The sequence below is a fragment of the Panthera tigris genome, chromosome C1 (genome assembly GCF_018350195.1).
Source record: "Panthera tigris isolate Pti1 chromosome C1, P.tigris_Pti1_mat1.1, whole genome shotgun sequence".
Lineage (NCBI taxonomy): Eukaryota > Metazoa > Chordata > Mammalia > Carnivora > Felidae > Panthera > Panthera tigris.
In genome coordinates this window covers 101,337,641-101,409,037 of record NC_056667.1, presented here as the reverse complement: position 1 = coordinate 101,409,037, position 71,397 = coordinate 101,337,641, and the positions used below count along the sequence as shown (strand labels likewise).

The following is a 71,397-nucleotide window of genomic DNA, read 5'->3' as shown; positions in this document are numbered from 1 at the left end:
TCCAAGCTCAGTGCAGAGTCTGACTTGGGGCTCATTCTCACGAACTGTGAGATCATGACCTGAGCTGAAATCAAGAGTCGGACACTCAACTGACTAAGCCACCCCAGGCGTCCCCTTATTTTTGTAGTCTAAAAACTCCCTGGGCATCACGCTGTTTCAGATTGTACATCTAACTTCCAGTCCCCATAAAAATCTTCCCAGTTACGTTCTGCCTTCGTAGGTGACATTCCCTCTCAACGTTTCTTTCAACCACTCACTCCTCGTACCACACAAATGGATTCCTCTCTCTCCCCCACACTCCCAATGTTGCTTGCCCTCTTCCTGGTTCTCACGATGACCCAGCTTCTTCAGGTTTGTTGATTTCTTGAGGTTTGAAATCTTTCCCCTTCCCTGACTCCCTTCCCTCCCCATCTCAGCAATTCAGTTTGTTTGTGTTTTGTCTGTCTGTCTATCTACCCGTCCCTCTATCCATCTAACCACCCATCCATCCATCCGTCAGTCCACGGTCCATCTATGTGCCTGCTTTGTGTCAGGCACAGGTCTTGGCTCTAGGGACACAGAGATGAAATGGTGAGTGGCTGCCCTCAAGGACATGACAGTGTAGTGAGCGAGGCAGAACATAGAAATAATTACCATGTGATTACATATGCACAGGATGCAGAGATGATACAATGGAAGCTTTGGATAAGTGAACAAGGACTTGAGAAAGATGTGCTGGCAGGAGTGATGGGCAAGGTGTAAGCAGAAGGGACACAGCTTTAGCACAGGAGTATGTAAAAGCACAACATATGCGGGAAGTCTTGGCCTGTCGTTGGCACATAAAGCTGGACAATCTAGAGAGAGGGCAGGAACTGGTGACCGTTGCATCTGGAGAGGTGGGCAGGGGCTAAATCTTGAAGGGCCTTAGCTGTTACTCTAAGACACTCAGGGTTATCCTAAGGGGTTCCACTGAATGGTTTTCAGGAAAGGAGCCACATGGTCAGAGTCTATGTTGGATGGACAATGACTAAGAGAGTGGATTTCATTGGTGACTCTCCGAGGCAGGGTGGCCAAGCAAGAGACAACGAGGGCCCAAACTAGGCTGTGTTACTGGACAGGGAGAGGACACTGTCAGGAGGCACTCTGGAGGTGACATTGGTAGGACTGATTGATAGGCTGGAGGGAGAGTGGGGGAAGGACATCCAGGTTTCTGGCTGGAGAGAGTGGGTGCATAGGAGTGCTGTGACCCTACTCAGGTATTTCTTAAAGTAGTGTCTGCTCTGCCTCAGGCTGGCCTCAGTTGCCCCCTGCATTCCATTTTTGTTAATCCTGCAGAAATCAGACCTTTATTTCTTGCCTAGGTTCTTGAGGTATCCTCTTTTTTTAAAAAAAAATTTAATGTTTATTTTTGAGAGAGACAGAGACAGAGGGTGAGTGGGGGAGGAGCAGAGTTGAGAGGGAGACACAGAATCCGAAGCAGGCTCAAGGCTCCAAGCTGTCAGCACAGATCCCAATGCAGGGCTTGAACCCACAAACCGTGAGATCATGACCTGAACCGAAGTCGGACGCTTAACTGACTGAGCCACCCAGGCGCCCCTTGAGGTATCCTCTTAATTTCTTCCAGCTCATCCTGCACACTGGTGCCCAAGTCCTCTTCCAGGGACAGTTGAACAAGAAACCTCACTGGCTGCACATTGAAAAATCTCCAAGTTCTTTCGCCTGACTGTCAATATTCATTGCTAGTGGGGACATGAAGACATGGTCTTTGCCCTGAAAGAGTGTAATTTTCCACAGAAGGTGAGGCATATTACACGTAAAGTAGCTAAATGTCAAATGGTCTTTAGAAGGGGAACAGAATTCGTGCTCTGAGGGGAAAGAAGGAAGGAGGCAGAGTTTCCCCTAGAGGTAAATCAAGGTCACCCTGGTCTTTTCCCATTATGTCGTTCCAGGTGCATCTTCCATTCTCCCCGGCACCTGTCCTCTCTGGTCTGTCCACACTGGTCTCATCATTGCCTGAAAATGACTCCCCTTTCCCACCTCTGTGTCTCGGCAGACTCCCTCTGCCTGGCATACAGGCCCTCCATTTCTGCCCGTTAGAATCCTACCATCTTTCAGTATTCAGCCCAGTGCAAGTGCTTTATTGAGTCCCCTGCCCAGATGGGATCCTCCCGAGGCACATTACCCTTCTGATGGCCTTTGTACATTTCACCGCATACAGTACCTACCGTGTCTCATGCTTTATTGCCCCCACCAGCCTGGGAACAGAGATGGGACACTGGGAGCCTTAGTTGTGGGTCTAGCCCGCAGATGCATTTCACTAGTTCTCATTCTTTTTTAAAAATCACGGGCGCCTGGGTGGCTCAGTCGGTTAAGCGTCCGACTTCAGCTCAGGTCACGATCTCACGGTCCGTGAGTTCGAGCCCCGCGTCAGGCTCTGGGCTGATGGCTCAGAGCCTGGAGCCTGCTTCCGATTCTGTGTCTCCCTCTGTCTCTGCCCCTCCCGTTCATGCTCTGTCTCTCTCTGTCTCAAAAACAAAATAAACGTTAAAAAAATTTAAAAAAAAATCACAATTCATTTAGTTGAAGAATCACAACCAAATATCAAACATACAGAAAAGTACAGAATATGCTGTAATGCCTACCCAGGACCCATCACCAAGAAGGAACAGATCGCCTCTAACGCCTCGCTGCCCGCTTTTTGAGAACTAAAATATTACGTTTACGGTTTCGGCACTAGCCCACACATTCCCGGAGCTGGTCTGCACACTGTTTTCAAAATTTAGAATTAGGTGCCAATATTTAGAAATCAAGAGATTTCATATAAAGATTGGGAAGGTTTGCTTTCCTCGAAGAGTCAGAAGATCTGGGAACTTGGAGTACATCCCAGGCCTGAATCAGCGGCTGCCTCCCGGAAGCAGAGCGTGGCCTCCTGCACACCACACTCCCACCCCCCCCCCATGCCCTGGGGTCTCTGGGCTCCAACCTGCTTCACTTATAATTCGGGTGCTGGCTCCTGCAGACATGTGAATCTGATGCCTTCACGTGGACTCCTGGAAGTCACAATGCTTTTATTATTATTATTATTATTATTATTATTATTATTATTACTGGAGCTGAACCACTAGCGAGCTGGATGACCTCGAGCAAATTGCATACCTCTCTGCTTCCATTTCCTCCTGTGTCAAATTAGGGTAGCAAGAGCTCCTGCTTTTGAGTGTTGTTTGAGGGTTATTATATAAAATGTGTAAAGCAATTCCTGGCACCTGATTCTTCTGTCTAGCAGTCCACAATCTTTTGTCCAAAATCCTAGGGGCTGGATGTGTGTTGAAATTCAGATTTCTTTTAGATTTTAATAAGGTAATAAAGCAATATCATAATTACATAGACCCCCAAGAGGTTCTGGGCCAGCACCTTGTAACTGAACGCGCTGAAATATCTTTGGGGGAAAAAAAGCACAGATATTCACATGACATGTGATACAGACTTGCCTCACAATCCTCACAGGAGCTTCCCGGGTGTAATCTGGATCTGGTTCCTACCCTCAGAGGAACAGATAAAGAGGCCTTCGCTGGGTTCAGTCATGTATACTGTGCAGGTGTTCTCAACACCACATCATTATCTCAAGGCCGTGTCCTTGGAGCAGCCTCTGGAAGCAGGGAAGGCAAGAAGAGCCCACATTCCAAGGGCAGGGGAGGGGCAGAGAGAGAGGGAGAGACAAAATCTCGGGCAGGCTCTGTGCTATCAGAGCAGAGCCCGACGCGGGACCAGATCCCATGAACTGTGAGATCACGACCTGAACCGGAAACCAAGAGCTGGAGGCTCAACCGACTGAGCCATCCAGGGGACCTCAAAATTTATTTTGAGAGAGAGCAAGAGTGAGAGCGTAGAGGGAGGGGCAGAGACAGAGGGAGAGAGAGAATCTCAAGCTGGCTCCACGCTGTCAGCACGGAGCCCGACGTGGGGCTCTACCCCACGAACCGTGAGATCATGACCAGAGCTGAAATCAAGAGTCAGACACTTAACCGACTGAGCCCCCCAGGCGCCCCGGCAGGCATGTCTTTTCGAAGACCCCCTCTAATAGCTTTGTCCATTTCTGGGTGGGCCGGCCTGCCTGGAGCAGTTAGCATGTGAGGGATGTGGAGCCCTGTCCTAATCCAGAGCTGCCCTGCCCTCGCCCCAGTCTCCAGATCTTCCTTGGATATTTGACTTATACTAATGAGAGGAGAAACTGTGAGGTCAGTTTTTGTTACTGTTCTTAGTCTGCTTGTTAATAAAGTAATTGAGAACTTTGTACTTGGGGTGAAACACAGAATGTCTACGTTTCTAAAATTTTTTTTAATGCTTTTTTATTTTTGAGAGAGAGACAGGGAGAGCATGAGCAGGGGAGGGGCAGAGAGAGAGGGAGACACAGAATCCGAAGCAGGCTCCAGGCTCTGTGCCGACGTGGGGCTCGAACCCACGCAACACAAGATCGTCACCTGAGCCGAAGTTGGATGCTCAACTGACTGAGCCACCCAGGTGCCCCGAGAATGTCTACGTTTCTAAAGCAGCTGGTTGAGGTGGCCTTCCTGTCCAGCTCACCCCCTCTCACCTCTTCAGGCCCCCTGCCACATGTCTGCTGGCCTTCCACCAGGCCATTCACCCACCTGCTCACTCCACCTCTACCCTGAGGCCAGCCTTATCAAGTTCACTGTCACATCTGACGCCCTAAGCCATCTAATCTCCCTGGGAAAAACCCTTCTCCACCTGGCAGGCCAGCCTCCTCACTCCCCTTCACCCTCCTCCCCACCCCACCTCCACACTTCACTGTCCTTCCTTAGCACCACTGCTCAGGCTCCTGCCCTGCCTGGACCACCTCACTCTCCTACCCAAGTCCCATCTAGCCTTCGAGGCCTAGCTGAGGCCCCCCCCCTGCTGTGGGGAGGGGGGCTTTCCCAATAACTTGAGATGAGCTCTGGTCCCTGGACTCACATACATTCAGCGCTTAACCTGGTGGTTGTGCATGCACCTGCACCTTCCTTCACTGTTCACCCTACTCTGTGCTGCACCCAGGTGGGGGGCAGGGGTGGCAGGAAAGGGAAGAGGGGAAGAGGGAGTGGAGAGGGAAGGGAGAGGAGGGGTGGGGAAGGGGAGAGACCTAAAGTTTGTGCATTAGGTTTAAAGGCCGGGAGCCCTCAGTTCTGTGCCCAGTATAAGAATGGCCAACTTCACGGGTCCAAACATTTGAGGCGTTTATGTGTACTCAGCTGGGACCACCAATGGGTCAGAGCCCCTCTCCTCTGCCTCTGCTTACCTTGTGCCCCCCCCCCCTTGCCCTTTAGCCACAGTGCCCCTTCCCTTCCCTGTGAGAATTGCCCTGGTGGGTTCATAGATGTGGGATTTCACTAGGCTAAAAACTCACCTGGGGAACCCTTGTCCCAGATCCCACCAACCTTCTTTCTTTCCTTCGCTTGGGGACACTCATATAAAGGTGTGTGCACCTTATAAGAGCTTGGACAGGTGCTGTCCCTTGTGTTCTGGGCAGTGCAGGAAGGCAGGATGGATTCCATTTCTCACCTAAACCCACTGCATCTCCGCGTGCCTCAGCCCTGTGTTGATCTTCTGGCCCTTGGGACTTTGAAGGTGATAGAAACCTGTACCCCAGCCAGAATGTTTTTTTCCCCTTTCTCCTTAGAATGAAAGCATAAGCTATCTCCCTTGTGGTAATCAAATTCAACTGAAATCATAATCTGTACATTCTCTAGGTAAGAAAAGAGCCACTGGATGTTGGGTGCGACTCTTGCCGTGGCTCTGGTTCATAAAGACAGGCAACAGCCTGGTCTGGAGAGAGGCAGCTGTCACCACCCACACTCCAAGCCCCACGGCCACCTCCTCAGCTGCCCCAGGTCATGTGGTCCTCGCCAGTCCTGACGGTGTTTCTTTTGACTATTGGTCCTCTGTTTAGTTCATGACTGTGTTGTCATTCAAGTCCCCAAACCTGCCTTGATTGGCCTCCTCTCCTGAGGATAAGGGATGCACAGGCTGGGGCAGGTGGAGGGAAAGGAGAGAGACTTATGGACGTAGAGGGATAAGCTTCCGTCACAGCAGGCAGCGTAAGGAAGAGCCAGGGAGAGGGAGAAAGGAGTTCATTCTGGAGGTGTGGGGCGGTCGACCTCTACCTCTTGGGCTAGGTAGGAGATGAAGTTTTAGGGGTGTTCATATCTATTCCCTTTACTTTCCCGAGAACCCATGGTATGGTTTCATTGCATGATCTGAAAGGTTAGATAGCGGCTTTGAATTGCCAGGGTGGCCCACGTACGTCCTGGGGGCTGAGGAAACTGGCATTGGCAGTAGAGACTGGCCACATCTCAGCTCCTCCTTTCCCAGCCCAGGCCACCTGGCAAGGGTATTCGAACTCTCCCAGATGCCCCTCAAGGGTTCTTCTGGGTCCTAAGGAGTCTCCTGCACAGAGCTGGGTGAGAAGGAGGTGGCCCAGAGGAGCCGGGCTCTCCCAAGAAGCACACTCCAGGGCTCTGTTGCACCCGCTGACAAACCCCTCTGCGCCATCCCCGTTCGGCTGCAAATTTTAGGCAGTTCAGGCTTCATGAGTCGGTGGACAGGGGCTGTCAAGTCAGTCTGTCTGGGTTAAATGGCCTGGTCACTTAGCAGTTGGTGGTCATGATGATCGGGTTTCCTTGTCAATAAAAAGAAGTACTAATCCCTACCTCCTAGTTTTCTGGAGAGGGATTAATGCAGTGATATATACTGGTACTCAGTCGATCTTGATTCCCCCCCGCTTCCAAACACTTCTGCCCACCTCCGTTCCATGCTACCTTCCTAAAAAGGACGTAGTGATACCTGGACATGGAAGGGAAAGGAGGAAGGTGTGTGTCCATGTCAACCACAGCGTCTTCCAGATTAGGCATTAAAGCATTTATTACTCTTTTCATTGAGCTGTGTGTAGGAATCGGAATTTTTAAAAGTTAAGAAATGTTTCACACGTAACAAAAGGAAACGGAACCGATAGGCAAAACTATTTAGTGAAATAGGCCCGAATAGCTCAGAATCGGCATCAGAGGCTTTCGTCTGTCCTCTGTAGTGTGGGTAGGACAGAGAGCTGCTGGTTCAGCCAGGGATGGGGAAGGGTTACCATCTTGTAGAGGAAGGTGGCCATCTTGGAAATGGGAGGCAGTAGGACCTAGGCTTGTGCCCTTGTTTCTTTCTGTGGGAAGCCAGAGTGGGAGAGCCTGAAAGACCTCCCTCTATGTCCTTGGCACCCCCAGATCAGTGAGTCTTTGTTTTTAGGGACTTCTTGTGCTCTTTCACTATGGAACCAATCCACTCCATGGTCTTTTGCTTTGCTTCCTCCCAGCTGAAGAGTGGCTCATACCCCAGGTCCCGCTGAGCTTTCTTATAGGAGAAGGTAAACACGCTATTTAACAATGTCACCGTGTGGCGGGTAAAGGGGGGGTGGTATTTGTAAATTGGACTGAGTAGGAAGCTCACTATTTCCAGCAGGAAGGCAAGCCAGTACTCCAGAAATAGAGGAAGGCTCATTCTGGAGTCAAGGGAGAAGCCCCATTCTTTGCTCAAACTGTAATTGAGGTTATCATAGCTTTGGTGAGGTGTGTCATCTGAGATATAATAGAACTGTCCTCCAACTCTGGGGGCCTTCTTGGGGTCCTGTAGGGTCCTCGAGGCCAGAATGTGAGCCCAGGCCACGTTGCCTACATAGACAGGGTTGACTATGGAGAATTTGCTGCTCTGTTTGATGATCCCATTGTTCCTCAGGGCCTGGTATATATGGTTATAAAGGAATATGCTTCCTTCCCCATAGATATACATGGGCCTTAAGGCACAAGTGTGCAAGGTGCCACCATTTTTAAGAGCCCACCCATTAGCAGCCAGCACAGCTTTCTCCGCAAGTTTTTTGCTGTATGGATACGAAGCGGACCATGTGGATTCGAGATGTTCGTCTTCGTGGCCGTTCTGGATGATCTCCCTGTAGGAGTTGGGCCCAGCCACCTCTATGGTGCTGGTATAGATGAAGATTGGCACACTAGCCTGGACACAGGCTTCCAAAAGGAGCTGGGTACCTGCCCATGGGGAACATGCAGTCAGTGTCAACAAATAACCCACAGGGCCAGCCATGCCCACGGACCATGTCCACCCCCTAACCCACAAGTGAGGTAGTTATTGTAGATCAGGAGTGTACTCCTCTGTGTCTCTGGCTAAGATCTGACTATGCTATAGCCATAGATACAATGCAAAACTGCAAAAATGAAAACAAACCGACATTTGGGTTCTGGAGAGCAAGAATTTCTAGGCTTTTGGATTTCCTGGACCTGTGTGTGTACTTTTAATTTTGGAAAAGGACAGAGGGTTGCCATTTTATGTTTTGTTGAGTAAAGACATTACAAAAATGATCACTTATCCCTCCCACTTCATTAAAAACAGGTTATTTTAAGCATAACGTTATTAGGAGGCCATACTCTCCGAATATGGACTAGAATTTTACCTAATCCTGACTGAGTGATCCTTACAAAGACCACTCCTAATTCTGGCTGTGACTTCTTTGACCCAGGTCTGAAAAGCGGACGTGATAAACCTTCCTTTTCCTTAGCATTCCTGAGCCGCACCGGCTCTCTCTGGGCAGCCTGGTGGAGAACGGGAAAGAGGAGTGTGCCCTCTGCTGGTTAATACCTATACCAGGAGGATCTTGCAGAATCCCTCTGGCTGGGGGAGGTGACGCAGGCATCATTCCCATAAGGAAGGAATTTCCCCGGCAAAGCATTGTTTTTCTTTTTCTTTCTTTCTTTCTTTCTTTCTTTCTTTCTTTCTTTCTTTCTTTCTTTCTATTAAAAAATACCCTTTAAGGTCTTTGTGCAATTTAATTTTCTAGAGAGACAGCCTTATTTAAAAAAAAAAATCAAATCTAGAGGCTGAGAGAATTACAGGCTAATTTATCTGCAAAGGGGGAAATGACCATTCCTATGAAGTATTTTCTAAACCAGGGAGTGACATTGGTTTTAATTCACTGATACTGCTAACACTTGTCAGTGATTCCAAATCCCCTCTTGTTGTGAGCCCTGGAGAGCAGGAGTTAGGAGAGAGGGGCTAAAAAAGGAAAAGTCGGGTAATATAGCACCCTCCTTGCAGCGTGGGAGTTGGTGAGGGTGTGGCTAAGTAGAAATGAGAAAGGGTCTTTTTTGAGATTGTGCTTCTTTAGGCTGGAGATCCTAAAGCCATGAGTTGCTTTAGAAAAGGAGCCTCTGAGTAGACTAATGACTAACTTTGTAGAGCAGGGCATAGAAGCCAGATAGGATTGGGGATTGGAGTGCTCTGGTCCTAGAGAAACTGCATCGAGGGATCGGAAGGATAATATCACGTGCCAGGCTAATAAGGGATTTACACTAATCCCTTAAACAAATGTGTCTGGATCTAAAGTAGATTGGAAAGCCATAAATCAGAAAGAGCCACCAGCCAGGCATTTAAGGGATGAGGATCTAAGAAGGGTGTACTTAGCGCACCTGGCTAGAAACTACCCTTTAATAGGAGACCCAGCAGTGAGCTGAAGAAGTACTATTATGGATAAGGGAAGGCTGGTACCATTAAGAAATATCACGGGAAGGCCAGTGCTGGGTAATTCTGTCCTGTCAGACTGCTGTGAACTTGCTTTGCTAGGTCTCTTGAGAGGAATCCTTCTCTGAGGTAAGCAGGAAGGTGCTAGGTATTCTCATTATGCTTGGCGATCCTGCACAGGAGTCCTGCCTAAAGGAAACTGGCCCAGAGCTACGGCCCATCACTCATGATGGACATGGGGGCCCTTTATATCACAGAGCTCTTTGGTCTTGGCCTCACTGGGTGACCGCCAACTTAGAGGCACACAGAAGGGCTGAAATGATGACCAGGGAGGCACTTGTAAGGTCTGATTCTAGCCCAGGGGAGGTAGGAGGTGGTTGGATAGCAAGAGTTTAAGGTCGGAATGGAGTCGATGTTTGAGTAGAGCTACAGTAAGAAGAGCTTGTGTGGCCTTTGGAGACACACAGGTGTGGGTGTAAATTCTAGCTCTCCTACTCAGGGGGACTTGACAAGTTACTTAGCCCTTCTCAGCCCTGGTTTCCTCATCTAAAAACTGGGGATAACAGCCTTGCATCTCTCAGTGGTGATAAGAAAAAGCAGTTGGCACGGGCTCAGCAGGTGCTCAGGGATGGGGGCTTCCCCTCCCCTCCTGTTCTGTTTTCTGAGCCTCACTTTCCCACATCATCCCATATCCTCCCTGGGGTACTGTACCCTTCAGATTGACATTCATGATGGTTTCTCGGTGAACAACTTCCATGACGTCAATGATAGAGGCGGTGTGGATGATGACTGAGGTGTCCTGGCAGGCCTTCTTCAAGCACTGTTCATCCAGAATGTCTCCTTCCAGAATGGTCAGCTTGATCTTGCTCTGGAGCTCTGGGTGAACATGAGTCAGGTCATTGGAAGTCTTTTGGGATCTGGAAGTTTCCTGATACAGGTGGCATTTACCCAAGTCCCAAGGACAAGTACATTGAGGGGAGGGTGGGGATAGGGGGAAAATCCACAGAAGGAACAAGTAAACAAAGGCACAGAAATCAGGATGTGTAACATTTATTGGGATAGAGCAAACATCTGTTTCCACCCCATTTTATTTCAAAAAAAAAAAAAAAAGGAATTTGAGCAGTGAGGGATCAACTGCACCTGGGACAAAAATTATTAAAGTGATTCATGGGAAATTCATAAAATTCATTAAGGAGAGTAGGGTGATTATGAAGAATGGATTTATATCCACTCCTCCTCTTATGAGGAAAGAATTGGAATTTAATTCTGTAGGGAATAAGGAATCATGTACGGGTTTGGAACAAGAAGAGAAAGAAGCCAACAGAGTGGTGGTGTAGGAAGGTAACCCCGGCTGCGGTATATAAAATGGATTGGTGTGGTACATCTAAAAGAGAGCAGGGCATTCGAGAGATGAATCAGAGTGTCTGCACCAAACTTCAGATGAGACGGACTGGAACCAGGGCTCCCACAGAGGGAGCAGGGTCAGGGAGAGATAGGCAGGGTTGACTTTCCAGACCTTACCCAGACAGGTCCTGGTTCTTATTGGAGGTAGGCTAAGAGGAAGAGGTTTTGTTAGAGTCAATGTTAGCCTGAGTATTTCCTGCTTGGGTGACCAGAAGGATAGTGGAGCCATTGACAGGGAACGCTTTGTCAGATATCATCTAAAGCAGGTATCGTTGCTGCAAATGACTCAGCTGCCGAGGAACTGGCATTCTGACCATCTAGCCAAGGGCAATGGATAAACCCATGGCATAAACATGGCACTGCATACAGTTTGGGTAAATTGCCCACATTTACTTTGTGCTTTCTCCTTTGTACACAACTTGTACAGTTGTCTGGTTTTTTCCTTCACAGCTATCTCATGACAAAGATACTCTGATTTCCACTATACAGGCAAGGAAACTGAGGCTGAGGCAGGTTAAGGGGCAGGTCTAAGTCACACTTCTAGTGAAGACTCAAGCCTGCCCGCTGCCTTCAAGCTTTGCTCTCTTCCCCCTGTCACCCAAATGCAGCATTAGCACTTTTTTTTTCCTGAGGCAGATTAAGGATAAGTCTACGTATATACATATGTGTGTATGTGTGTATTTAAAGGATAAGGCAACTTAACTGAAATTGGCAATGGAGACCAGAGAACAGTGAGAGAGAGAAATTCAGAGTGAAAAACTCAGGGCTGAGAAATTTCCTTCCTGGGTTACAACTTGGAGGAACCATCTGCTCTGCTTAAGCCTCTGCCAAATTTGCTCTGCGACACCCCCTCCCGCCCCTTCCCTTTTCAGGCAACTCCAAGACTCCCCGAAGAGGAAGAAAGCAGAGGAAAAGCTGCTGGCGATCAGTGGGAATTTTGTGTCTCCACTTCTGCCTTTCCCCCTCCTTTCCTCTGCCTCTTCTTTGCTGCTGACTTCCACAGGCTGGCTCCGAGGAATTGACAAGTTGAGGGGGGAGAAGCCCAAAGCCAGAAGAAAGGGCTCTTACCCTATTAGCTTGGAGGGGCGCAGAGACACCAGCAGAGGGCGCTGCGACTGTGTTGGTGGGAGCGGCACAGCTCGCGCCCTCTCCGAGGCTCTGTGAACTTGAGAAGTATTTTGCTAGACTGAATAGACAGTTGCTTATGCGGTGCGGGCTGCGCTGTAGGGAGACCTAAGAGAAGCTACTAGACAAACTAGTGGTTAAAAGCACAGCCGCTGAAGATAGACCTTCTGGGTTCAGTTTCAGCTTTGCCATTTTTCAGCTGTGGGACCCTGAACACCTTAGCCTTGGCTGTGTATGGGCTGAATGTTTGTGTCCCCCCACATTCAAGTGTTGAGATCCTAATGCCACCGCGATGGTGTTAGGAGATAGGGCCTTCGGAAGGCGATCAGGTCATGGGGGTTTAACCCTTATGAATGGGATCAGTATTCTGATAAAAGATCCCAGAGAGAGATCCCTCCCCCTTAGTACGATGTGATAACACCGCAAGATGGCACAGGCTATGAGCCAGGAAGAGAGCTCCCACCAGAACATGACCCTGCTTTGCTCTTGGACTTCTAGTCCCCGGAACTGTGAGAAATAAATTGGGTTTAAGCCACCCGGCCTATGGTGTATTGTTATAGCAGCCTTGACAGGACAAAGATGCCTTTCTGTGCCTGCTTTCCCATCTTTTTTTTTTTTTTTTTTTTTTAAGCTTATTTATTTCTTCTGAGAGAGACAGAGACAGCGCAAGTGGGGGAGAAGCAGAGAGAGAGGGAGAGAGAGACGGTCCCAAGCAGGCTCTGTGCTGGCAGCACAGAGTCCAAGGCGGAGGCTCAAACCCATGAAACTGTGGGATCATGACCTGAGTTAAAACCAGAGTCGGAAGCTCAACTGACAGAGCCACCCAGGCAGCCCTGCCTTCTCATCTCTAAAAAGAGGAGGACGATATTACCTATCCCACAGGGATGTCACGAGGAGCAAACTAGTTGGCGCATGTAGCACACCGAGCACAGGGCCTGGCACGGGAAAACCACTGTAAGGCTTCTCCCCTGTGATCTTGACAGAGGCCCCGGCCCGTCTCTGACACCACGTGACTTGTCACCCTGGGAGACTGCTTCTCTAGGTTAAACATTGCCTGTTTGGGGCATCAGCTGTCAGACCGTAAGTATTGCTGAGACATAAGGGTTACACCCAGTCGATGTTGATCATGTATGTTCCTGTGTGTTCACCAGAGACACCGTTGCGGCAGAGGGTAGAGGAAATAGGACATCTGAGACATTCAGAGCACAGGAAAGACAAGGAGAGTGACGGGCACTGTCTGGGAGGGCAGGGAGGGGGAACAGGGGCCTCTGCAATGAGGCTCTACTCTGAGCCCTGCCTTCCATTAATCAGAGGGCCTTGGTAAGTCGCTTTACCTTTACCTCGATTTCCTCATTGTCCTGTGGGGTGAGACCCCTTTCCTACTTTCCTCTCAGGGTTGTTTTGAGGATCTGGAGGGGTGAAATAGGTCTTATAAATCTAGCTTTTGCATTTGCTCCAGGGTCAGCAATCTGGGAAAAGAGCAGAGCAGTGAGGTTGTCCAGCAAATGCTGCAGCCACTTTTCTCGTGGTGATGAGTGGAGACAAAAGGTAAAAAGAGATGTTCAGGGAATCCACAAGAGGAATCCGCACTCTGTCTCTGGCTCCCTCATTGCACGCTGTGTGTCCTCCCTACCTCTCTCCCTCCCTGTCTCTCTGTGTCTCTGTCTGTCTGTCTGTCTGTCTCTCTCTCTCTCTCTCTCACACACACACACACACACACACACACACTCAGCTTCACCTTCACTTCCTTTTATTTCACCTTCACTGGCAATGCTAAATGAAGCCACAGAAGGACCAGGACAATCAAGAGGCACGGGGACCCACTGCTGGAGTCTCTGGGTTAATGGTGCTCGTTTGCCCTTTGCAGATGCTGCAAAGTCTGAAATCTTCAGAACATTAAAGAGTTGTTGACAAGGGAGAGAACTGATACATGATTTTATAAATGAGAAGAAAAGAGACCTCGAGGCCAAAGTGGCTGACCTATGGTCACTCCTCTCTAGTTCTGGATCAGAGTCAGACCCAGTCTCCTGATAGCCTTGTATCTCTTACACTACACCACTTCTGTTTTCCTTTCCGATGACTTTGGACCCGGGATTAGCCTTGATTTAGCTACCACTTTCCTTGATTTGCTAGACAACCACCCTCTCCCCACACGCACCCAGGGGTTAAGATGGAGCTACCCACCCATGAACCCAAGTTCACTTACTAGAAAATTCCTCCCGCAATTCTGGGCTGAAGACTTTGTCCAGTGCCCGGATCTCCTGTAGGTCCTTCTCCTCCACCAACAAACGCACGATTCTCTGACCCAGAAACCCTCCTGCCCCTGTCACAAGGCAGATCCACCCAGCCATGGTCAAACCGGGGTATCAAGAAGCACTCTCCAGGAATCAGAAACACTGGGGAGCAGATTGGATTACAGCGTGATCCTGGAGAAGGCCAGAAAGAGAGATCAAGTAGTTACAGGTTTACAAAAAAAAATTTGTTTCCTCCACTTTATTTCTGCAAAACGCCCATGCCCGGGAATAGTTGAAAGAAAATGAGAAAGCTCTAACCTGTTAGATGGTTGGAAGCCAGTTGAAAGAGCCTGGGTTCTGGTCCCCTTATGTCCCAAAGGCAGGATTGGAGTTTTATGCACTCTTGTTTCTGGCTCAGCCTGTTCACCTTGAACTCTTACCACATACCCATTGCTCATGCCTCCTGCAGGGTCCCTCCTCCTTAAAAAGTGCTGACCTTTAACATAGCTCTCATACTTCCAAGGCACAGGAAGCAGGCTTCAGGGCCACGGTGTGATAAAGGCTGGGTCCTCCCTGTAACAAGACATCCGGTGGTCCATGCCAGCTGTCTGGGATGCACAATCTGTGGATTTAAATGAAGAGAAGAAATCTGCCAGCACAATGGCAATTTTTGCCTTGTGCAGCAAATACATCTGGGGAGAAAATCTACTATAGTCCATTATCTCCTCTCTCAGAGTGCCATTTGAAATGTTACTGTCTTGTAAAGTGTAGACATTTGCATTTGGTGGCAGCTCCAGACACTGAGTTGTATGGGAATTTCCAACCCCACATATCCAGAACCTCAATTTCAATTTCCCCTTGGAGAGCTCTGGGTTTATGGGGGAAGATCACCATTGAAGGGAAGCTATCTAGTGGTAGCTGTCTAGTTCTATGATCCGGGTAATGAGAATAGGGATCCGTAGCTCTGGTCACTGTGGATCTTATGGTCGTTTGCGGTCAGCCTACATTTTGGTTGCAAAACCACTCTTAGCAGAGTCCTGAACTCAAGATACTATGGATACTTTTGAAGCCTGCGCCCCAGAGATGCCCCAGTACCACCACCAAAAGCTCCTCAAGACGTTGCCTCTTCTCTACTTTAAAAAATTGAGGTGTAATTTACATGAATGAAAATGTCCAGATCTTAAGGGTTAGTTCAATGAAGCTTGACAATTATGTACACACCACTGTCACCATTACCCAAGACAACCTCCAGAACATTTCCTTCACCCTCGAAAAGTTCTTTCTTGCCCCTTTCTAGTCAATTCCCACCTTCCACCCTGCCTGCAATCTACCCCAGAAGCAATGACTTTCTGATTTTTAGTTACGATAGATGCTCTCCTATTTTTTCTCCTAAAGTCTTTATGGTTCTGGATATACGCTTAAATATAGAATCCATGTGAAATTAAATTTTCTGTGTGGATTTCATAAAAATTTACTGTTGTGTTTCTCTATTGCTTGTCTCTTTTCTATTTCATCTGTTTCTTTTATTTATTTGCTCCCTTTTGTTTGCCTTGGGTTCAATTTACTCTTGATTTTCAAGGTTCTTAAGGTCAAAGCTAGATTATTGACTTTATCCCTTTTTTGTGTGTGACTGTTGTCACTTAAAGAATAAATTTCTCTGTAAGTACTTACTGTGCCAGCCACATACAACAATTTTGATGTATTAGATTTCTATCATCATTCAGGTAAAAATATTTTCTAATTTATCTATGATTTCCTCTTTAACACATGAGTTGTTCTGAAGTATGTTGTTTAATTTCTAAAATTGGGTATTTTCTAAATATCTTGTTTTTATCGACATCTAATTTAATACTATTGTGGTATGATTTTCACTCTTAGATATTTATGGAAACTTGTTTTGAAGTCCAGCATATGGTCCTGGTAAAAACAGCACATGCACTTGAAGAGAATGTTTTCTTAAGTTGTTGGGAGAAATGTGGGGTGCCTGGGTGGCTCAGTCGGTTAAGCGTCCAACCTCAGCAACAACTTCGGCTCAGGTCACGATCTCACAGTTCGTGGGTTCGAGCCCCAAACTGGGCTCTGTGCTGACAGCTCAGAGCCTGGAGCCCACTTCCGATTCTATGTCTCCCTCTCTCTCTGTCCCTCCACCGCATGTGCTCTGTGTCTCTCTGTCTCAAAAATAAATAAAAAAACATTAAAAAAAAAGATATTGGGAGAAATGCCCTACAATGATTGGGTTTGACACCCTCCTCTGAGTCTCTCTTTTTCCTTGTGTTGTGGACATTCTCCTCTTCTTACTTGAGACCTGAATCCTCGTGCTGCAAACACATTTGCCTAGGGAAGTTTGACTGTAGTCACCGAGTTGTAGCAGCTTGGTCTCTGAAGCTGTCGGCACTAGCTAAACGCCCTCGGTGTTGCCGAGACCTGTGGAGCCCTACTTGAGGCCACCAAGGTGCATCATACCTCTTTGCCTAGCAGAGTGATGTTCTAAGCGAACCATACACATCCCCATCTCCTTCAGGACCGAGGGAATTCATTCCCCCAGCTGTTGGGAGGGTTGGAGGCTGGCAGAGTCAGCTAGTATCTTCTGGAAATTGCTTTCAGCCAAAGAGCCAATAGGACGAGACTTTAGAGTCTCTGAGTGGAACCAATATAAATTCTATAGAAAATAAGAAATAAATAAAGGGGAAGGCAGATGGGGCCCACAATATCACATTTCTTTTATTTCCAAACAGCTTTATTGAAATATAATTTACAAGCCATAAAATCCACTTGTTTTAAGTGTATAATTCAACTATTTTAAATAAAATTATGGGCTTGTGTAACCATCACCCCAGTCCTGTTTTGGAACCATTCTATCACCCCCAGAATACCTATTGTGTCCTTTAGCAACCACTCCTCATTCCTACTCTTCAGCTCTAGGAACCTCGAACTGACTTTCTGATTCTATAAATTTGCCTTTTCAGGACATCCTATGAATGGAGTCATGCAATATATGGTCTTTTGCATCTGGCTTATTTTACTTAGCATAATATACTTTTGAGATTCATCTCTGTCGTAGCATGTATCAGTATTTCATTCTTTTTAGGTGCTGAATACTATTCCATTGTATGCATATACCACATTTTGTTTATTGATAAACCAGTTGATGGATAATTGGAGTTCTCCCACTTTTTTGGGCTATTACACACCACTCCTGGATCACTTTAGGACAGTTATACTCCTTATGCCATCTACAGAGGTAAATTTGGGAAATGGAAGCATACAATAGTATTTGAAGTCACAGGATTAGATGAAATATAGAGAAGAATATATTCATGGATAAAAGGAAAAGCCACAGAACTGACTCCTGGGACAGACGTAACAACACTTAGAGGTTGAACAGAAGAGGAGGGGCCAGCTAAGGAGACTGAACAGGAGGGGTGTGAAGCAGGAAGCAAATTCGAAGAGTATGCCACTATGAAAGTCAAGTGTAGAAAGTATTTCAAGAGGGGAAGTGTGGTCGGTTATGCTGGATATTTCAAAGGTATCAAATGCAATGACAAAAAGAATTGACCTTTGGTTTTGGCAACATAGAGTTCATAATTAACTTGGTAACAGCAATTTCTATTAAGTTGTGTTGAAAGTCCTCCTGGAGTGTGTGGTGCTGAAAATCCAATTGGAGTGCATTGAGTCCAAAAGTAGTTAAGAGAATGACTACAAAACATGTTGTTGTGGTGGTTACACTGTTTTGAAAATGGGCTGTTCCCTTCATTGCTGAATCCTTAACACCTAGCACAGTATATGGCACATAGTAGATGTTCAAAAATTGTTGAGTGTTTGAACTGAATGAAGTATCTATGCCTTATATATCTTTATGCTCCCATAAGAAATAGCACAATATCCAACACACAATAGGAGCTTAATTAATGTTTGCTGAATGAATGAATGAATGAATGAATGAAAGCATACATGAACAATCAGGGACTCTGAAATGTCTCAATGCTTTTGAAAACCTTATGGACTAACAGGTGAAAGGAAATAGAAGAGAGCAGTGACCACAGAAATAAATGTACTAGAAAGCTTCCCATATTAATGTGACTCCCTGGATTTACCGGTCTGTTTCTCCAGTGTCAGAGGTAACGATTTGCCTTGTATGCTCCCCTCTCCTGCAGATCCAAGAAGAGTTCTTGATTTTTCAGTCTGCTCAGCTTTTTCATCTGTTGTCAGCATGGAGTTGTGACCTCCAAACTCCCTAGACGTGGAACCTACCTGTATTATCTCATTTAATTTCCAAAATAAACTTTGTTTATAGGACATGTTTGAGATCACGGCAAAAGGGAGCAGAAAGCACAAAGAATTCCCATCTACACGTGCACGCATACCTGGTCCGTTATCAACATCCTGCACCAGCGTGGCAACTTTGTTACAATCAGTGAAGCTGCATCTTGTGTTAACACTTAAAGCCCATAACTCACATTAGAGTTCACTCTTGGTGGTGTCCATTCCATGGCTTATGACAAATGCATAGTGACATGCTTCTACTATTCCAATATCATATAGAACAGTTTCACTGAAAGTGAAACAGTTTCACTGAAAGTTCTCAGAACAGTTTCACTGAAAGTTCTCTGAAAGTTCTCTGAAAGTTCAGTGAAACAGTTTCACTGAAAGTTCTCTATGCTGCACCTAAGCCATCCCTGCCTCTCCCCTAATGCTTGGCAACCGCTGACCTTTTTACTACTGTGTTTATAGTTTTGCCTTTCTCAGAATGCCATGTTGGAATTATATGGGCACGCTTTTGGATTGGCTTTTCACTTAGTAACATGCATTTAAGATTTCTCCATGTCTATTCATGGCTTGGTGAGCCATTTCTCTTTAGCTCTGAACAATATTCCGTTGTGTGGATGTACCTCATTTTATCCATTCACCTACTAAAGAACATCTTGGTTGCTCCCAAATTTTGTTGATTATGAATAAAGCTCCTACAGATATTCACATGCGGTTGTGTGTGTGTGTGTGTGTGTGTGTGTGTAAGTTTTCTACTTATTTGGGTACAAACCAAGGAGCACAACTGCTGGGTTTCATGGTATGAGGATGTTTGGTTTTATAAGAAACTGCCAAACTCCCTTCCAAATCGGTTGTGTCATTTTGCATTCCTACCACTAACGGTGAGCATTCCTGTTGCTCTACATCCTCATCAACATTTGGGGTTGTCAGTGGTTGGGATTTTCTGCCAATGTAATTAGTATGAAGTAGTGTCCTGTTGTTCTAATTTGTAGTTCCCTAATGACATATGATGTGGAATATCATTTCATATGCTTATTTGCTATCTCTATGTCTTCTTTGGTGAAGTGTCTGTTCAGGTCTTTTGCTCATTTTAAAATCAGGTTATTCATGTTCTTTTTTTTTAAGTTTTAAAAATTTTTTAACGTTTATTTATTATTGAGAGACGGAGAGGCACAGAGTGTGAGCAGGGGAGGGGACAGAGAGAGGGGGAGACACAGAATCTGAAGCAGGGTCCAGGCTCTGAGCTGTCAGCACAGAGCCTGACGTGGGGCTCGAACTCACAAACTATGAGATCATGACCCGAGCCGAAGTCGGTTTCCTAACCAGCTGAGCCACCCAGGTGCCCCCAGGTTATTCATGTTCTTATTGACTTTTAACAGTTCTTTGTGGGATGCTTGAGTGACTCAGTCGGTTAAACATCTGACTCTTGATTTCATCTCAGGTCATGATCTCATGGTACCTGAGGGTACGTGAGTTTGAACTCCACACTGGGCTCTGTGCTGACAGCATGGAGCCTACTTATTCTTTCTCCATCTTTCTCTGCCCCTTCCCTGCTCATACTCTCTCTCTCTCTCAAAAGTAAAATAAATAAACATGATATGTATAGAAAAGAGTTCTTTATAAATTTTGGATAACATTCCTTATCAGATATGGATTTTGTCTTCTTATTCTCTCAACAATTTCTTTCTCAGAGAAGAAGTTTTTAATTTTAATGAAGTCCACATTATCAATTATTTCTTTCATGGATTGTGCCTTTGGTGTTGTATCTAAAAAGCCATTGCCATACCCAAAGTCACCTGGGTTGTCTCCTGTGTTATGTTCCAAGAGTTTTTTAGTTTTTTGTATTTTACATTTAGGTCTATGATCCGTTTTGAGTTAACATTTCTGTGAAAGGTATAAAGTCAGTGTCTAGATTCTTTTTTTTTTTTTTTTATGTGGATGTCAAGTTGTTCTGTCACTATTTGTTTAAGAGACAATCTTTGCTCTTTTGTCAAAGATCAGTTGACTATATTTATGTGGATTTATTTCTGGGCTCTTTATTCTGTTCCATGATAATCTATTTATTTATTCTTTCACCTATATACACTGTCTTGATTACTGTAGACTTATAGTAAGTCTTGGAGTTGGATAGTGACAATACTACAACTTTTTTCTTCTCCTTTAGTGTTGTGTTGGCTATTCTGGGTCTTTTGACTATCCATATAAACTTTAGAATCATTTTATCAATATCCACAAAATAACTTACTGGGATTTTTATTGGAATTGTATTGAATCTATAAATCAAGTTGGAAAGAATTGACGTCTTAACATATTGGGTCTTCTTATGTATAACATGAAACATCTTTCCATTTATTTAGTTTCTCTGATTTCTTTACTGAGAATTTTGTAGTTTTCCTTATATCTGGTACCCATTTTGTTAGATTTATACCTAACTATTTACTTTTCTTGGGTGGTAATGTGAATGGTATCGTGTTTTTACTTCCAAATTCCACTTGCTCATTACTGATATAGAGGAAGGTGATTGACTTGTTGTTAACCTTATATCCAGTAGTCCTGTTATAATTGCTTATTAGTTCTAAGGAGACTTTTTTGTGTGTGTCTTTTTTTGGATTTTCTACTTAGACAAATGTCATTTGGAAACAAAGACAATTTTATTTATTCCCTCCTACTCTGTACACATTTTATTTCTTTTTCATGTCTTTTTACTTAGGACTTTCAGTATCATGTTGAAAAGGGATGGTGAAAGGGGGCATTCTTGCCTTGTTCCCGATCTTAGCGAGACAGCTTTGAATTGCTCACCATTAAGTATGATGGTAGCTGTAGGTTCTTTGTAGATGTTCTTTATCAAGTTGAGGAAGTTCCCCTCTATTTCTCATTTGCTGAGAGTTTTTATTATGAATGGGTATTAGACTTTGTCACATGCTTTTTCTGCATGTATTTACATTATCATTGGATTTTTCTTCTTTAGCCTGTAAATGTGACAGATTACATTAAATGATTTTTGAATATTGAACCAGCTTTGCACACTTGAGATAAGTCCCATTTGGTTGTGGTATATAATTATTTTTATACATTGTTGAATTTGATTTGAATTTGAATGTTGAATTTGATTTGCTAATATTTTATTGAGTATTTTTGAATTTGAATATGATTGTTGGTTTGCTAACATTTTATTGAGGATTTTTGCATCTATGTTTTGAGAGATATTGAGCTGTAGTTTCCTTTTCTTGTGATGTCTTTGTCTGGTTCTGGTATTAGAGTAATGCAGGTCTCAGAATGACTTAGGACATATTCCTTTCATGTCTATCTTCTGGAAGAGATTGTAGAGAATTCATATAATTTCTTCCTTAAATGTTTGGTAGAATTCACCAGTGAACCCATCTGGACCCGGTGCTTTCTGTTTTGGAAGGTTATTAATTACTGATTCAATTTCTTCAATAGACATAGGCCTATTCAGATTGTCTATTTTGTCTTGTGTGACTTTGACAGATTGTGTTTTTTTAATTGAAGTATAGTTGACATACAGTGTTATATTAGTTTTAAGTGTACAACATAGTGATTTGACAATTCTATACATGCAATGATCACCACACCACACCACAGTAAGTGTAATTACCATCTGCTACCATACACAATTATTATTATATTATTGACTATATTCCTTATGCTGTACTTTTCATCCTGTGACTTATTTATTTTATAACTGGAAGTTTGTACCATTTAATCTCCTTCACCTATTTTGCCCCTCCCCCCACCCCTTTCCCTCTGGCAACCACCAGTTTGTTCTCTGTATTTATAAGTCATTTCTGATTTTGTTTGTCTGTTTCTTTTGTTTTTTAGATTACACATATAAGTGAAATCATACAATATTTGTCTTTCTCAGTCTGACTTATTTCACTTAGCATAATAACCTCTAGGTTTCCATGTTGTGACTGGCAAGATTCATTCTTTTTTATGGCTGAGTAACATTCCATTGTGTATATATACCACATCTTCTTTATGCATTCACCTATCAGTGGACACTCAGGTTGCTTCCATATCTAGACCATTGTAAATGCTTCAGTAAACATAGGGGTACATATATTTTTTCAAAGTAGTGTTTTTATTTTCTTTGGGTAAATACTCACTAGTGAAATTATTGTGTAACATACTTTAATTTTTAATTTTTTGAGGAAACTCCATACTGTTTTCCCTAGTGGATGCACCAAATTATATTCCCACAAATAGTGTACGACCGTCCCTTTTTCTCCACATCCTTGCCAACACTTACTATTTCTTGTATTTTTGTTACTAGCCATTCTGACTGGTGTGAGGTGATATCTCATTGTAGTTTTAATTTGCATTGCCCTGATCATTAGTGATGTTGAACATTTTTTCACTTGTCTGTTGACCATCTGTATATCTTCTTTGGAAAACTGTCTATTCAAGTCTCCTGTCCATTTTTAAAATCAGAACATTGGCTTTTTTGGTATTGGGCTATATGAGTTCTTTATACATTTTGGATATTAACCCAATATTAGATATATCATTTGCAAATATTTTCTCCCATTCTGTAGGTTGCTTTTTTGTTTTGTCGATGGTTTCCTTCACTGTGCAAAAGATTTTTTTAGCTTGATGTAGTCCCATTTGTTTATTTTGCTTTTGTTTCCCTTGCCTGGGGGACATATTCAGAAAAATATTGCTAAGGCTGATGTCCATGAGTTTACTATCTATGTTTTCTCTTAAGAGTTTTATGGGTTCAGGTCTTATATTTAAGTCTTCACTTTGTTTTGAGTTTATTTTTGTGTGTGGTGTGAGAAAATGGTCCAGTTCCGTTCTTTTGCATGTAGCTGTACAGTTTTCTCAGGACCATTTATTGAATAGACTGTCTCTGTCCCATTGTATATTCTTGTCTTCTTTGTCATAGATTAATTGGCCATAGAAACATGAGTTTATTTCTGGGTTCTCAAGAGTTCCATTGGTCTGTGTCTATTTTTATGCCAGTACCATAATGTTTTGATTACTATAGCTTTGTAGTATGGTTTGAACTCTGGCCTGTGAAACACCCAGCTTTGTTTTTCTTTCTCAAGATTACTTTGGTTCTTTGGGGTCTTTTGTGGTTCCATACAAATTTTAGGATTTTTTTGTCTTAGTTCTGTGAAACATATTATTGGTATTTTGATAGGGATTGCATTGAATTTATAGATTGCTTTGGGTAGTATGGACATTTAGACAACATTAATTCTTCCAATCCATTAGTATGGTAAATCTTGCCATTTACTTGTGCATCTTCAGTTTCTTTCACCATTATCTTATAGTTTTCAGAGTACAAGTCTTTCATTGCTTTGGTTAAATTTATTCTTAGGTATTTTATTCTATTTGACGATATTGTAAATAAGATTGTTTTCTTAATTTCCCTTTCTGCTATTTTGTTATTAGTGTATAGAAATGCAAAAGATTTCTGTGTATTGATTTTGTATCCTGCAACTTTACTGAATTCATTTATTAGTTATAACAGGTTTTCTCAGTAGAGTCTTTAGGGTTTTTTGAATATTTATTTTGGAGAGATTGCAAGCAGGGGAGGGGCAAGAGAGGGGGACAGAAGATCTGAAGTGGGCTCTGTGCTGACAGGCTGACAACAGTGAGCCTGATGTGGGGCTTGAACTCACAAACCCCAAGATCATGACATGAGCCAAATTTCGACACTCAACCAACTGAGCCATCCAGGTGCCCCAGGGCTTAAATATATATATATATATATATATATATATATATATATATACACATACACACACACATATATATATACATATATATACACACACACACATATATATATATATATATATATATATATATATATATATATATTCTTCCTTACTGCTTTGGTTGACCTTTTTTCTTTTCTTGTCTGATTTCTGTGACTGGGACTTCCAGTACTACGTTGGATGAGAGTGGTTGAGAATGGGCATCCTTGTCTTATTCCTTATCTTAGAGAAAAAACTGAAAGCTTTTCAACATTGAGTGTGATGTTAGCTGTGGGTTGATCTATATGGCCTTTATTATGTTAAAGTATGTTCCTTCTATACCCACTTTGTTGTTTTTATCATAAATGGATGTTGAATAATTTCAAATGCTTTTTCTGCATCTATTGAGATATTCATATAATTTTATCTTTTATTTTATTAATGTGATGTATCACATTGATTGATTTGTGTATATTGAGCCACACTTCCACCCCTATAATAAATCCCCTCTGATCATGGTGGATGATTCTTTTAATGTATTTTTTTAATTTTTTTTAATGTTTATTTATTTTTGAGGGAGAGACAGAGCATGAGTGGGGGAGGAGCAGAGAGAGAGGGAGACACAGAATCCGAAGCAGGCTCCAAGCTCTGAGCTGTCAGCACAGAGCCCGACATGGGGCACGAACCCATGAACCATGAGATCATGACCGGAGCTGAAGTCGGGTGGCTTAACCAGCTGAGCCACCCAGGCGCCCCTTAATGTATTTTCGAATTCAGTTTGCTAACATTTTGTTGAAGATTTTTTTGCTCTAGGCTCATCAGGGATATTGGTCTCTAATTTTCGTTTTTGTAGTGTTTTTGGTTTTGGCATCGGGGTAATGCTGACCTCATAGCATGAATTTGGAAGCATTTCTTCATCATCCATTTTTTGGAAAAGTTTGAGAAGGTCAGGTATTAACTGGTCTTTAAATGTTTGGTAGAGTTTACCAAACGTCTGAAGCCATCTGGTTCTGGACTTTGGTTTGTTGAATTTTTTGTTTACCGATTCAATTTTGTTGTTAGTGATAAGGTTTTTTTAGATTTTCTATTATTTCATGATTCAGTTTTGGAAGATTGTATGTTTTTAGGAATTTGTATTTTTTCTAAGTAGTCCAATTTGTTGGCATATAATTTTTCATAGTACTTTCTCATAATTCTTTGTGTTATTGTGGTGTTGGTTGTGACTTCTCTTTCATTCCTGATTTTATTTATCTGGGTTCTCTGTTTTTTTCTCGATGAGTCAAGGTGAAGTTTTATCAGTTTTGCTTATATTTTCAAAAAACTAGCTGCTAGTTTCATTGATCTTTTCTATCTCTCTCTTTTTTTTTTTAGTTTCTATTTGATTTATTTCTGTTCTCATATGTATTATTTCCTTCTTTCTACTAACTTTGGACTTTTTTGCTCTTCTTTTTCTATTTCCTGTAAGTTAGATTATTTGAGATTTTTCTTGTTTCATGAGTTAGTCCTGTGTCATTGTAAACTTCCCTCTTTAGGACCACTGTGCCCCAAAGATTTTGGAACGTTGTGTTTCTATTTTCATTTGTCTGAAGGTATTTTGAAGTTTGCTTTTTGATTTTTTTATTGACTCATTGGTTGTTTAGTAACATGTTTGGCCTCGTTGAATTTCTGTCAGTTTTTTCTTATAGTTGATATCTAGTTTTATACCATTGTGATTGGAAAAGATGCTTGACATGATTTCAGTCTTTTAAAATTTATTGAGATTTGTTTTGTGGCCTGTCATGTGATCTATTTATCCTGGACAATGTTCTATGTGCAGTTGAAAAGAATGAATATTCTGCTATTTTTGGATGGAGTTTTCTATATATATCTGTTAAGTCCATCTGGTCTAATGCATTGTTCAAAGCCACTATTTCCTTATTGACTTTCTTTTTTTTTTTAATTTTTAAAAAAATATATATATTTTTTAATTTTTTTTTAACGTTTATTTATTTTTGAGACAGAGAGAGACAGAGCATAAACGGGGGAGGGTCAGAGAGAGGGAGACACAGAATCTGAAACAGGCTCCGGGCTCTGAGCTGTTAGCACAGAGCCCGACGCGGGGTTCGAACTCACAGACCGCGAGATCATGACCTGAGCTGAAGTCGGCCACTTAACCGACTGAGCCACCCAGGCGCCCCAAAAATATTTATTTTTATTTTTGAGAGAGAGAGAGAAAGAGAAAGAGAGAGAGAGATAGAGTGTGAGTAGGGGAGGGTCAGAGAGAGAGGGAGACAGAATCCAAAGTATGCTCCAGGCTCTGAGCTGTCAGCACAGAGCCCAATGCGGGCTGTGAACTCACAAACCAGATCATGGCCTAGGCCGAGGTGGGGCAGTTAACAGATTGAGCCACCCAGGCGCCCCTCCTTATTGACTTTCTGATTGGAAAACTGTTTCCTTTTTGATTTTTTGTCTGAATCATCTATCCATTGATGTAAATGGGGTGTTAGAGTCCCCTGTTATTATTATATTACTGTCAATTTCTCATTTTGTAGAATATCTGTTAATATACTTTATATATTTAGACGCTCCTACGTTGGATGCATAAATATTTCTGATTGTTATATCCTCTTGGTAGATTGATCACTTTATTGTTATGTGCTGCCCTCTTTCCTCTTGTTAGCATCTGTTTTAAACTCAATTTTGTTTGGGGCGCCTGGGTGGCTCTACTGGCTAAGCATCTGACTCTTGATTTCAGCCCAGGTCATGATCTCATGGTCATGATCTCATGGTCGTGAGATCAGGGCCCACTCTGGGCCCCATGCTGGGCCCCACATTGGACCCTACCTTGGGCCCTGCAATGCACTCTGTGCTGGATGTGGAGCCTGCTTAAAATTCTCCCTCCCTCTTCCTCTGCCCCTCTTCTGCACGTGCTGTCACATGAATTCTCACTATCTCTCTCAAAAACAAGCAAACAAAAACAACAACACACACACACACCATTATTTTGTCTAAGTATTGCTACCCTAGGGTTTTGTTTTGTTTTGCTTCCATTTGCGTGGAATATCTTTTTCCATCTCTTCACTTTTAGTCTGTATGTGTCTTTATATCTGAAGTGAATCTCCTGTAGGTAGCATATAGATGGGTCTTGTTTTTTTATTCATTTGGTCACCCTATGTCTTTGGACTGGGGCATTTACATTTAAAGTAATCATTGATAGGTATGTACTGCCTTTTTGTTCATTGTTTTATGATTGTTTTTGTGGTTCTTCTGTTTATTTTTCTCTTGCTCTCTTCCTTTGTGGTTTGATAGCTTTCTTTAGTGTTATGCTGGCATTCCTTTCTCTTTATTTTTTGTATATCTATTATAGGTTTTTGGTTTGTGGTTACCATGAGGTTAACATATGACATCTATGAATATAGCAATTTATTTTACATTGATGTTTGTTTAAGTTCTCAAATACATTCTAAAAGCACTACATTTTTACCCCCCACTCTCTCTTTTATATATATGATGCCATATTTTACAGATTATTATTTTGTGTGTTTCTTACCTAATTTTTATAGATATAATTTTTACTACTTTCATGTTTTAACCTTCATACCTGCTATATCAGTGATTGATCTATTACCTTTTCTATATGTTTGCTTTTATTAGTTAAATTGTTTCCTTTCATAATTTTCTTACTTCTAGTTATGGCCTTTTCTTTTCTGATGAAGGAGCTGGAGGCAGGCTGAGGGGCAAAGCACAAGCTAGTATTCACACCATGCCCTGCCCCCAGCTGGGACGTATATGATATTCCTTGGACACTCCTGACAGCCCCAAAACAAGAAAGGACAAAAAGAAAAATCTCTACCAGTTTACAAGAAAAAGGCAATCCCGTCAATAGTTTAAAGTCCAGGAACTCCCTACTGTTTTAATGTTAATGCTTTGCTAGAGGGAAAGACATTAGCTTGACAATAGCTAGGCCTCCAGTAAGTCTTTGGCACTTGAAAGTCTCTTTGGAAACTCCCTCTTGGCTTTATCTCCCCAGACTCCCCGGCTCTTCCTGCCCACGGATCCTGTCCCTGTGCTTTAATAAAATCACCTTTTTTTGCACCAAGGATGTCTTTAAGAATTATTTCTTGGGTGTCAGCTCCAGACCCCATGAGCTGCCCCCCCATCACCCTAAAACTTCATCATTTTCCACTTAAAGAAGTCCCTTTATTTTTTATTTTTTTTAAAGTTTATGTGTTTATTTTGAGTGGAGGGGTAGTGGGAAAGGGGCAGAGAGAGAGGGAGAGGGAGAGTATCCCAGGCAGGCTCCACCCTGTCAGTGCAGAGCCTGATATGGGGCTCGAACTCACAAACTGTGAGATCATGACCTGAGCTGAAGAAGTCAAGAGTCAGATGCTTAACCGACTGAGCCACTCAGGCACCACAAGAAGTTCCTTTCATACTTCTTGTAAGGCTGCTTTAGTGGTGATAAGCTTCTTTAACTTTTGTCTTCGAAACTCTTTATCTCTCTTAATTCTGAATGATAACCTTGCCAGGTAGGGTATTCTTGGTTGTAGGCTTTTTTTCCTTGCAGCATTTCAAATATATAATGCCCCTGTCTTCTGGCTTGCAAAGCTGCTGCTAACAAATCAGCTGATAGTCACATGAGGTTTCTCTTGTACATAACTGTTTCCTTTTTCTTGCTGCTTTTAAGATTCTCTCTTTATTTCTAGGTTTGACATTTTAATTATTACTTGTTTTGGTGTGGACCTCTTTGGGCTCATCTTGTTTCTGTGCTTCCTTGTCCTTCCTAGTTTGTTTCTTTCTCCAGGTTAGGGAAGTTTTCCGCTATTATTTCTTCAAATAAATTTTCTGCCTGTTTATCTCTGTCTTCTTCTCTGGAAACTTTATAATGCTTGATGTTGTCACAGAAATCCTTTAGCCTGTCCTCTTTTTTTTAATTTTTTTTATTTTGCTGTTCAGCTTGGTTGCTTTCTACTACCCTGTCTTCCAGACCACTGATCTATTCTTCTGCATCCTCTAATTTGTTGTCGATTCCCTCTAGTGTATTTTTAATTTCAATTATTGTATTCTTCAGCTCTGACTGCTGCTTTCTCATATTCTCTATCTTTTTGTTGATGTTCTCACAGACTGTATCCATTCTTCTCTCAAGTTCAGTGAACATCTTTATGACCATTACTTCGGACTCCTTCTCAGGCAGATTGCTTACCTCTGTTTCATTTATCTTTTTCTGTGGTTTTGTTCTGTTCTTTTGGAATGTATTACTTGGAACATATCTGTCTTCTCATTTTTGTCTGATTCTCTGTGTTTGTGTGTATGTCTTTGGTAGATCAGCTATGTCTTCTGATCTTGAAAGTCACAGTCGTATGTAGAAGGTGCCCTGTAGTGCCATAGTGCCATACTCCTCATCACCAGAACCAGCTGTCCTCTGTGTGGGCTGCATGTGCCCACCTGTTATGGCTGAGCTGTGACCCTTGTAGGTACACGGTGGGTGGGCTGGCCCTCAGCCTAGCTGTCTGTAATGACTGCCCCTGGTATGCAGGTGTGGAGTTAGCCAATCCCCCTTTGGAGCAGGAGTTGCTTTGGAGGGGTGCCTGTCCTGGCCAGAGCTGACTACTGGGTGTGGTGGGGCAGTAGTCACTTCAGGGCTGGGGATGCTGGTCCCGACTAAACCTGACCTGGTGTGACAGAATGGGAGCTGCTCTGGAGGGGCACCTGCAAGGGTTGATGGTCTGGGTGAGGTGAGTTCACAAAGGAGCACTGGGGTGGGGCAAGCAGCACTGGCAAGTAGATGGGGAGTGTCAAAACTGCCTCCCACAAATATCTAGGTATCTAGGTATCTGGGCGAGGGAGGGCAAGGAAAATGGCACCTCCCAGCACTTTGGTTCCTAGAGAGATCTCCTGCGGGTCCTTGACCCTCTGGCACATACCCTAAAATGGGTCAGTATGTATAGCCCTTTGTGTACAAGCTAGCACCTTTCAAACCGCAGCTTCTGTGCTGGGTCTTGGGTTGAGTGATAAAGTGTACTGGCTTTTTAAGGGTGAAGACTCAGTTTCCTAAAGCCCAACTGCTCTCCGGGAGTTCAAGCCTTACTGATTTTCAAAGCCAGGCTCTATGGGGACTCATCTTCCCAGTGCAGGCCCCCAGAGCTGGGGTGCCCACTGTGGGACTTGATACCCTTGTTCCTGCTGCTTGTGATGCCCCTCCCACCGTGGGTCACCGCACCAGGGCTTCGGTTTCTGACTGTGCCTCTTTCACCCTTCTCAATGTGGCCTTCTCTTTATGACTTCAGTTATGGGAGATCTGTTCTGCCAGTCTTCAGATCGTTTTCAGAGTGAGTTGCAATATGTGTAGTTGTTGCTTTGGTGTGTCCGTGGGAGGAAGTGAGTTCAGGATCCTCCTTTTAATATTGTAGATTTCTAGCAGATAACATTTCGTTGGGTCTCCTTTTTTGATTCACTCAGAATCTCTCTTTTTTAATTGGTTTGTTTAGACCACTTTTGCTTAAGGGGAGTGTTGATAATAGTTGGATTAATGTCTACCATATTACAAGAAATAACATATGTTGGCAAGAATGTGGAGAAAACGGTGCAGTTGGTAAGACCGTAATGTTGGTGCAACCATTATGGAAAACAGTATGAGACCCCCTCAAAAAATTAAAAGTAGAACTACCACATGATCCAGCAATTCCACTTCTGAGTATTTATCCAAAGAAAATGAAAACGCTAACTTTAAAAAGATATGTGTGTCCCATGTTCAGAGAGCCAATATATGGAAACAATCTTAAGAATCCACTGGTGGATGAATGGATGAAGACATCGTGATACACACACATACACACACACACACATTGTTCAGCCACAAAAAAGAAGGGAATCTGGGGTGCCTGGGTGGCTCAGTCAGTTAAGCATCTGACTTCAGCTCAGGTCATGATCTCACAACTTGTGGGTTCAAGCCCCACATCAGGCTTTGTGCTGACAGCTCAGAGCCTGGAGCCTGCTTCCGATTCTGTGTCTCCCTCTCTCTCTGCCCCTCCCCTACTCACACTCTGTCTCTCTCAAAAAATAAATAAACATTAAAAAAAAAAAAAGAAGGGAATCTTGCCATTTGTAATACCGTGGATGGACCTCAAAGGCATTATCTAAATGAAATAAGTCAGACCGAGGGAGACAACTACTTCAAATCCTCTAATACGTGGAATCTAAATAACAAAAACAAAACAGCCAAGCTCATAGATACAGAGAACAGATTAGTGAGTACCAGAGGTGGGGGGAGGGGTGGGAGAAATGGGTGAAGGGGGTCCACAGGTTAAAAAAAAAAAGAATTAAGGAAGCAAAACTATAGACAGAAGATCAATAGTACAATAGCAGGTGAAAGAAATGACGGGGTCCTAGGTGGGAGCCAGTATGGAGAATTCGTCTAAGGAGCTAAACCATGCAAGTGTGGCTGAAATGCCAGAGCATGGAGACAGTGGAGTTAGATGAGATCGCAGAAGTGAGCTGGGGCCAGAGCATGCACAAACTTGAGAGAATTTCGTCATAATGATTTTGGCTTTTCCCTAAGAGCAGAGTGAAGCCCCAAAGGGAATTTAAGTCATGCAGTGGCATGAGGAGAATTGCATTTTTAAAAGGTCACTCTGGATGCTATACAGAGAACAGATCAGATTAGATGTGATTTGATTGGAAAATCCAGAGAAAGAATTTTGAAAGTCTAAAAGATAGGATGGTAACCTGCGTTAAAGTCACGGTATGGAGGTGGAGAGAAGATCATGGGCTCAGGAGAGATAAAAGGAAAGATCACATCGTCCTCTTTCCAGACCACATCCCAGGCACACAGATCATGGTCCTAACACCACTGTCTGGGTCATGATACCCCTGAAAGCCCATTGAACCTTCTGGTTCAAACTCACACCCCATATTCCATGCTGCGCTCAACTGATTTCATAAGAGGCAGGAGAAAAACAGTTTGTGACATGTCATAATACGCATACTTTTCCCCCTGGAGCTGGCACATGGTGGGTGGTGTGATGATCCCTGATGGCCAGCAGGCCACATGTTTGAGGGAAAGGGCAGACACCTGCCCGATCTGCAGCACTCTCTCCCACTTGTCAGGACTATTACAGACGACCAGTCGGTCAGAACTTCCCGCGAACAGTTCCATGAAATGACCCGTGTCCTTGAAAGAACGCATTAACCTTTTAAAATGCAGCACCCACAGCCCAACACAAAGTCCAGGGTGATAGTCCTCCAAATAATGATAATAAAGACAGAGTGGCAGGGATTATCTCGTATTAGCGGGACACCAGACAGGAAAGAGGAGAAAGAGCATGAAAACAGACGTTTTGTGGATTATGCTTAATATTTTAATTAATTAATTAATTAATTACTTTTCAATTTACACCCAAATTAGTTAGCATATAGTGCTACTATAATGAAGTCAGGAGTAGATTCCAGCGATTCATCCCCTGTGTATAACACCCAGTGCTCATCCCCACAAGTGTTCTCCCTAATGACCCTTACCCATTTACCCCATTCCCCCTCCCACAACCCTTCCAGCAACCCTCTGTTCTCTGTATTTAAGAGTCTCTTCTGTTTTGTCCCCCTCCCTGTTTTTATATTATTTTTGCTTCCCTTCCTTTGTGTTCATCTGTTTTGTATCTTAATTTCCTCATGTGAGTGAAGTCACATGATATTTGTCTTTCTCTGACTGGCTAATTTCACTTAGCATAATACCCTCTCGTTCCATCTGCGTAGGTGCAAATGGCAAGATTTCATTCTTTTTGATTGTCGAGTATGCTTAATATTTTATACCATTCGTTACTGGTCTAAATTGGGTTGCAGACTGTAACCTGCAAGCTAAGTCCAGCCCATCATCTGTCTTTTGAGTAACGTTTTATTGGAACACAGCCACGCCCATTTGTTCACGAGCTTTGTCTATGGTTGCTTCCAGGCTACAGCAGCAGGGTTAAGTAGATACAAGACTGTATGGCCCACAAAGCCTAAAATATTTACCATCTGGTCCTCTGGAGAGAAGTGTGCTGACCTTGGTCTATCTGTAAACAGAACTTGTTGAAGAGAGTAGTAGTCTTTCGTTAGGCAACTTTTATGCCCAGTTCGTGATGTCCATGCATATGGTTACTACTCATATGGCAACCTTTGAATACAAAGTCCATTTAGTACTAATAACAGGTGGAGATGGGATTGTGGCTTCTTCTTGAAGTCCAAAAAGTAGGCCAAATGTTGCTCTCAGAGTACTTATTTTTGTGTGTTTGAATAGCCAAGGCTTTTACTTTAAAAAACAGATTTTTAAATTAAGCGCTCTTTGAAATAATAATGAGCCAGGGAGAAAATTGTTTTTTGAAACTCAGAAAAGGCTTCTTTACCCCGACACTTGATAAACAAATTTCTCAAAATTTCAAGCTCCGTCCAATTGCCTTTAGTTCCCCGCAAATGTACAGTCCTCTAACAGAAAATCTGCTAAATAGTAAGGAGCCCATGGTGGTCTGTGTCATTTCAAGTGACTATGTAATATCTGTTTAACACAAAAAACTTAGTTGTAATCATCCTGTTGCCCTAGGCAAATTGCCATTCCATTCCTACTCAACAGTCCAGTATAAAAATAGCTATGTGCGTATGTGTGTGGGTGCATGTTTACATGTACACACATACCGTATTTATTGCCTCTGTTCTTTGTTCTTATTTTTGTCTTCCACTCTTCTCCTGCCTTTTGTGGTTTTAACTGAGCATCCATATTATTCCATTTCCTCAGCATATCAATTATATTTCTTGTTTTAGTGGTTGCTCTAATGTTTGTAATATACATTAACTTACAACTAATCCAACTCTACTTTCAAATAACCCTATACCATTTCATGGGTAGTGTGAGTACTTCACGATAACAAAATATTTCCAATTCCTCCCTCCTGTCTTTTTTTGCCATTTCTGTCATTCATTTCACTTGTACACAAGCATATATATTAAAACAATGGGACACATTGTTACTATTGTTATTTTGAGTAAACTCCTATCTATTAGATTTATTAAGAATAAGAAAAATGAGGGGCGCCTGGGTGGCTCAGTCGGTTAAGCATCCGACTTCAGCTCGGATCAGGATCTCACGGTCTGTGAGTTTGAGCCCCGTGTTGGGCTCTGGGCTGATGGCTCAGAGCCTGGAGCCTGCTTCCCATTCTGTGTCTCCCTCTCTTTCTGCCCCTCCCCCGTTCATGCTCTGTCTCTCTCTGTCTCAAAAATAAATAAACGTTAAAAAAAATAAAAAAAAAGAGTAAGAAAAATGAAAGTTTTTATTTTACATTCACTTATTCCTTCTCTAATGCTCTTTCTTCCTTTGTGTAGGTCTGAGCTTCTGACCTATATTATTTTCCTTCTCTCTGAAGAACTTTTTAAAAAAGTAATCTCTATACCCAACATGGGGCTCGAACTCATGGCCTTGAGATGAAGTCTACCAACTGAGCCAGGCAGGCACCCCTGAGGAACGTTTTTAAAAACATTTTTTAAAGTTCATTTATTTATTTTGAGAGAGAGAGAGAGCACAAGCGGGGAAGGGGCAGAGAAAGAAGGAGAGACAGAATCTCAAGCAGGCTCAGTGCTATCAGCGCAGAGCCTGACATGGAGCTCAAACTCACGAATTGTGAGATCGTGACCTGAGTGGAAACCAAGATCCAAATGCTTAACTGACTGAGCTACCCAAGCGCTCCTTTTAAAACATTTTTTCCAGGGTGAGGTTCCTGGTAACAAATTCCTCAATTTTTGTTTGTCTGAGAAAGCCTTTATTTCTTTTTTACTTAGAAAAGATAATTTCGCAGGGCATAGAATTCTATGTCAGTGCTTTATTTTTTCTCTCAACATTTTAAATATTTTACTCCACCCTCTTTTTGTTTGTATGGTTTTTTGTTTGTTTGTTTGTATGGTTTTTGAGGACAAGTTGGATGGAATTCTTATCTTTGTTCCTCTAGAGCTACTATTATGTGCCCCCACCCTGGCTTCTTTCAAGATTTTTCCTTTTAATCTTTGATTTTCAGAAACCGGAAGATAGTGTGCCTGCTTGTTGTTCTCTGAGCTTCTTGGATCTGTGGTTTGGTGTCTGACATTAATTGGGAAGAAATCCTTAGCATGGCTTCAAATATTTCTTTCTTCCTTTTTCTCTTTCTTCTTTTTTCTGGTAGTCCCATTACTCATACAGTACACCCTTTACAGCTGTCTCACAGTTTTTGGATATTCTGCTCTGGGTTCTTTTTTCAACATTTATTTCTCTTTGCTTTCTTGGTTTTGGAAGTTACTGTTGACATATCTTCAAGCACAGAGATTCTGTCCTCAGCCATGTCTAGTCTATTAATGAGCCCATCGAAGATACTCTCCACATTGGTTAGTGTCTCTGAGCTCTAGCATTTCTTTTTGGTTCTTTTTTAGAATTTTCATTTCTCTGATTATATAACCCATCTGTTCTGGCATGTTGTCCACTTTGCCATTAGAGTCCCTAGCATATCAACCATAGTTATTTTAAATTCCTGGTCTGATAGTTCCAACATCCCTGCCATATCTGAGTCTGGTTCTGTCTCTTCAGATAGTATCTTTTGCCTTCAGTATGCCTTGAGATTTTTTTGGTTCAAATTTTTTTTTTAATTTTTGAGAGACAGAGACAGACAGAGTGTGAGCGGGGGGAGGGGTAGAGAGAGAGGGAGATACATAATCCAAAGCAGGCTATAGGCTCTGAGCTATCAGCACAGAGCCCGATGCAGGGCTACACTCACAAACTGTGAGATCATGACCTGAGCTGAAGTTGGACACTTAACCAACTGAGCCACCCTGGGGCCCCAGAAATTTTTTTTTATTAAAGCCAGATATGATGTAATGATGGGTGTAATAGGTAAAAGGAACTCTGGTAAATAGGCCTATAGTGATGTGGTGGTAAGGTATGTGTATGCGTGGGGGAGTGTTCTATAGTTCTGTGACTGGTCTCAATCTTTTGGTGGGCTTGTGCCCCCGAACTGTGACTTTTACTAGTGTTGTTCAGTCTCCTACCTTCCCCTTAATGTGGGGCAGGGTGGCTAGAGGAGGATAGAGTTGGGCATTTCGCACCTTTCAGGTTAGTTAAGTTCTGATAAACCCTGGTAGGTTAGGATGTGGGAAAATGGTTTCTCATGAGGGTAGGCTTGTTGAGAACATAATGTTCTGGCATATTGCAAAATGGTTACTTTTTCCCTCCACCTGCTAGAAGCCCTAGGGGATTTTTCTCGGATGTTACTGTGAGAATCTGGTAGCATTCCTACAGGTAGAACAAAAGTATGAGGGAAGGGACCTTTTTTAACTCTTGGAATTGCCCACAGAGCCTCCAGCATTTCATCAATTACAGTTCAGGTTTTCTGCCCCCAGTACTGGTTTTCATGGAGGTTTCTGCTCAAATAAGTTGTGCTTCTCTGTATTTGCCTGTGTCTCCACTTTGGGGACAGTGGTTTTCCCTATGACCTCACTCTTCTAAGTTATCTAGGGGAATTGTTGATTTTTCAGTTCGTTCAGCTTTTTACTTGGCTAAAATGGAGTGGTGACTTCCAAGCTCCTTATACCCTGGACTGAAAATCAGAAGTCCCCCATATCATTTATTTTCACAGTGAGAATCCAAGAAGATTAGTATTATTTAATAGGTAAAGACAAAGACATTTTGAGTCTTACCAAACATCTTGAGGACAGTGGAGCCAGAGTCTGAGTCCAAGCAGCCTGGCCCTGGGATGACCCTGAAGCTGATTCTCTTTATCAGGACACAGTGCTTATCACTTAGATACCCAGTATTCTGTTCAACTGTTCAAAGCTTTCCATTGGAGAAGGTTTATTTGCCTTCCTTACCCATCCGTTTTGATGTAGGACATTTTGGGGGGTCAAGGAGTCCCTTGTGAGACTGAATATGCATCTCTTCAGATGACTATAGACATTCCTCTGTCCACGCTTCTGAGGCAATGAGAACAGCCTTTTGGTACTGTCTTTCTACTATCTTGCTCATTGCCCTTGGAATCTTGGATCTAGCTCTCTGATTCCAGAAGGAAAAGCAACCTAAAAAATAGCACACACGTGTCTGTGCAGTTATCACCAAGATGGATATACAGGGAGAACTTGTACTAGATTCTCTTGGAAAGGAAGCTACCTCCATTTTCTGCAGACCAAATTGCCTGAGTGCCATATGCCATTGTGATTTGTTTCGCTCTTCTCCCAAACCAATCTGGAATGACACAGCCAAGCCCCCAGCAGGTGATTTCAGGGTTAAAGAGATGATCTGGTCATCAGCACCAAGTGCCACTGTATCTGATGCTGAGTCCTAATGGGTGACAGGGGTGTGAGGGCTGAGGAGTAGGCCAGAAAGGAGCAAAATCTATCTGGGTGAGATCACATGCTACATGAAGTGGGTTATAACCATGTATAACATGGGTTATATACTTCTCTCATGAGTCTGCCTACAGCCTGCCCACCATAGAGTCCATGTTCTTGGGAACCCTTGAGTAATAGAATCTTTCTCAGACTTTAATCTCTTCAGGTGGTTTAGCTCTTTGGTACTTTATTGAAAAAGCCTACATCTGTCCAGTAGGATTATATAATATGACTGAAGTAAAGATCTCTCTCATTTACTGGCAAAGGACTTCTATGGTCTTTTAAAATTTGTTTCCAGAGTCCTCAAATCTCTTGTGTCAAAACTCTCTTTATGCTACTTCTCCTGGAGGTCAGTGCACTGCCCAGAAAGACATTATTTTATGGGTTGGAAGATCCTGTAGTATCGTAGGTCATGAACACAAATATTTTAGGCTTTTTTTGCTCCTCTGTTCTCTCATGTCTCTGGCCTTGGCTCTGTGAACTAAAGTAAAAGAGTTTCCCGAGACTGCTGGTAGCAGTAAATGAGTTGGGCTACACCAGGATCACCCCTGACCTATATCCCTGTTTGATATTGTGAAACTTCCATCTTTTTCAAGGCACACGGTGCTACTCTGATCCGTGCGTTGAGGGTAATCTTGGCTTCCTGTCCCATAGTGAAACTGACTGCCAGGCAGTTGCCCCCAGATGTGCCACTTCCTTAGCGTGTCCCTAAACTTTTAGCACAAGCACCCCATCCTTGCTGCAAATTAGGACTGCTCTTTGGCCTCAAACTGACCATCAGCACGCCAGTGCAGGGGCCAGTTCAAAATTTTAACTGAATAAAAAGTTAGGGTCTAACACAAGGATCATGGTCAATTACCCTTTTTCTTTCCATTAATGACATTCAAATCAGCCGCTCAAGCCTCTTTTCAAAGACCACAATTCTGTAGCGTACCTAGTATTCTTCTAAGTATTCTAACTACATTTGCTTTAGTTTCTTTTTTTTTTTTTTAAGTTTTTATTTATTTTTGAGAGAGAGAGATAATGCATGTGGGAGAGGGACAGAGAGAGAGGGAGACAGAGGATCCAAAGCGGTTTCTGCGCTGGCAGCAGTGGTCCCGATGTGGGGCTCGAACCCACGAACCACCAGATCATGACCTGAGCCGAAGTCAGAAGCTTAATTGACTGAGCCACTCAGGCACCCCACACTTGCTTTACTTTCCTTCTTTCATCTGGTTGGCCTGTCTTGCCCTGTTTGACAGACAGTACGGTTTTTGTTGAGGGAATCTTTTCTAGGGATAGCTCTTCTGCCGAGAGTGCAAAATTTCATAGTTATTTCATAGAGATATAGACGGTGTGCAAAACATCTGCTAGTAATTTCAGTAACTGAAATAACTAGCAGATTATTTTGAATACCTAGCATATTATATTGATCTGCCTTTAAGATCTTTTATTCTGAGAAGAATCAAAGGGGTTGGTGATATGGGAGTCTGGGTGTTCATGTCCCTTGACTCTGGGTTCTGAATACAGCCCAGTGCAGGACTGTCTATTAACACATAGTTTATTTCCTTTCTAAATATGTAGGTGGCACATGTTTCGTATATCTGGGTTAAGCAATAGCTATAGCATTAGGAGTTATGATCAGGGAGGTTGCTATGGGACCACTCTCTCTTTCAGTGCGTTCCCTGCCATCTAATGCTCCCTTGACTGGGCCCTTGGGTACGTGGGAGAAGTTGGGCAAAAGTGGGACTGTACTATGGCATGAGTTCCTGCAGAAATGTGTCCAGCCCAGAAATGAAGGGAAACTTTCTATGTCTTCCGGATTAGGGAGTGACCCATTCAGCTTGGTTCTGTCCTAACACACTGTCTTCCTTGGGGAGTGCCATCGTTCTCCAGATGTGACAATGCAGTTTGATCCAGCTTCTCCTTTCTTTTTTTTTTTTTTTTTTTTTTTTTTAAATTTTTTTTTTTTCAACGTTTTTTATTTATTTTTGGGACAGAGAGAGACAGAGCATGAACGGGGGAGGGGCAGAGAGAGAGGGAGACACAGAATCGGAAACAGGCTCCAGGCTCCGAGCCATCAGCCCAGAGCCTGATGCGGGGCTCGAACTCACAGACCGCGAGATCGTGACCTGGCTGAAGTCGGACGCTTAACCGACTGCGCCACCCAGGCGCCCCTAGCTTCTCCTTTCTGAATGAAGTATTTAAAAAAAATATGCACTCAAAGCCTGCTATGGCCTTGGGCATGGTTGGGGCTCTGGGAATGTCGTGGTGAGCAAGATGGATCCAAGTCCCTGTGCTGCTACAGATGAACAGTAAACACACAAAGAATAAGTTAATGGCAGATTGCAGTGAGTGCTGAGAAGGGGAAGCCAGGGTGGCATGGGCCAAATGGAGCTTGCTCTAGATTGGATAGTCATAGAAGTCTCACCTCATGGGGGAGGGGTGATATTTAAGCTGAGATCTAAATGTCAAGAAAGATACAGCCATGGGAAGAGTATGGGGAAGGATATTTTATACAGAGGGAAGAGTAAGTGTGAAAGTCCAGAGGCAGGGAAGAGTTTTGCTTGTTTAAGGAATAAGAGGGAGACAGTATGGCTGGGGCATGGTGAGCAAAGGGTAGAGTGCTGGAAGGGTCTGCAAGAACCAGACATGCAGTGCCCAAGGAAGAGCTGGGGATCAGTTTGCATTTCCACTAAATGAAATGGGAAGCCACAGAAAAGCTTTGAACAAGTGAGACAGAGGATTTGCTTGTACTTGAAAAACAATCTCTTTGGTTGTTGGATAGAGAACAGAATGTAAAAAAGGAGCAAGACCACAGAGAAATGAGTCTGGGGGCTATTTATTTACAACGTTGATTTCCTTCCCTAACTTTCTTGAAGTCTACAATGTCAGATCTTAGTGAGGTGCCCCTGCTTTAGGAGGCTATTTTAGCTGGCTACTGGTGTAGGGGTTACCCTGAGAGGGTATCTATTCATTTTTTTCATCTCTCCTTTCATCCATTTATCTTTAGTCTGTCCACCCATCCATCTGTCTACCCAAATATCCATCCATCCATCCATCTATCTTACAGGTATTCATCAAGATTCTGCCAAATGCCAAACCCAGTATCAAGTGTACAGCTTCTTGCCTGGAGCCATGTACAATCTACTAGTGGAAAAAGACATGCAACTAACTAACTAAATAAACAAACATATCGTATTATAATAGGTGTTGTAATAGCAGAATGTGTGAAGTACAATAGGAAGAAATACCTAGAAAGTAGCCCATAGTAAGGATAGGTGACATTTGTGCAAGGTTTTGAAAGATGAATAGAAATTTGCCAAACAATAAAAGCTACCATTTCCTAAACTTCTACTGGGTGCTAAGCATTGCACTGTAAGGTTGACATACGTTATCTCATTTCTTTCTCTTGACCTCGCCGGCTAGGTAGAGAGATTGAAAAAACTTTCCCATTGCAGAGCTGGTCAGTACCAGTCCTGACTGTTAAATCCAGGCCTGTGTGGCTCCAAAGCCTAGGTTTTTACCTGTATGATTTCCCTATTATCTACACACAGGAGTAGGATTTTTGTGGGAGAACATTTTATACATATAGCTCTTCTGTACAGAGTGTCAATTTACATAGTTGGTTCATGGAGTTATATAGGATACTCAAAAAAAAAAGAAATCTGCTAGCCATTTCAGTCATTATTGGCCCATGTTTTTAAGGTTTTTTTCTTTCAGAGGAGGAGTTCAGGCAAGAGCATATAACAAACAGTGAGGTAAAGGAGAGCGTGTCACCTTTGAGGAAGAGGAGGGGTCTGGGGCCTGAAGTACAAGGGGTGGAGTGGTTGAAGGTGCAGGGGATGAGCCTCTGGGTAGGATAGGGGCAAGGCAGGAAGGCATTGCACACCATGCTGTGAGTTTGTCTTCTCTCTGTGGGCAACCTCAGCAGTCTGCTCATTGGCCTTCTTCCTTTACAGCCTGGAGAACTGGATCATGTCCTGATTGATCTCTGCCACTGACTGGCAACCTAAAAGAACAAAGCAGTTAAAAAGCTTATTTCTCTATGGGGCACCTGGGTGGCTCAGTCGGGTGAGCATCCGACTCTTGGTTTCGACTCAGATAGTGATCCCAGGGTTGTGGGATTGAGCCCCGTGTGGGGCTCCACACTGAGCATGGAATCTGCTTAAGATTCTTGCTCTCTCCCCTGCTCATGCTCTCTTTCCCTCTGTAAAATAAAAAGAAAAAATTAAAAAACAAAGGTAGATGAAGATACTGGATGAGTAATGTTATTCTGATTGCCTTGAGAATTATTTTGTGAGCCTGTGCCCGTGTCCTCTTTCAACACAGCCATGTCAAAATGCCACAGTAAAAATATGTAAACACCATTTTAGTATTTAAAAAATCAATTCATATGGGCCGTAGATACACTTGACCTTTATCTGAGTGCCGATAAGGCTCATGGATATAGGAAGTATCTGTCAGGGAAAAGTATGAGTCAGAAATAAGAGATGGGATGACTATTTCATACAGCAGTTGCCTTCCAAGGGAAAGCTCTGCAAGATGAAACGTACTTCTTTAGTGGAGGAGCTTCATTAAAATGCAAAATTAGAACTGTAGATGAGATTAGACACAGGAAGTGAGTGAAGACAGTGACATCAGACAAGAAGCACGAGGAGCGGGGAGGAAGAGAGGGTAGCGTGTTGGTACAGACCGGGGAGTCGTGGCCTTGAGTAGAAGGGAAATCTCTGGTGATGATGAGGCGGAAGGACTTGAAGGCCGGGATGTGCAATGATTAATTTAAGTTGTTTCCACATGGGCGATGTGTGTACCCTCACCTCTCAAAACACAGCTTTAGCATAATGTATCACTCACCAAAATATCACCCATGAAAGGCTTTTTTCCCCCCTAAAAAGGGAAACATAGGAAAAAGTTGGGTTTCACGCCTGGGTTGATTGTAGTGGACAGAAGTGTCAGGCATGGGATACATAAATAAGCCACAAACTGAACTCATACGGCAGAAGCAGGACCTCGGTGCCAGAGGCGGCTCTCCTGAGGATGGACAGTGGTCTTAAGAGCTTTGGGTTTCCCCAGAGCAGAGGATAGTGGGTGTCCACAGCAGGCAGACCTACTCAAGGAGCACAGAGATGCCAAAACAGAATCGCCGGTACATATTGTAATAAAAATCGTATGCAAACGATGTAAAAATGTCTCAATAGTTGCCTCAGAGTTATGCTGCGATTGCATTTTGAGACAGTTGGACACACAAGCTTTGGTAATGCTTCTGTACTTATTCGGCTCTCCTCAGATTGGGTTCTGGGTCTCATGCAGTACCAAGGGCACCGCCCTGCACTTGGCAGAGACTCCATGAAAGGTGGGGAGAGAATGCATATTTATAACTTTTTCCTGCTTTTTCATTACTGCAAATTAGGAGGCTATTTACACTAAAATGTTTCTGGCTACTTTAACCTGGAGTGGGTAATGACAAACAATAAACCTCAAGAAGGTTCATAGACTTTTTAATTCAGCCTTGTCCCCTTGTGAAGGACGAGGCCTTAGTGAGGTCTGTGCAGCCTCGTGTTGGTGTGATTTATATGTGGACATTTTCCAAGACCGGTCCTGGTTCTAACCTTTCTGTAAGATAATTTCAGCAATTGGTCTCACGGTGAGAAAAACATGACCTAAAAAAATTTTTTTATAGTTATTTATTTTTGAGAGAGAGAGAGAGTGAGAGCAAGGGGGAGAGTGGCAGAGAGAGAGAGGGAGACACAGAATCTGAAAAAGCCTCCAGGCTCTGAGCTGTCAGCACAGAGCCCCAGGCGGGACTCAAACTCACGAAACGCGAGATCATGGCCTGAGCCGAAGTTGGACGCCTAGCTGACTGAGCCACCCAGGCACCCCAAAAAAGCATGACTCTTAAACTTATTTTGCTATCAGTAAATAGGGTTCTCCTTCCAAGACTGTATGTTACAGGGTCATAAGGGAAAATATCGCACATCTCCAGGGGAATTGGGAGAGAGAAATCATATTAACTGATCCCTCCTGAGTGCCGGTTTTGTGTCAGGTGTCTTAACACACATTGTGTGTGGAAGGGCTAGGGGGTGACAGAATCTAAGGGGGTTCACGCTGTGATTTTGCATTTTAGTGAGTTCTACCAAAATCCCTGCCCAAGATCCCTTCACCCCGGGGACTAGTCTGGGGGTCTTCTCTGGGGGAGGGACTCTTATGCAGAGGATGCCAATGGAAGCCCTTCTGCCTCAGTTTCTTATTCTTTCTCTTCTTCCTTCTTCCCTGTGCCACATCTGGTTGCGATTACTAATTTTTCTGTACACTTAAAACCATACATTCTCATTGCGGAACAGTTAGAAGGAGGGGAGTATAAACTGTCTGCCATAAACGTGCTCACAGTTTGGTGTCTTTCTTTGCCCCCTTTAAAAAAGGGTGCTCTCCACTCCATTTCAGAAGATTTTCCAGCCACCATTTCTAACCCAGTGATTGTGAAGTGTAAACTTTGGGCAGAATAGAAGAGGTTTGTTATTGTGAATCCCCCCCAACAGGCTTCTTTCTGTTAAAAGAAGATCAGGCATCATTGGCAAGGATGGAAAAAAAATTGGGGGGAGCAGTGGAAGTCATTTCAACCTCCCAGAATCTGTAGAAGCTCATGGGTCTTCCCATCTTTCACCCCCTTCCGTCCCAGGGGCAAAACACACCAATATGATATCTATTCACACTCGTGCCTCATGGGCTCATGCCCATGAGGAGGGATCTTGGTGACCCCGTGTCATATACTGACTTATCTTCATAGGCTTTGAATAGTATGGTTCTGGTTCAAAGCTGAATTTTTTTTCTTGAATTAATCTGCTCAGCGGAAAGGAGGCTGGTGCTGGCGTTAATGCTGATCTAAGTTTTCTAATTTGTATCATTCAAGCCCAAAAGGTTGAGTCCGCAGCCCCAATGGGCACTACTAATACAACTTGTCTTGCTCGAGGGCAAGACACTTGTCTAAATATCAGACCAAAACCAGACTTGAGAAGAGCCTGGATGCCTTGCCTTGTGCCTGGCACACAACAGATGCTGCGTAACACTTATGGTAACAAGTTAATGAAAGAAAATGGTCTTGATTTCACATCAGAGCTCTTGATTGATTGTTTCCTTAGCAGACACAGACAATCAAAGACAGAGCCATTGGCCGTTGGCACTGGGTAGGTGGTTCTCTTCTGTGAGACTGTTCCAGGCATTTTAGGACATTTAGCACCTCTAGTGCCCCAGCACTAACTACCTGCAATACCCACCTTGCCATCTTGTGCCAACTAGAAAGAAATAAACTAAAAACTCCAAACCAAATCTTTCTCAAGACAGCAGTCATCATCTTAGTTTAAAAACTACTATTTTATAGGTCACTGGGATCCTAGGCTCTGCTAAAAACTTGTACATTTCTATGAGCGGTGCTTTACAATAACTTCGTTTTTGAGTGAAATCCACCCGCATGTAACTTCGAGACGTTCACGTTTGTCCAGCTGTGGTCACACAGGATGACACTTCTCCCTCTCCTCCCTCCTCTCCTCCTGTTGTATCTATCTCCCCAGTTCCTCCATGCCTCCTCCTGGACATAATTTCTCAACTCCTCACAGTCCATGAATATTACTTAAAAGATGATTCACAGAAACACATCCAACAAGCCTGATGTGACCTGAACAGGCCAGAGTATAATGGGACCCTCTTTCCCATAACCTGAAATTGCATCTGCTTTTGTAGCAAAGGTATCACGTTCTGCATTTGTGCTCCATCTTTGGAACATCTCTTCCTTTCTCTCTCTTTTGGGTGGCCACCGGGCCAGGGAAAGCTAAGCCAGAAGGTGCCTATTCCGTAGCCCTCATGCCTTCCGCTCCAAATCAGGAAAAGAATTGTAAAAGTTTGGGCACAAAAACAGACACTTAGATCACGGAACAGACTAGAGAACTCAGAAATAGACCCACAAACCTATGGCCAACTGATCTTTGACAAAGTAGGAAAGAATATCTGATGGAATAAAGACAGTCTCTTCAGCAAGTGGTCCTGGGAACACCGGACAGCGACATGCGGAAAAATGAACTTGGACCACTTTCTTACACCATACACAAAAATAAACTCACAATGAATGAAGGACCAAAACGTAAGACAGGAAGCCATCAAACTCCTAGAGGAGAAAGAAAGCAAAAACCTCTTTGACCTTGGCCGCAGCAACTTCTTACTCAACATGTCTCCAGAGGCAAGAAAAACAAAAGCAAAAATGAACTATTGGGACCTCATCAAAATAAAAAGCTTCTGCACAGCGAAGGAAACCATCAGCAAAACTAAAAGGCAACCAACAGAATGGGAGAAGATATTTGCAAAAGGCATATCAGATAAAGGGTTGGTATCCAAAATCTATAAAGAACTTATCAACTCAACACCCAAAAAACAAATAATCCAGTGAAGAAATGGGCAAAAGACACAAATAGACGCTTCTTCAAAGAAGACATCCAGATGGCTAACAGACACATAAAAACAGAGTCAACATCACTCACCATAATAGAAATACAAATCAAAACCATGAGATACCACCTCACACCTGTCAGAATGGCTAACATGAACAACTCAGGCAACAGCAGATGTTGGTGAGGATGCGGAGAAAGAGGATCTCTTTTGCACTGCTGGTGGGAATGCAAACTGGTGCAGCCACTCTGGAAAACAGTATGGAGGTTCCTCAAAAAGCTAAAAATAAAACTACCCTACGACCCAGAAATTACACTACAAGGTATTTACCCAAAGGATATGGGTATGCTGTTTCAAAGGGACACATGCACCCCAATGTTTATAGCAGCACTATCAGCAATAGCCAAAGTATGGAAAGAGCCCAAATGTCCATTGACGGATGAACGGATAAAGAAGATGTGGTATATATATATATGTATATATATATGTATATATATATACACACACACACACAATGGAGCATTACTCGGCAATCAAAAAGAATGATTGCTGTTTGCAACAACGTGGATGAAGCTAGAGGGTATTATGCTAAGTGAAATAAGTCAGTCAGAGAAAGACAAATATCATATGACTTCACTCATATGTGAAATTTAAGATACAAAACAGATGAACATAAAGAAGAGAAGCAAAAATAACATAAAAACAGGGAGGGGGACAAAGCAGAAGAGACTCTTAAATACAGAGAACAAACTGAGGGTTGTTGGAGGGGATGTGGGTGGGAGGATGGGGTAAATGGGTAAGGGGCATTAGGGAGGACACTTGTTGGGGTGAGCACTGGGTGTTTTACACAGGGGATGAATCATTGGAATCTACTCCTGACATCATTATGGTAGCACTATATGCTAACTAATTTGGGCATAAATTGAAAATAAATAAGTAAACAACAATAACAACAACAAAAATAATTGTAAAAACTTACCTGTGAGGGCCATGGAAGTGTGGAACTCGTTTTTTATAATGTTCAAAACTTCCTTAACACCATCTTCACCCTGCTCCCAAGAATGAGGGCGGGGGCGGGGACACAAAAAGAAGCGTGAAGGAACATTCTGACCATGGGCTGAGTATCAGGTCTGGGTGTGCTCACAGCTGGGGGGGGTTGCAGAACAGGGATGTCTGCGGAATTGGAACTATGCTGGGAATACGGGGCAGCAAAGAGGAAAAGATGGGGTGAGAGCGCCTGAGAATGTGTACCCTGTGGCAGAGGAGGCGTGGGGATCCAGGCAAGGGGGGACGGGCCCTCAGAAATCTGTGGCACCTTGAGAAACGGCTAAGCTTGGAGGGCAAACCACAGGAAAGTGTGGAAACAAACAAGAAGCCCAGTATCTTCTGGCTGGGTCTCACTTTGCCACTCTCACCTTGTAGGCAAGACCCCACAGGATTGGTCTCCCCAGAAACACACACTTAGCCCCAAGGGCCAGAGCCTTGAGCACATCGTTGCCAGTTCGGATCCCACCATCCAGGTACACTTCCATTTTCCCTTTCACAGCAGCCACCACTTCTGCCAAGGCGTCAATCTGAAAAAAGAGACATGCAGGGCTGGAGGGAGTTCCATTTTCACTCTTGGGGGTCATGGGACAGAGATGGCCCCTCACCGTGGCTTAGGAACAGGAAGTCCAAGTGTGGGTGAGGTCTACCAGTGTCTTCCCTTCCCATGCCCCAGCTGTGCTTCCCTTCCCCTCCCAGAGCAGTGCAGCTGTGTCCCCAAGCCCCGGGGACTTCCTACAGGCTCTCCTTCTTGCCATTTTCTGCCCTGACAGAGCACAGCTCCTCTCTGACTCGTTCAGCTGTCTGTAGCTTGGAAGAAACTCTTGGTTCCTCTTCACATCCTAAAGGAGACATTTCCATTTATGGCGTTCAGTTTAATATTCTTTTTTTTTTTAATGTTTATTTATTTTGAGAGAGAGAGTATGTGTGAGGCAGAGGAGGGGCAGAGAGAGAGAGGGACAGAAGATCCAAAGCAGGCTCTGTACCAACAGCAGCGAGCCCATCGCAGAGCTCAAACCCATGAACCGTGAGATCATGACCTGAGTTGAAGTCAGACGTTTAAATGCCTGAGCCACCCAGGCGTCCCTTTCCTGTTCTTGTTTCTAAAGGACGTTTTGACTTTTGATTTTCTTCTACCTTCTCTGTTTCTAGGGCGGCACAGGCAGGAGTGTTCTCCATCACTAAGGCAGTGGGTGTCGTGGGCAAAGAGAATGTGACCAGCCTTGGCCCAAGTGTCCGGACCCCAGGCTGTCTTGTGTAACTGGGCTATACCTTGTTCCCTGCACACCACACATGAACAACTTGTTCCTGGCTCCCGTGTGGGTTATCGGAGACATGGGGAGTGGGAATGGAAAAGCAGCAGTACTGTAGAAGTACGGAAAGGCAAAACTAAAGCAGCTTATCACTTGGCCTGGCTTCTCCCCAGACTTTGTCTCCCACCTTGCCTCCTCAGTCCCCGGCCTCACCGACCCATGGTGCCCCAGACCGGGCTGCACCCTTCAGCGCCTCTACGTCTAAGAGGAGGGGTGATGGGAGAGTCTGGGAGGAGGGTCCTTGAGGACAGCGTTCTGGAACTGCCTCTGGGCTCCTGTTCTGTGCCTCTTGAAGGGACAACTGGAGAGGAGGAGAAAGTGGACGCCCGGGGAACTTCTGCTGCCAAAGGAATCAGTGGGAATTCTACCTCTATGCGATCCTTTGGCCTAGACTGAACAGAATATGAAATCAGGGAGGAAAGGACTTTGTACTCTAGTTTACAAGTGGAGAAGAACTGAATACATTTTATTTTTAACAAAATTTATTTAATGTTTTTATTTATTTTTGAGACAGAGAGAGACAGAGCATGAGCAGGGGAGGGGCAGAGAGAGGGGGAGACACAGAATCCGAAGCAGGTTCCAGGCTCCGAGCTGTCAGCACAGAGCCCGACGTGGGGCTCGAACTCACGGACTGTGAGATCATGACCTGAGCCAAAGTTGGACGCTTAACCGACTGAGCCACCCAGGTGCCCTGAACTGAATACATTTTAAACTTACATGTGCTAACTGGCAAGAATGCATGTCCAAATAAGGGGTATTTTTATAGCCCCAGTGTGGTATTATTTGGAATATTCCTATGATGTTGTGAAAAAGAGATAAATGTATCTGTGCAAACTCTTCCAATGAGCCATATTGGACAATGGAGCTGAAGGAATTTGAGAACAAAGGAGTGAATTTGAGCCTCGGATACAGTATTGCTTTAGAGTTACTTTCAGTAGGTCATGATAGGACATTCATTACAGCCTTCTGGCTACAGCTAGCTTACCCTTTTCCCAGGTCTCAGGAAGAAATACAAGGAGTGTTAGATATGGAACCTTCTAGAAATGGGAACTTCAAAGAGTCATACCCCTCACAGTGAGGCACTGGCCTCAGGCACAAAACTTAAGTGTGCCCAAACACTCAGATAAATAACATTTGAATGCAATATTTAAAAAATCAAATGGCAAACTTTGACCTGTGAGCTGAAGGGCAGCGGGTGTGTGTGTGTGTGCGCGTGTGTGCTTATTTTTATAAATAAAATTTACTGGATCTGGGGCCAGGCCAGCGGTGAGATGAGTGGAGGTAGGTTATGCAAATACAAAGACAGATCCTATCTTTATTTAAAATGTTGATATTTTAGGGACACCTCGGTGGCTCAGTCGGTTGAGCGTCCGACTTGGGCTCAGGTCATGGTCTCATGGTGCATGGATTCGAGCCCCATGTCGGGCTCTGTGCTGACAGCTTGGAGCCTGGAGCCTGCTTCAGATTCTGTGTCTCCCTCTCTCTCTTGCCCCTCCCCTGCTCACTCTCTGTCTCTGTCTCTATCTCTCTCTGTCAAAAATAAACATTAACAAAAATGTTGATATTTTATTCACCATGGATTATTGGGCATTAATTTAAATTTTTTAAATAGTGCATTAAACTATTATTTATCTTACTAAGCTTTTCTGGCACCCTCTCAAATTTTGAGCCAGAAGTGGGTACTTCACTAGCTTCACACTAATCTCGGCACTGGCCCCCGATGACCTTGGTTTTGGTTGTTCAGTCAGATGTCTTGGGAGAAGGACATGTGGATCAGCATGATGGGGAAGGAGAAATTCTCTCTCTGGCTCCTGCCTTTACGAACAGGCATTCTCTCTTGAGGAAGTGCAGTGAAAGGTGCAGTGAGAAGTGTAGCCTCTTGCACCACGTATTACTCAGTCCTCCCCAAGGAAGCAAGAGTGGCTTAAATGATTCATGAGAGAGAGCCTACTGCATCGTGTTTTATTAGAGTTATTTCAAGGGTGAACGTTCGACTCTATTTGCTGCTTGCTGGTGATGGGCTCTTTCTTGCTTTCTGTTCCTATCTATAGACACGATTGTGACTGCCCAGGACCTGCTATAATCTTTTGCAGCCTGTTCTGCCAGTTCCTGGGTGTGTGGCAGGAAACCTGTGGGCATTCTTACAGGAATTGGGTGAGAGAGCTAGCATGTGCTCTGCAGATCTACTTTCTCCAAGGGTCATAGGTCAAGATTTGGGATGAGAAGAGGCCCGACTATTCCCTTCAATCAGCTCTTATGGAGAGGCACGGCACACGGTGCCCCTTGCTCTCCATGTGGGCTTGCCATTCTGTGTCTGTTCTCTCTCAGTGAGAACCTGGAGGGTTCTCCCTTGGAAAGGAAGAAGAGGCAAGTGATTGGCACCTGAAACCTCCAAGCTTCACAAGCCTTGAAACGTACGGATTGGCTAATGAACCTTCTACATCTCCCGGAATTCATCTTCAAGACTGAGAGAGTGCTAAAGATTTAAGGACAGTGTTTGATGCTATTGTTTAAAATAGTGAAAGCTTGGAAGTCGTCGGATGTTCGACCATAGGCTGTTGGTTGTATAAATTGCCCATTCCTACTCTATACCATTAAAACTGAGAGAAACATATATATTGAACTGAAGTGATGCTCTTAACACATCGGTAAGTGAAAAGAGAAAAATTACAAAACCGTATGTAGCTTTTTAAACCCAAGATGTCATCTTTGCCTTAAGAAGTAGATGAAAACCATTACCAAAATATTGTTGCTAATGAGAGTGATGAAATTAGGGGTGATTTTTATCTTTTTCTTTTTGCATATGTATATTTTATAATTTAGCTGCAGTGAACATGTTTTATTTACATAATAAAAAGGCCTGAAAGAGAGAAAAAAAACCCACTTCCCTTTCTTAAAATAAATCAAGTAGGAATAGAAGAATCTCTTGAAAAATATAAGTGATATATGTCCATGAAAGTAAATCAACAATTCATTCCCATTTAAAGATTCTTTCTCTGCCTGCCTCCTTTTCCTCCGTAATGGGCGTACATTCAAAAGAAAGGGGGGGAATTACAGACTGTCACAGATTTTTAGAAGAGGGTTCGTATGGCATTTTTTAGTTTTACTGTGAAAGATGGTTATTTATTAGTTTAAGTGAGGCAGTGTTCCTTCCCAGGATGTGTGACATGAGAAAATATGTCCTTATACTCCATGCACGCAGGCGGTCTTTGACTGAACACTTCTTCCAGAAGGTAGGAAACCTCAGCGCCTTTGGAACGTCTCTCCTATTGACAGTTAACCACTAATTAACTGTGTGATCTTGGATAAGTTACTCAACATCCCTAAGCTGCAGGATCCCCATCTGTAAAAGAGTGATAATGATCCTATTCTTGTAGGACCATTGTGAGATTTAGAGATGTCGTATGTGAAGTTTGGAAAAAGAACCTGGTACACAGTAGGCTGTTAATGATGAAAAGTCCTTGCAATTCACAGGTATATGCGGATACCTAGTAAGGGAGACGAGAGCGTAGGCCAAACTCCACAGGATACCTTCCTGTGGGCACGCATGCACACACACACACACACACACACACACACACACACGCCTCTGAAGTTACCCTACTTACAGAAGCAAGAACGTCATCTAGCTGCCTTCCACCATGGTTGGAAACAATGATGCCATGGATGTTGTGCTTCACGGCTAACTCTGCGTCCTCTTTTGTCAAGATCCCTTTAAGGATAATGGGCAATCGAGTTATGCTCTGAAGCCAGGAGAGGTCATTCCAGCAGATGGATGAGTCAATGGGGGACATCTGGAAATAAGGCATTGACGTTCTCTGTGGGGAAGAAATGAGAGCTTTGGGTTTTTTTAATTTTTTTTTTGAGAGAGAGAGGGAGAGAGAGCGAGCGAGCATGGGGGAGGGGCAGAAAGAGGGAGACACAGAATCCTAAGCAGGCTCCAGGCTCTGAGCTGTCAGCACAGAGCCTGACGCGGGGCTCAAACTCACAGACCGTGAGATCATGACCTGAGCCGAAGTCGGACGCTCAACCGACTGAGCCACCCAAGCGCCCCAAGAAAAGAGAACTTAGACCTGAGCTCCTTTAAGATTATTTGATCCATTCCAAAATGAGACAGTCGGATAGCCACCTTTCATGAGCCTTAAAAGAGGAGCCACAGAATCAACAACACTTCCGGCTCCTTTTCCTAACAAACTTTGTGCAAAAGAACTGCTATTTCAACTGCTTATTCATTAACCCTTAATTGTGTCCCTGCTCAATAACTATGCCGGGATCTGCAGATACAAAGGCAAATAAGACATAATCCCTACTTTAAAGGAACTTAGAATATAGTCATGAGGTGGATAACCAAAGGCACGTCTAGGCCTGTGTAGCATGTTATGTTTGAGATAGGCACAAGGTTATAAGCGCTAAGAAATACTTCAATAATCCTAAATCAGATACTACCTCATATTTAACCTTGGCTTACCATGTGAATAACATACCCATCAATCCCAATGTGTCTCTGGGATCTGATAGAAGGATTCCAGAAAATCCAAGGCTAATTTGTGGTGAATGAGTAGAACTGTTAACTCACTTGGCTGTGTATCACAGCCATTCACTAGCTGAAAAGGCCAGTATCATTATTGCTGATGCAGCCAAGGCATTCCAATGTTCCCATGATTTTCTGTCTCTGGGGCACTCCGTTGCATCTGACTAGGATTTTTTAAAAAATGTTTATTTATTTATTCTTGAGAAAGAGAGAGAGAGAGAATCCCAAGCAGGCTCCACACTGTCAGTACACAGCCAAATGTGGGGCTTGAACCCATGAACCATGAGGTCACAATCTGAGTTGAAACCAAAAATCGGATGCTTAATTGACTGAGCCACCCAGGTCCCCCTGACTGTAGGGTTTTAATGGGGAAGTGGCCTTTGCAGTCACCTATTTCAGAGATTCCAAACAAGTGTGCTTTTGCAGCTCCAGGAATGAGTTCCAGGTGTAGAGAGATTCTGACCCTCAGTTCTTAAGGCAGCAGGGTGGGGCCTGGGCTGACTACACTCCATGGGCCAGTCACCCTGTCTACGAGCAGCCTCTTCAGGGGGTTAGTTAACTTAAATGTGTCATCCAAAATTATCATTTTCTTTTTTTTAATTGTTAATGTTTATTTATTTTTGAGAGAGAGAGAGAGAGAGAGACGGAGTGTGAGAGGGAGAGGGACAGAGAGAGAGAGAGAGAGAGAGAGAGACAGAATCCGAAGCAGGCCCCAGGCTCCAGGCTCTGAGCTGTCGGCACAGAGTCCTATGCGGGGCTCCAACTCATGGACCCTGAGATCATGACCTGAGCCAAAACCAGACACTCAACTAACTGAGCCACCCAGGCGTCCCCCAAATTGTCATTTTCTAAGTGTCCCATAAAGTAGAAAATGTAGGAAGAACTTATTTAATTTACTCTCCTATGCCATGAAGAAATCCTTTCCGATGCTTTCCTATTTCTTAGCGCCCAGCCCTGGCCTGAACACTTCTTTCTGGTGACAAGTGGATAGCGCCAGCAGTGAGGACATTGTGTGTTATGTTCTGTTCGCCTGGAAGCCTTGGACAGCAGGAAACGTGGCATCTGCAGCATCTGGCAAGAGCAGGCATTCCATGAACTTTCGTGGAAAGAGAGAAGGGAGGAAGGAGAAGAAGAAATCTGCCTCCTGTAATGCCTGCCCGTCGGATCTGGTATCTTTCCTACCTCCTTAGGTGAGTGAAGGTCTTTGAGCAGTAAGTTCAGCTTTAAGTCCAGTTGGTTTCGGATGTCATGTCGCCTGTTGCCCAGTTTGGGCACATCCACAGTGATGACCAGAGCTCTGAAACCCAGGGATTCCACCCTCTGAACCAGCTGTTTGCTGAGCTGCCGGTCTGGATGCACGTAGAGTTGGAACCACCGGAGGCCCCTGGGGGCAGTAGCAGCAATGTCCTCCAGGGCACAGGTGGCAAATGTGCTGGTGATGTAGCAGACCCCGGCTGCTTGGGCCGCTGCAAAGCAAACAGTACAGCTCAAGTGGGAGGGCAGGATTCTGGAAGGGGCTCAGAAGCCCTCCGAGTCTGTGCCGCTCTGACCAGCTTGCCCTGACAGTGAAGGTAAAGCTTGACTTCATTCTGCTTCCCGCTAGGGCAGGAGGGAGAGGGGGCCTTAGATCAAGCTGGGAGGCCCAATCCTGTCTGGGTCCCCTGCTGTATAACCCGTCTTCTAAACCCTGTTGTCCATGGTTGTTATTTCCAGCTGGAGGTGTCACTAGGTCCCCAGAACCATGTTGGACCTGCTACAGCTTTCAGATGTATGGGAGAATGGGCTGCTTGTGAACTTGTTAAGGAAACAGAAGGGAACCAAGGGTGAGGAAATGTAATTCCAGTGGAGAAGGCTGAGCTTTGTCCTGGGAAAAGCATGCTATCTGAGTTAGAAAAATGCCGACTCCTCCCCTTCTTAGTTGTGTGGCCTTGGGTCTCATTTTCTTCGTCTGTAAAATGGGGGAGGGGGGGCTACTACTACCTCTCCTACAGAGTTGTTGGGATATTAAACAAGATACTAGATATGGAAGCATTTTTAAAATTACTAAGTGATGTGCTGTACATATGTTAGTGATAACGAGGTTGGCGAGGGTGGTGGTGACAGTGATGTTGACACTGCGACATATTTCTCATTTCCTACTTTAATCATTGTTTTCAGTAGGATTCTCCAGCAGGTTAATGTCACTACCATTCAGCAGCCCATGGGCAGAGAATCTGGCCTAATCAAGATTTAATATTTTGGGGCACCTGGGTGGCTCAAGTCGGTTCAGCAGCCAACTCTTGATTTCAGCTCAGGTCACGATCTCACGGTTGGTGAGTTCGAGCCCCACATTGGACTTTGTGCTAACGACTCGAAGCCTGCTTGGGATTCTCTTTCCTTCACTCTGTCCCTCTCTTCCCCTCAAAATAGATGAGTGAGTAAATAAATAAATAAATAACTTTATAAAAAAGGTTTAATATTTTCAATCCTTAATGTCAACAGGAGATATCCCATTCTTTTGCCCCACTCTAAAAACAACACCACACGTTCAAGCATGAACATTTGGGAAAGTAGTCATTGTCCTGTGGGACATTCGTATTTCAGCCTGGCCAGACTGGGTTCCTAACCAGACAGATGTCATTTGCGACTCTAGAATCCTTGGATTCATTACTTCTTCTATCACAGAGTCAAAGGAAAAGATCCCAGAGAGGCCCTGGGCAACCTGCAAATAAATTATTTCCTAGATTTGGCCTATAGTAAAGATTATAAAGGGAGTCATAAGACTATTTTTAGCCTCTCACCTCCCTTCTTCCTTCTCTTCTCTCTCTTTCTCTCTCTCTTTGGCAGAGAGGGATGAGAGAAGAGAATAAGGGGCTCCTAAGAAGAAGACACACCCAATAAAAGCCTTTTTGTCATATAAGATGATGAAATCAGTCAATGAGAAGGGAAGCACAACATTGGGGCAGGAACACCTGTCAGGGCCTTTGTTAGGACATCATGCCATGAATCCCTCCTCATCCTAAATCCAGAGACCATTCAGCTCCAGCCCTGACCCACGAGAGGCCAGAGAGAGCCCTGTCTTTGAAGTCACACTGAGAACCCCTTTCCCCACAGACTATGGTGGCCTGGACCCCTCCTTTGAAGGATGGCTTGCTCGATTTCCACATCCATTTATCCTTAGCCCCCTCTCTAACCACCCATTATTATGGAAATGGATGTTTTCTCACTCTTAGGTGAAATGTTATACAAACATAGCATTAAGCATCCTTTTTCCCACATACTCCTTAATTGTGGCCAGATTGCTGTCCCTGAACTCCTTCTAAGAGAAATCCTGCTACTGCTCTGAAGGACACTTGCGTGCTTCGGGGCCCCCAGGGAAGGGAGCCTCAAGGTGTGGTTGGTTCATACCTCTGGCTGTGCTCATTTCTCCATCCGGCCAGACGAGGCAGTGGAAACCCGTGGGTGAGATGCAAATGGGGGCAGTGATTTCCTCCCCTTGGATTGTGGTCCGGGTGTCCACGTTTACCACATTTTTCAGGTACCGGGGACGGAGGCGGATTCTGTGCTTAGCAACAAAGAGTTTTCTGTTGGTGGTGTTATGTGCAGGTGCTGCCTGGTGCCGGGCCTCCAGATTCCCATGCAGGAATACACCAGACTGGGACCCAAGAAATCTCTGGGGGTGGGGGGTCAGTGGGCTCATTAGGCCACATAGACCAACTTTCCTTCAGAAAGCCTTTCTCAACACCCTGGCCCACCTTAACCCCACTTTCTCTAAACCCCCAGTGCACCTATGGTTCATATTGCCTCTGACCTTGCTCTGGCACAGGTCTGTGCCTTTGAGTTTTGTCTGTCTGAGCAGACTCTCACACTTGGATGCTTTGGTTGATTTACCATACCTAGCAAGAATTAGAAAGGAAAAGAATAAGCAGGAAGGAGTTCGAGGATCTTCCCTCATGGGTTACAAACAAGCCTCTATAAAGTAAGAAAAGGTCACCGAAGGAGGACAAATCCCAGAGCATGATCATGGCAGAGGTTTTGTTTTGTTTTGTTTGTTTTTGTTTTTTGCTAGAGGCTAATTCATTTGAAGATTTGACTTGACTACTTCTTTAGAAGAAGGCGGGGAAATTCATAAATCATAAATATATAAAACACACTTTTAAGTCCAATAGATACTTAGCCTCAGGGTCCAAAAATGCTTGTTTTTCACAAAATATCATACACAAATGTAGAAAGGTTTGCTAGAAATACTGGTTGTACAAACTTGTGTTACTTCGTGAAATGAAGTAGTAATCCAAATTTCATCATTGTCTCACAGAAGCAAAATGAGATAAAGCAAGGAAGGGGCCTAAAGGTAGTACTAAACAAGTATGAAAATACAGAACATCGCATTCACCTTGTATCCCATTTTTCAGTTTCCTCCTTACCTCTCTACTACAGGGGTCAGCAAACTTTTTCTGTAAAGGGCCAGATAGTAAGTATTTTGGGTTTTGTGGACCATGCATCTGTCACAGTTATTCAGCTCTGCTGTTGTGATGCAAAAGCAGCTGTAGCCAATACGTCGATGACAAATGTAATTTAAATGGTTGGGGCTAATAAAACTTTATAAACCCCGAAATTTGAATTTCATATAATTTTTACATGTCACAAATTACCATTCTTCTTTCGATTTTTTTCAACCATTTAAAGATGGGAAACAAAAATTCTTAGCTTGTGGACCATCCAAAATTAGGTGGTGGGCCCAATGTGGCCTGTGGGCTCGTTGCTGCCCCGTGTTCTGCCTGCTGCTGTTCCAGCCCAGTTCTTTTCCCTTGAAATCAACCTCCTTCCACCCCTAAGACTCTTTGGGTGTCCATATGTCCCATGGACATATTTCTCGATGTACAGTCTCTCCTTCCAGCCAGAAGTTTAGGAACTCAGGAGATTTAGGCTTACCCAGCCAGTTTCTCCTCCGGGCCCAGGTAACTGGGGACCCTGGACTCTTGTCCTATCTTGTCAGGTGGCAGAGTTGCTGGGATAGAGGGAGGGTGACTCACGCTAGTTCTGCAGAGCCACTAAGATAAGTTTTTTCTCCATCCATTCTCTTCCCAACCACCTGCCCACTCCCCACCAAAAAAAAAAAAAAAAAAAATTAGCCTCTGGCAAAGCCCAAAATGAATATATCTTGAGTACTTTGTGTCCTCTGCAGGCAAAAAGCAGGGCTGCTATGTTCCAAGGACCTCTCAACTGGTGCACATGAACTTAACAATAGAAAGGATACAGAAGACCAGACCTTTTAAAGGCTGCGATGTTGTCATCCCGCGTGAAGCTGTCATCTGCTCCGCCTTCAATAAAATCCCAAGTTGACTTGGGCAGACGCTCCCGGGCAAAAGCCTGAAAGTCTGTCAAACATGCCAAAGGCATTTCTGGACCTTCAGAAGAAAATCCAAAACCAAACAAAGACCCGGTCAGAGTATGTCAGAAATAGAGGACAGGGTGAATGTGGGGGGCTCTGTATGGCCTGGTGCTATTTGGATTCAACATTAACTCCCTTGGATTCCTTCTTTCAATGAGGGTAACTGCCAAAGATGCCGACCCCACTGCTTCCATTCTACCACCCCCATTCCCAGCTGCTGATTGTCTGGCTTTCTAAATATCCCTCACGTCTGTCCCCTCGTCTCTACATCCGCCACCTCAGGTCCAGTTGAGGCCTTGCCATTTCTTGTAAGATTATTACAAAAGCTTCTTATCTTTGTCTCCTAGCCTCCAGATTCACTGTCTATCTTGTCTCCCTCCAGCTTCTGGGATCTTTCTGAAACACGAGTCTGATCAAGTGCCCCTATGATGCCGTTCACAGCTTTCTTGGACCAGCTCCTAACTCTCACCAACTTCATCTCTATGTGGCTTTTCCTTGTCATTTGAGTCACTATGAACATTTCCTGAACTTGCCCAAGGGCTCTTTCCTACCTCTGTGCCTTTGGGGGAGGAGATCCATCAGGCTGGGGAAATTGGGGCTGAACTGATAACTATCACCTGGGAGTTCCCAGGCATCTCTGGGTGAACTAATTGCTTGGGGCTCTGCTTGACATCAGGGAGAAAGCTGACTGTTTTTGACTCCTTGGCTGGGTCACCGAACATGTTCGCTTTGAGACCAAGAAAACAACTATGTGACCTGCACTCAACCTATGTGACCCCCAATCTGCAGCAGACCTGGAACCCGGTGCTTCTGATAAACCCCTCACTCCCCTAAAAGAGGAAAGAAGGTAGAGTTTGAGGATAAATCCCTCTAGTAGGGGCAAGGACAGGGGTAAGTCTAGCTGCAGAGATGCTAAAGGCCCTGGTTGCGGTCAGAGACAGCATGTGGGGCTCCTTCATAAGAGGATTCCAGTAGGAAAGGCTGAGAAATCTGTACTTCATAGTCCTGGGCATCTCCTTGGCAGCTGGCAGTGGGGTAAAAATTAACCAAAAAAGTCTGTGAGTAGAAATGGAATGACTTTTAAATCATTGACTGAGGGATAGGGATTGCCCCCAGGAGCTAAGGCTTCAAACATGAATGGAGTGGTTCCTCTAGTGGACAAGGGGCCAAGGAGGCCAGATGAAATATGGAGTGTTGGAGATCTTGGTGGGGGCAGGGATGGGACAGAACTGGCTGGAAGGCATCCAGGGCCACACCAGAATCTAGTCAAGTCAAACAGAGAAGTAGCCACAAACATCTACCCAAGGGGCTAAGCAGAAAGAAGTTATGGCAGGCAGAAACAAAGCCCCTGGGATGTGCAGTGGGTTCTGGATGGGGAGGATAGCAGCAGGAATTTGGAGCACAGCCATAGAGCTTTTTATAAGCAATACACTTTGTCAGTGGGTGGGCAGGGTGTTGTTGAGGTGCTGAGTTGAGTTTGACAAAGCACAGGAACCACATCTAATTTATCTCATCCCTGTCCGACCCTTCAAAGTCTCAGTGACTTTGGCCAAATGAATTAATCATTGTATTTTTCCATCTGTATTGTGATCACTGATTTAAACCTTTCTGTGCACAAAAGAGTTAACATAACAGGCTCCAGAATGCTATCCCTCGAAAAGCCTGCTTGCAAAGTTAGACCTTGGTTAGAGTCTGGGAACTTGGATTTCAAGAAGGTTCCCAGTACTCCCTGATAAGAATGGCATGGCTCACTGTGTCTAAACTGTACAAACAACATGGTTTATGCTGAACATCTGCTTTCTCTCTGAGAGTTTAGAGTTTTGGCATGAGTTTGGCAGGGAATGTCAATATGACCAGCCCCCAACAAAAAGCCTCGGGCAATGAGTCTCTAAAATGAGCCTCCCTGGTGGTCAATGCTTCACGCATGTTGTCACAACTCACGGCTGGAGGAATTAAGTGCATCCTGTGTAATGCCACTGAGAGCAGACTCTTGCAAGCTTACACCTGTTTCCCTCTAGATTTTGCCCCATGAGCCTTTTCCCTTTGCTAGTTTTGCTTCTCATTCCTTCTCTGTAATTAATCATAGCTTCAACTACATGTTATGTCCTATGAGTCTTCCTAGCGAATCACTGGATTGGGACCCCCTCCCCCCACCAACATGCTTTGAATCCCCAGGCATTAGGATAGTATGTGACAGTGAGTTGCTGTTCATGAATGTTCATTACTTGAATTTAACATTCCCCTGTCTGTCCTTTCTCTGCCTTGTTGGATGAGAATTCTCCACCAGGTTTCTACTCCTGATGTCTCAACAAATTCTCCATATTCTATATATTACACACTCACAGAAATGCTCTTCTGCAGCTTTCTAGCATGAAACCCCAACAACACTTGAGTCTAATCCAAGAGAAATGGCTTAGACTCACTCAGAATTACTTGCCTGGAATAGTGGGGATGAAAGCATCTGGAAGCTGCTTGGAAAGAAAGAAATAAGGCAGCATCTTTATAGATACCAAACACTTTGTTATCACATTTCTGTTTGCTGTTTCTTTTTCTACTATTTTCTTTCTACTTCCCTGTGAAGTAGACAGAGAAGGTATTAGTGTCTTTATTTTGCATTTGAAGAGAATGAGGCCTTGGATATGGAATAAATTCTGAAAGATTAGGCAGTAAATTATGACAAGGGAAGGGTCGGAGTCGTGCCTTCCGGTAGCCCCTAAGGATAGACATTCTCCTTTTTTGCTTTCATGGTGCCGGGCAAAATAGTTGGTTCACATAAATTACTTGTTTTATTGAATTTACAATAATTTTGTAGGGTGAAATTTTTTACAGCTTAGTAAAGTACTGAGCCCATTATTTTTATTAGAGGTCCAATATAAGGCCTGTAGTTGAACAGAAGGACAACTTCATTGTTCAAAGCTTTCCCCAAATTTGGAAGAAAGACTTAGCACTCCATGTTTTTATGTATCTCCGTTTGATCAATACCAGACTTAAAGCCACCAGGAATTCAAGCAAGGATCCAGGTTATCTAATGGTTTTCTTGTATTCCCATTTTATTTGATCTCTGCTGCATTATCTTTTCTTCTTTTCTCCCCTATCCCAACTGCCCAAGAGGAAGAGAAAGCAGAGGAAGCATAAAGAGGGTAAAAGTCTTTGGTGCACTGACCAAGAACCTTAGCTCCTTGTAGTTCATGTAATTTCTTCAGGCTTTTTGTCTCTTGGTAGAAAATGGCGAAGTACAACTAGCATATGAGTGATAAGAAAGCGCAAATATAAAAGCAAGGACATTCAGTGGTACCCGTTGCTAATGACTCGAAGTTCAAACAGCTTTCCCTGATGGGGGAAGAAAGAATGACATAGACTATAACCAGTAGGCGTTTCAAGGCAGATAATTTGCCATTTGATCTAATGCAATTAGGCTAGATAAACAAGTTGTCTTTCTTTGAAGATTTTAAATGATTCATAATACATGTTGATGTCACTTGAGGAATCTGGGATATCGGAGCTTCTATTTGTGTGAGAAACCCCTAGGTGTTCTTTAAGAGATCTCAGGGCGGAACTCACAGGGCAGGTCATTGAGATATAAGGGAAGCCAAGTCTGCCTCTGAGGGCCCAGCTCCAGGTGCAAGTGCTTGATGCTGAAAGGTGGTGTCCTTCAAGACCCTCTGGCTTGGTCCCCAAGCCAGAACTTAAGCCAAGTTTTTCATTGGAATGGTAGAGATAGCATCAAGGCTACACTTTGGGGACCTTGCCTGAGAGATTATACCAGTCAAGGTTGGCTGAAAGTGCTTTAATCACTGTATATGAAGTGACAGCCTCAAGGAGAGTGGCTGCAAAGCCTACAGCCATCACCATAGCAACGGCAGCCCTGGGAGGGGAGCGCAGGGCTGGGGCCACAGTGAGGACAATGCCAGTAACTGAGGCACATGAGTCCCCAGGGAGTCCTCCAAATGGGGCAGAAAGGTCAGGGTATAGGAGTTGGAATTCTAGGAATATCTGGTCAGATATCAGAGTGTCCCTAACCCTGGAGTGGCCTAAGGAACCAAGACTTACATCTGCGTAGGAGTGAGGGGACACGGGGCCAGCCTAGTTGTTTCTGTCAGCCTGGGATCAGTTCTGGCCTTTCTCCTGAGCCCTCACACAGTATGAGTGAGGACGCAGGACCCCTTCCAGGCCACGGTGGCCCAAACATCCTACTCCCCATGGTGGAGCATGACTACAGGCCAGGAGAAGTTTAATCACTGAAAAGGAAAACAAGCTAATAGGAGTGGTTGCGGGGTGGTGGGCTGAAGAGGAGAGATGATTATTGCAAAAAACGGAACAGAGCAAAACAAAAAATGGCCACCATGACCTGGAAGGGGTCTGAGCTATTGTGACATTAGCGACTCACTGGCCCACCTCCCCAGGCCACAAGGACCACAGATCCTGCCTGGTGAGGATTAGAAGACAATCAGAGCGGAGAGGGACTTCAGAGGGAGGAAGAAATGTGAGCAAGCTCATACCAGAGCAGAATTGAAAAACAACTTAGGTCTCCTATCCGCGCTCAGTGCCCTTGCAGTCCCTTCCGGATAGTCTGGTAGTGGTACCTGGAATTCACTTCTTATTTGAGAACTAGCTTCTCAGCCTAGACCTAAGCCTTCCAGAGATTGATCTACCCTGGATCGTTCCAGTTCCTCCTGTACTCCTTCTGCCCCGGCTTGGTTAGCCCACAGCGGCCCGAAAGAGCTGAAGTTCGAGGTGTAGCACAAATCGGACTAGTGGCCAGGTCAGGGAACTAGTGGCTGCAGCAGACTGAGAGGCGGCCTGCTTTGGGGAGGTTACTGACACTTACTAGTGATATGATTGCCAGCAAGTTACTTCCTCTCCCTGGGCCTCAGTTCCTCATTTGAAAGCTGTAGGTTTTCATATGTTCCCGTTTAATCTCTACCAGCTTTGAAGGCACCAGAAATTAAAGGTTGGGCTGAGGTCCTTGGGGTTTTCACATCCTGTGCTTTCCTGGCCCTTACATGCAAAGACCTGGTTTAGATGTGGCTGTTAACATTCTAGTTCACCATGTACTTCATAGCAGTGAAGTACAGGATGGAATGAGCCCATCATTAGGCTGTTTCCTAACACCAAGTAGCTGGGTACTCACAGCCTTCCTTCCCTCTTGCCTCTCAGCCTTGACGCCTCTCTTTTTAGAAGCTGTTCTTCTAAATAGCTATCATAGCTATTTAGTAATATCTATCTTACTCCATATGTATACCTCTTCCTCCTTGCTCAGTGTATCCAAACCACTGGCTGATTTTTTTTTTCCCCAGGGAATCTTTCTCACTTCTTCCCTTTCCCTGATCTTTCCCATTTCCTTGCCTTTTCTGTTTGCAAACCAAAATAACTCCATCATGGTTGATAAGATTAGTGCTACATAGTCCCTTGGATCACGAACAAAACAGTTTGGGGCACCTGGATGGCTTAGTCAGTTAAGCATCGAACTTTGGCTCAGGTCATGATCTCGCGGTTCGTGAGTTCAAGCCCCACGTCAGGCTCTGTGCTGACAGCTCAGAGCCCGGAGCCTACTTTGGATTCTGTGTCTCCCTCTCTCTCTGCCCCTCCCTCACTCAATCTCTGTCTCTTTCTCTTTCAAAAAATAAACATTTAAAAAATTTTTTAAAAAGTTTAAAATTTTTGAAGTCACATTAGACCAAATAAAGAGCCTTCATAACCTTTGAAAACACCCTCTTCTTTCTCTAAGTGAGCCTGCTTTCCTTATTGCCATCATTTATGAAAAATAAAAGAAACTATCTATTACATAATATTCTTAGTTTTCGGTTTTGGCCAATGACTAGCAATGCAACAGCATTGCTTTATACTCATTTGCATTGCAAATATGCCCATTTTCTGCTACTTTGCAAATCAAGTGGGTATTTCCAGTGACCTGGGAATCCAACCACTATTTTAATAGCATTCTTTCTGTGGGAAAATATGTGTTGAGTCCCAAACAAATGACTTCCAAGTAGAGTTTTGGAGCACAGCCATGTTGTAAGTTGTGTGCTTTCTATGGGGTGTTGGAGACTGTTGAGAGCACACGGGGAGACATTGATCCAAGTGCTCATATGGTGTTTTGAAAGGTTGGGGATTTTCTAATTCTGTTAAGCAGTGGAATCATTTGATTACACAAAGACCCTTGGAGACAGCATGATGGCTCCTTGATAATAAAATGTTGATCAAATTGAACCGTTTATCACGTGCTTCATGATGTCATGCACTATATAGATTGTTTTATGTGCGTTAGTATTTCACCCCTTACGATAATTCCCAAACACAAATGTTGTTATTCCCATTTCACTGATGAGAGACCATCATCAATCAGCTCAGAGAGATTACTTAGTTAATACTTTGCCCAACATCACTCATGTGGTAATGTTCTGACTTCCATAGCCTGGAGCTTAAACATCATGAAGAGAAGCAAATGTGTACAGCCAAGTGTGGTTTATAGAGTGAGAGAGTTGGCATTTAAATGCCATGGGCATATGTAGCTTTGCTCCCTCCCCTCAACAAGATGCAATTCAAGTAAGAAAATTCCAAAAGAAAAGAAAAGAAAAGAAAATTTCATTATTTAGCTGGTCATAAACAATAACGAGTTAAGCAGTTAAGCAGTCTTAGCAATCTAAACGCACTCTTACATATACTATTCCATTGGATGCTCACAATAACCCAGTGAGATCATGATCAGAGAGTAGATGTACAACAATCCCATTTTATAGATGAAAAAATTAAAACCCAGAGGTTCCAGGTGAATTACCTATGCTCACACAATGAAAAGAACAAAGTCTGACCAGGAATCCTTTTGACTTGCCGTGGCTATAGTGGAGCTGCTGTAGAGTGTTAGTGGTGCCTTAGGAGACATTCAGGTCTCTGTCTTGCAGGGTTGGGAGAGCTGCATAAAGTGGGCTTGGCCACAGTTCCCACACAATCTAGGCTATCAGGAAACGTGTCCCGGATGGAGATCACTGCTCTCACCTCTTCATTTGCTCAAACAGGATGGAGGGTGCAAAACAGATCTCAGAAACTACACAAATGATTACAATGAGCTTTGACCTCTACTCTTTTCACCATGGACTTGAGGTGTTGGAGGCACATTTCTGTCTGATGGTGGTAGTCCCTGGGAGGAGGTAGCAGGAGAGAGATGAGAAAGGACAAGGCCATTGGAAATGGGGAAAACCAGCTATGGAATGGTCCTGTCTCTCTTTGCCTTCCTCCTAGCACTCTCACTAGGGCAATGACTCTGGACTGGATTTCTGAAGGCCATTGCTTTCAGTTGCTCATGATGTTCCGAAAGGCATTCATAGTGGAAGGAGTCCATGGAGTCGAGAAGATAGACTCTCATAAGCTTTGAAACTTGGCCCACGGGGGCTCAAGCCTCAGCTCTGCTACTTGCTCACTGTGGTTCCATGACAAAGTTGTTTGTGAAAGAAGAATATTAAGGTCTATCCCATAGGGCCCATATGAGGACTAAACACCACAGTCCGTGTCAAGTTCTTGTGCCGTCACAAGTGCCTTATGTAGAGTAGTCATCAATAAATGGTAGATCCAAGTGCATTACTCTCCATGTTGACGACATGTGCATTCTCGTCTGAGGCTCTGGAGGTGAAAGTTGCTTCAGTTCTGGGACAGCATCATTGAAACCCTGTGTCATGTTTACTTATCAGTTCATCCAACAAGATTCACTGAGTACACACTGTCAGCCAGGAAGGCAGAGATGTTTACTACTCATCATATGTTCTCTGACATTTCCTTCCCAGTTGCTAAAAGATAGACAGGGCTATAGGACTAATTCTGGCCAGTGGGTTGGGGCGGAAGTGACATGTGTCAAATCTTGGGCCAGGAATTTAAGAACCGATGCGTGCCCCTTCATCTTTCTCTTCTTCTGCTACAACGATGTGGAGGCCCTGTTCCCCAGAAGACATAGCTATAAAATAAAGGCAGCTTGGGTCTCTGAAGCACCATTTGGACAGGAGTAGATCAGTTGATTTTATATGAGCAAGACATAAATATTTATGTGCTAACCCACTAAGATTTCAGGGTTTATTCTCTATGACAGCACAACAAGCCTAACTAATATATCCAGGTGTTGTGCTGAACAATAGAGATTGAAAAACTTACATGATGTCAATCTCTGCTCTCAAGAAGCTTACAGTTGAAGGAGACAGACTTCAATAGCTCATTCTCGGTTAGTTGCTACGGCATAGAGGGTAACAGGAGTCCTTTTCTGGGGGAAGGGTACTATCCGGGGATTTAGGAATATTCCTATTTTTTTCTCAATAATGTTTCTCAAAGTCTCACAGATGATGTTCTACTACCATTTAGTTTAGACAAGCTCCAATTCTTGGCTATCCATAAAATGAGGATATGACTATCTTAATAGAGACCTTGTATGACTAAAAGGATCTTATAAAATGCAGAGTAACCTAGTGATTAAGAGTCAAGTTTTGGGAGTTTTGCTTCCTGTTTGGATGTAGAAGATCACAAAAAGCTATTTCTCCTCTGATTCTATTTCTAGACTCTCTAATTTGTTCCACTGATCCATTGGTCCATCTTTCTACCAATACCATGCTGACTTAATCACTGTTCTTGGGCAGTTCCCTCCAGATTGGTCTATAGATTCTGTCTGACCCAATCACACTCCCTTCTGGGAGTGGCTCTGCATTGGAGGGAATTGGTATCTAGTTCCATGCAAGCTTATTTTTCAAAGAAACTACCCTGGTCCAGTTGTTTGAGAAGTTAACTTCTTTGCCTTTTAGAAGTGATAGCCATGTCACTGGTTTCCTCTGCTGGTGGTCAGGAAGCAATGGTCAAGTTATAAAGGACATGCCCAAAGGCTGAGACTTTTCCCTCTTAAGGACACCCATAAATATTCCATTGAGTTAAGACTTAACTTTGCTAAACATATCCTTCTCTGTAGTGTCTTTGAAGCAAAGCCTTCCTTTGATAGTTGCCTGGAGTCCCCCTACCTACCTGTCTCTACACAGCCCCTTTTTGCTGGATCATTCACCTTGGAAACTCACAGTCAGCACCTATGATGCTCACATAGTCTCTGACCTCTCTCCTAGATCTCCTGCGACTCGTCTCCTTCTCCTGTTGCAAGCACACAGAAGACACCCAGTAACAAACCTGAGATTAGCGTCTTCCAGTCCTTGGGAAAAGTGGTGTCCAGAGGAAGCTGATGGGAGCCTGGCTTGCTGCTGGATGTGGTAGGGAGCAGTAGGTCACTACCTATAACTCTATGAGTTCAGAAGAGGTTCAAGGCTACAAGTTAATCTTCCAGCTTGGAAGTAAATGAGCAACTAGGCCAGACCAAGGTTAATTTTGAAATGAACTCTGGGGGCTTTGCAAGGTCACTTCCAATTTAAGTGATTTCATTACAAAATTAGACTGCAAAATAAAATAGTTGCCTATTTGCTCCCGAGCCATGTATGTTCCCAATTCATCAAAGATGGTTCAGAAAAGGGAGCGGGTGATTTCAGGTGGAGAATTACAAAAGCCTCTGTGTTGTAAAGGAAAGGCTTGGTTGGGGAGGTTTACTGAAGGTCAGTAATTAAGTCCAATTAATAATTGTCCAGGTCCTTCCCTTTGGGCCAGTCCCCATCTCCTTGTCACATCTCCTTAGTACCGTAACAACAATGAACATTTCAGTGCTTACAATGTGCTTGACGTGTTGCCTGCATTATTTCACTTGATCCTCACCACAGTCATACGGGCAGATGTTATTTTCCCCATTTTTTCAGAAGAGAAAATGAAGCTATTTAACTTGCCCTGTTATCCATAGTGAGCAGAGTTGGGATTTGACTCTAGCCTGCAGCCACCGTTCAGTGACATGTGGAAATTGCAGGCAATTCTGCGGACCAGGGCAGTGGGATTTGTCTTCTAGGGTCTTTTAGACCTCTTTTAGAGCAAAAAAAATAACTTCCCTGCTGATTTGCTATACCTTGCCCACAGGCTCTTCCACACTAGATTTGCTTGGAGAGGAATTGCTATCAATTGTCTTACCACCAGATGGCAGTGTTACCTCAGAAATGCTTTTCAAAGAGCCCATACCCTGGGATCTGGAAATTCCATAGCAATTTTTACTCCCCCACAGTCAGCCTCTAGGCCATGCCCACAGTCAGCTCTTCCAACACCTGGCCTGCTCATTGTCTCCTGAGCCGGACTTTCCATTGCGGTTTTCCAATCTTGAATCACGTCCCTAACTTCCAGGAGACACTAGCGTAGTGGTCAGAACACAGACACCAGAGAATAATACCCAAGCTCAAATCGGTGATCCCTTCCTTCATTTCTCTGTGTGTCAGTTTCCTCATAACATCTCCCACACTTTACTAAGAAGTAAGTGGGTTAATGCTTTTCAGGGTCTGTTAATAGATACAACATATAGGTCTCATAACTAGATTTGTAGTTTGAGTCTAGTTGAAAGTAGATTTTCAAGTTTGAACCTAAAACAGGGTTTGGGGGACATTTTGAATTTGATCACTGAGCTAAGGAGCCTCCTCTTTTCCAAAGGGACACACGGTCATGCCAGCTTTCACTGCTTTAGCCTAAGAGCATCAATCTCAGTGGAGGGCTCGAGGGCCACATGTGAGATGATGCAGGATTCTACCAGCAGAGCACTGATGGGAGAGCCACTGGCACCTTGAAGAGGGTTTGCATCCTTGGGAAGGTTTATGTTGATCAAGGACCAACCATAACTTACATATGAGTTAGGTGTCAGGGGAGGGATGGTTGGAGCTGGGAAGTTTCTTCTATTGAGAAAGCAACAGTATCCTCCCTACGGTCACCTCGTACTGTGACATCCTCCTGCTGAGACCACCAGAGGGCCTCATAGCTGACCTGTGATACGGTGTGCAAAGGGCCTGGCACTGTGCTTAGTACTAGTAAGTGCCCAATAAATGGTAGTTAGTATTATTGTCAATAATAGTAATAAAACATTTGCAGAGTATTGGCTATATGCCTGACAGTGTTCTAAGGTATTAACTCACGAGGTAGGGATCAACTTTATCCTCATTTTATGGATGAGAAAACTGAGGCACATAGAGGTAAAATAAGTTGTCCAAGATCACATAGCTAACAAGCAGCAGCACCAGGATCCAAAGCTAGGCAATCTGGGCTCAGAGTTCACACTGGTAAATATTTGGCTATTAATTAATCCAAAGACAGCAGCCGAGAAGAGACCGGAGGAGAAAGAGAGAGGTTCTGGCTGGGGTGACCAAGGAAGTGAGTGATCTGAATAAACAGGAGTTTCAGCTGGCCCTTTATTTTTTATTTTATTTTATTTTTTACATTTTTTACTTATTTTGAGAGAGAGAAAGAGAGTGGGGGGAGGGGAGCAGAGAGAGAGAGAATCCCAAGCAGGCTTCGTGCTGTCAGCCCAGAGCCTGATGTGGGGCTGTGAGATCCTGACCTGAGCTGAAATCGAGAGCCAGATGCTTAACTGACTGAGCCACCCGGGCACCCCTCATCTGGCCCGTTAACATACATTCAAATCTATTTTCTGCTCCCAACCCCAGTCCTTGGGCCTGAAGTTGAGCCCAGCGGTCTTGTTCCTACATAAATGGGGGCAGGGGTAGTCAGCTGAGGCCTCAGACCTACTGAACCAGAGCCCGGTGGGATTGGGGACCAGTGGCCCCACTAGTGAGGGACTCTTAGAGACTGGCCGCGGTACCAGGAAAACGTTCATGCCTCACTGGCTAACGTTTGCCTCTACTTGCACGAAAACACATTGTTTACATGCCTCTGCTATTCCTTCTTCCTGGAATATTCCCATTACTCCCATTTGTCCTTAAGACTGAATCGGTGGGGGCGCCTGGGTGGCTGAGTCAGTTAAGCCTCCGACTTCAGCTCAGGTCAAGATCTCATGGTTTGTGAATTCCAGCCCTGCATCGGGCTCGCTGCTGTCAGCGCAGAGCCTGGAGCCTGCTTTGGATCCTCTGTCTCCCTCTCTCTCCCTGCCCCTCTCCCGCTCTCATTCTCTCTCTCAAAAGTAAATGAACATTAAAAAGCAAAGACTGAATTGATGTGCCTACCTATCCATGAAGCATTCCCCAGTGCTTCCAGGCAGAGCTGGCTGCGTGCATGTGCGTGTGTGTGTGTGCGTGTGTGTGAAATTCATCACACTGCACTCCAGTTGGCCCACTATAGTGGTGGCATTTGCAGGATTTTGAGTCCCTTGAGGCCAGAAACCATGTTGTATTCATTCTTGAATCCCAATGCCCAGCACAGAGCCTGGCACACGGTAGGCACACGACGATTATGTGTTGTAGGATTGGGGAACAGATATTACAACCTGAATTCTCAAAGATGCAGGCAAAGAATGCAGTCAGCATCATTCGTGCCCATTCCTACCCGCTTCGCCCTCCTCTTCCTCCTCTCTACCACGGGTCCGACTGGAGGAGTGTGGCCAGTTTAATGCAAAGGTCAGGATATCTTTGGCTCCTGGACTGCTGACTGATGTTCACATTCCTGAACTTGCAATAACCTCAGTAGATCCAGGGGCCAAATTCCAAGTGAGCGCACCAGGTTTTGTTGATGCAATCAGTTTCCTGGGAGGTCGCTTTATTAAGTCCTAAGGTTCTGATCGGCCCCCTAGCCCCTGGCTCACATACCACCACACCACTGACTCCCACTGGAGCCCACCACGGTGACGCTGAATGAGCCGCATTAGGCCTGCCACGCCACTGTGGCTAAGAGGAGTCTTTGGTGCCTCTGGAAAGCGGCTGCCTGAGACTGCCCTTCTCCTTCCACCCTGCCACACTGAATTTGCAAGTGCTCTTTCCCTGAAAGTGTTCTGTGCGTGCTCATGGCTCCTTCTGTGAAGTAGGGGAATTCAGGCTCCGTGAATGTGCCACCTGGCTGTTCTGCTGGGGGGGTGACAGCAAACATTTGTTGGGCTTTGAACCTCTTTGGTCCACAAGCTGGATCTGCTTCGTAGAATCATGGGTTGGTTATCGTTTTAAACATTAAGCTGTAGTTGTACCCCAATGCCCCAGTTCCCCACCCCAACGATTTCCACTAAGGATTGACTGTGATTCTTGGTCCCTTAAAGCCTGAGGCATGA

The 71,397-nt window shown here is 44.1% G+C and overlaps 2 protein-coding genes across 2 annotated transcripts; both read right to left on the bottom strand.

Moving 5' to 3' along the window:
- Positions 1-6,872: 6,872 nt before the first annotated feature.
- On the bottom strand, positions 6,873-14,776 carry LOC102957262 (3 beta-hydroxysteroid dehydrogenase/Delta 5-->4-isomerase). The gene is made up of 4 exons (XM_007075685.3): positions 14,622-14,776; positions 14,276-14,495; positions 10,252-10,416; positions 6,873-8,054 (listed from the first exon to the last, which is right to left on the bottom strand). The coding sequence occupies exons 2-4, from the start codon at positions 14,418-14,420 to the stop codon at positions 7,243-7,245; spliced, it is 1,122 nt and encodes a 373-aa protein (XP_007075747.1). The 5' UTR covers positions 14,421-14,495; positions 14,622-14,776; the 3' UTR covers positions 6,873-7,242.
- A 26,547-nt stretch (positions 14,777-41,323) lies between these two features.
- HAO2 (hydroxyacid oxidase 2) lies at positions 41,324-67,493 on the bottom strand. Its single transcript, XM_042996644.1, has 8 exons — positions 67,464-67,493; positions 58,194-58,332; positions 56,333-56,484; positions 54,128-54,411; positions 52,023-52,232; positions 47,473-47,631; positions 47,037-47,106; positions 41,324-41,633 (listed from the first exon to the last, which is right to left on the bottom strand). The coding sequence occupies exons 2-8, from the start codon at positions 58,322-58,324 to the stop codon at positions 41,578-41,580; spliced, it is 1,062 nt and encodes a 353-aa protein (XP_042852578.1). The 5' UTR covers positions 58,325-58,332; positions 67,464-67,493; the 3' UTR covers positions 41,324-41,577.
- Between the last annotated feature and the right edge of the window lie 3,904 nt (positions 67,494-71,397).

Bases quoted from the DNA above. Each gene is read 5' to 3' on its own strand.
- HAO2 (XM_042996644.1), bottom strand. From the start codon at position 58,324: ATGCCTTTGGCATGTTTGACAGACTTTCAGGCTTTTGCCCGGGAGCGT. The intron at 56,485-58,193 runs GTCTGGTCTTCT...TGCTAAGCACAG, and splicing joins AACATCGCAGCCTTTAAAAG to AATCCGCCTCCGTCCCCGGT. The intron at 54,412-56,332 runs GTATGAACCAAC...TTTGCTTTGCAG, and splicing joins AGAAATGAGCACAGCCAGAG to CGGCCCAAGCAGCCGGGGTC.
- LOC102957262 (XM_007075685.3), bottom strand. From the start codon at position 14,420: ATGGCTGGGTGGATCTGCCTTGTGACAGGGGCAGGAGGGTTTCTGGGT. The intron at 10,417-14,275 runs GTAAGTGAACTT...ATGTTCACCCAG, and splicing joins ATTGCGGGAGGAATTTTCTA to AGCTCCAGAGCAAGATCAAG. The intron at 8,055-10,251 runs GTACAGTACCCC...CCCCATGGGCAG, and splicing joins CATGAATGTCAATCTGAAGG to GTACCCAGCTCCTTTTGGAA.